Source organism: Nycticebus coucang, chromosome 14 (assembly GCF_027406575.1).
Source record: "Nycticebus coucang isolate mNycCou1 chromosome 14, mNycCou1.pri, whole genome shotgun sequence".
In the NCBI taxonomy this organism is placed as follows: Eukaryota; Metazoa; Chordata; class Mammalia; order Primates; family Lorisidae; genus Nycticebus; species Nycticebus coucang.
The window spans coordinates 10,094,682-10,166,770 of NC_069793.1; the positions used below are offsets into that span (position 1 = coordinate 10,094,682).

At 39.8% G+C, this 72,089-nt stretch overlaps 1 protein-coding gene and 2 pseudogenes across 3 annotated transcripts; 1 reads left to right on the top strand and 2 right to left on the bottom strand.

Annotated features, from left to right (window-relative positions):
• Positions 1-1,302: 1,302 nt before the first annotated feature.
• LOC128565622 (steroid transmembrane transporter SLC22A24-like) lies at positions 1,303-41,938 on the top strand. 2 transcript variants are annotated; one of them, XM_053562217.1, is made up of 10 exons: positions 1,303-1,829; positions 2,828-2,931; positions 23,634-23,788; positions 23,896-24,058; positions 26,119-26,242; positions 30,816-30,931; positions 37,975-38,189; positions 39,664-39,772; positions 40,168-40,371; positions 41,517-41,938. In XM_053562217.1, exons 1-10 carry the CDS (start codon positions 1,428-1,430, stop codon positions 41,554-41,556), a joined length of 1,632 nt encoding a protein of 543 aa, XP_053418192.1. In that variant the 5' UTR covers positions 1,303-1,427; the 3' UTR covers positions 41,557-41,938. The 2 variants fall into 2 exon arrangements, with proteins under 2 accessions (XP_053418192.1, XP_053418191.1); XM_053562216.1 differs by having other exon boundaries at positions 1,304-1,829; positions 23,890-24,058.
• Positions 33,911-34,981, bottom strand: LOC128565626 (ferritin heavy chain-like; annotated as a pseudogene). Its single transcript, XR_008374288.1, has one exon. The product of XR_008374288.1 is annotated as a ferritin heavy chain-like (transcript).
• A 17,933-nt stretch (positions 41,939-59,871) lies between the features above and the next one.
• Positions 59,872-61,064, bottom strand: LOC128565625 (B-cell CLL/lymphoma 7 protein family member A-like; annotated as a pseudogene).
• Between the last annotated feature and the right edge of the window lie 11,025 nt (positions 61,065-72,089).

Sequence of the window (72,089 nt, forward strand, 5' to 3'; positions counted from 1 at the left end):
CTCTATGTACCTCCAAAGAGCTATTTCTGGGTAGATCCCACAAGCCAGAGGTGCCTGGAGTCTTCTCTCCCCAAATGCACTGCATCCAGTTGCAAAGAAGCTGTCTCCAGTCCACCATCTTGTTTTGCCCCCTGCTTTTGTACATTTAAGTCAAAGTTATAAGTATGCCCTTTACCCAGAAAGTATGCATTATAGCAGTTAGATTTGAACCTCCCCAACCTCTCCTCTCACTTCAAACCTAGTTCATTTCTGTTGAGTTTAACTTTTATATATGCACATAAGAGTTGATCAACTAGTTTCAGGAGTTTCAAGTTATTTTTTTTTTTTTTTTTTGAGAGGGAGAGAGAGTCTCACTTTGTCACCCTCAGTAGAGGGCCAGGGCATCACAGCTCACAGCAACCTCAAACTCTTGGGCTTAAGTGATTCTCTTACCTCAGCCTCCCAAGTAGCTGGGACTACAGGCTTCTGCCATAATGCCTGGTTATTTTTTTGTTGTAATTGTCATTGTTGTTTAGCAGGTCCAGGCCAGGTTCAAACCCACCAGCTCCAGTGTATTTGGCTGGCACTAACCACTAAGCTACAGGTGCAGAGCCATCAAGTTAGTATTGAGTACATGTGTTATTTCTTTTTTCCATTCTTGTGATACTTCATTTAGAAGAATTGTCTCCAGTTCTATCCAAGTTGTGGCAAAAAATACTAGATCATTTTTATGGCTGAAGAGTAGTACTCCATGGTATACAAATGCCACATTTTATTAATCCACTCATGAATCGATAGGCAGTTGTGTTGTTTCTACATCTTTAGAATTGTGAATTATGCTCCTATGAACATTCAAGTTCAAGTTTCTTTTTGATAAATGTCTTTTATTCATTTTGGGAAAAACCTATCAGTGGGTTTGTTGACAGCCAGACATGCTACCTCCCAGTTGTAGTCCATGCTACTTAGTCAGGAGAGTGCATGGAGCCTAGGACATTGAGTTACCAATGTAACTCAGGGTGTCAATAAAGTATCAGGGTGTCATTGCACTCAATGCTGGGTGAGAAACTAGACAATGGAATGAGACCGCGTCTCTGAAAAAAACACAATTGCTATCCTCTCAACCTATTAACATGCATTTTGTGATTTCAAAATTTTAAAATGATTGTCACTTTTGTGATATTAACTGAAGCAAAACTTTACTTACAGAAAGTTAAATTTGTAGCCAACATTCCACTTTGTTTTACTTTAACTAGGATTACAAGTTTTCATTAACTTTTAGTCAAACTTCAGTCCTTATCAAGAAAAAACTGTGTTCTCTCTTGCTAATATCATCATAAAACAGTTTGTTTTTAGGTCTGGGTCAGCTCAGGATTAGTGTGATCTCTTTCTGAGCTAATCTCCATAAAGTCACTGTGCTAACTCTTGGGGATATCACCTGTTTAGCCTCAATGACCTTTGAGGTGCTCCTAGATCAAGTAGGAAGTCTGGGGAGATTCCAGATCCTTCAGCTGGCTTTCTTCTTCATCTATGTCACTAGCTTGTACCCTCATATTCTGCTGGAGAACTTCACTGCAGCCATCCCTGATCATCGCTGCTGGGTCCACATCCTTGACAATGACACTGTCTCTGACAATGACCCTGGGACCCTCAACCAAGATGCCCTCTTGAGAATCTCCATCCCCCTGGACTCCAACCTGAGGCCAGAAAAGTGCCGTCGCTTTGTCCATCCCCAGTGGCAGCTCCTTCATCTGAACCAGACCTTCTCAAACATAAGTGAGCCAGACACAGAGCCCTGTGTGGACGGCTGGGTGTATGATCGAAGCTTCCTCTTCTCCACCATTGTGACTGAGGTAAGAAACTTCATGTTCTTTTTATGTTATCGAGAGGTTTGGAGGCAATGAATGCAATTGCTTCACACATTTAGTCCCCAGATGCATACTGCCTCCACACTTCCTTTACTCCTTGAGCAGCTAGCAATTGCTTATCTACATTATAATGCAGTCAAGTGTATAAATATTGGGGATAAGAGATTGAAAAAGCTATTCAATTATTCAATGTGCTATTATGCCATTTAATCTAGTGAGAAAGACCTATAACTTTTTACATAGCCAAATGTTATGCTAGGTGAGAGAATCTTAAAATTCACTGCCAAACTAATGTGCAGAGCAAATAAACCAGAACCTCTGGCCATAGGACACAGGCACCAGGAGTTCTGAAAGTTTTTGAATGATCTGATATGTGCCCAAAGATGAGAGTTATTGTAGTATTTGAAATTAAGATAAGGAAAGCCAAAAGCAGAGCCTTTATATAACCTACATGCTGAGGGTGATTGTCTTAGAATATTTTGCATGTGGCTTTTAAAATATTGGTATAGGAATTTGTGGGTTTTGCATGTTTTTAGTTAAATTCTTTTTTTTTTTTATTGTTGGGGATTCATTGAGGGTACAATAAGCCAGGTTACACTGATTACAATTGCTAGGTAAAGTCCCTCTAGCAATCATGTCTTGCCCCCATAATTTAGTTAAATTCTTAAAGAATGTTTAAGAATCTACATAAAGGGAGTTGGCAGTATGAGGATAAAATAAGTAAAGAGACATAGACACATGGATGCAGGGTATTGAAAGGTTATGAGTTCATAGAACAAAGGAACTGCATTTAAAGGATTGAAATTAGTTTAGTACATTGAGAGGGTGGGCAGAGGACATTGTCTGTAGATGAAGGTTGAGAAGGAGGCAGGATGATCACAACAGCAGGTCATGCACATCCTATATAGGAGTTTGGAGGCAGTATCCACTAAAGGGCTCACAGTCCTCCCCGGCTCCACTGTGCTGCTTTCCTTGTCTTTCAGTGGGACCTGGTGTGTGAATCTGAGTCACAGAAATCACTGGTTCAATCGCTATTTATGGCTGGGAACATTGTGGGAAGTCTGATATATGGCTATCTTTCGGACAGGTGAGTTTCACCTCATTTTCTTTTAGAATGTTTATCAGATGACGTATTCATTCCTTTATTTTAGGCATATCTGCTGAACCGTGTGCACCTTGCATTGTGCTATGTGCTGACCTCTACTTCTGACTCCATGGAGCTAAAAGTGAATAACAGGACTTCATATGTGAACTGGAAATTATAGTTTGGTATGAGGAAAACAAACTTTTAGAAAGGAATTTTTGGAAAAGATTACAGACTGCAGTTTGTGAGTAGGAGTTAGCTCATTACAGGGAAAGGAAGGAAGGAGTTTTGAGGAAGAAGCATGTTTAAAAGCACAAATTGTGAGGCAGTGTTATTGGCCTTGGCAACTTACCGAACCACCAAGACTTGAAAATGATTGTGGACACTTTTAGATTGGTCATCATTTCATACCTGTAGTTCAGTGTTCATGTGCAGTGAGAGTCACTATTATAATATCTGTGCATTGTGCAATATTGTACCACTGACATTTTGGTAACTCATTGCAAATGTAATCTGAATACTGATCCTTATGAAATGTCTCAAGAATTGTAATATTTAGAAACAAGAATGATTTCTCTTGGGTATAAGAGTTTGGAGGCTTCTTGAATGATAGTATAGTTTTCTGGAGGCCTCTGTAAATCATCACTGGCATGTAGACATGCCTCCCACAATGATACTGAGGGCACCTAGAAGCTTAATGTCATCTGGTAATGTTAGTTAAAACTGTGACCTTTGACTTTATTGAAGTTACATTATGTCCTGCATAGATTCTGAGTAAGAGCACTTACTTTCCTTAATTTTTTAAGATTTTTAATTATATCCCATACATAACATTCATATATAATTATGGGATATGTGATGGTTTGATACAGGCACAGAGTGTGTAATGATGGAATCAGCATAGCTGGGATATCTATCACCTCAAGCATTCACCATACAGATGCCCCAAAGCTTTCAAAATATTCAACAATCCTTCATGATATAAAAAAAAAAATTTCAGAGCGGCGCCTGTGGCTCAAAGGAGTAGGGCTCCAGCCCCATATGCCAGAAGTGGCAGGTTCAAAAAAAAACTGCAAAAAAAAATTTTTTTTTTCAAACACTTAGCTAGTAATGGGATTTCAGGGTCATATGGGAGGTCTACTTTTAGTTCTTTGAGGATTCTCCATATTTCTTTCCAAAAAGGCTGCACTGGTTTGCAATTTCACCAACAGTGCCTCAGGGTACTCCACTCTCCACACCAATGCCAGCATCTGCAGCTTTGGGACCTTGTGATGTGGGCTATACTCACTGCTTTCAGGTGGCTTTTATTTGCATGTATGAAGATTCTGGATGGTGAACATTTTTTCATATGTGTTATGTGTTTTGGCCATTCATCTGTGTTCTTGGGGAAATGATCTGTTTATGTTGCTTACCCATTTATTGATGGGATTGAAAATCCTTTTAACATAAGGACATTCACAATCAAATGTTCATAGCAGCTCAATTCATAATCACAGAGAGGTGGAAACAACCCAAGTGCCCATCATCTCATGAGGGATCAGTTTCTGGGGGCAAGATATGATTGCAAGAGGGACTTTACCTAACAATTGCAATTAGTGTTAACCTGGCTTATTGTACCCTCAATGAATCCCCAACAATAAAAAAAAAATAAGCTGTGGTATATGTATAGCATGGAATACTAATCAGTCATAAAAGAAGATGGAGACTTTGCATCTTTTGTATTTACCTGAGGGATTTGGAGAACATTCTGCTAAGTAAAGTATCACAAGATGGAGAAGCAATTATCCCATGTCCTTGGCACTCATCTGAAAATAGTAGACCAACAACTATAGGCCCACATGAGAGAAAAACACAAATTCAAGAAAGGGGGCGAGGGGGTGGACCACATTATTTTCCACCTATGGGCTACAATGTAGGGTTATATGGCACACTTCCAAGGTGAAGGACTCAATTACAACTCAGATTTTTGACTTTACCTTACAAACGCAAATAATGTAACTTAACCATATGTATCCTCATGTTAACCCATAATTTAAAAAATTCTGAAAGTGGGGATAGAAAGGATAGAAAGAACATATTTCAACAAATAAAAGTTACGTATGACAAATCCACAGCTAGTATCATACTGAATAGGGAAAAATCAAGACTTTTCTCTAAGATCTGGAACAAAACAATATAGTACAAGCAGTCATAGCCAGAGCAGTTAGACAAGCGAAAGAAAAATAAGGCATCCAAACTGGAAATGAAGAACCCAATTACCCTTGTTTGCAGATGGTATAGCCCCATTTTCCCCAGTGTTCAGACTCAGGCCACTGTATTGCCAACTCAAGTAGCAGAATGAATGATTGAAAGAATGAATGAAGCAGACTAATGAAAATGTGAAGAATTGTTTTCTTAAATCTCATATCTGGGTAAATATCAACAATAGAATGGAAAGTAAACTGTGGCATATGTATACAAATTTCTATTCAGCAATGAGAGAGAAGAAACTACTGCCACATTATGAAGGCAATGTTATATGACACGGGATTACATATTGTGTGGTGCCACTTTTTATAAAGATCGATAATAGTTAAGCTAATCTATGGTGTTAAGATGGTAATATTTGGGGCCAGGAGAGGTGGCTTATGCCTTTAATCCTAGCACTCTGGGAGGTCAAGGCAGGTGGATTGCTTGAGTTCAGGAGTTTGAGACCAGCCTGAACAAGAGCAAGACCCCATCTCTTAAAAAAAAAAAAAAAAACTAGCTGGGCATTATGGTGGGGTCCCATAGTCCCAGGAGTCAAGCGGCTGAGGCCAGAGGATCACTTGAGCACAAGAGTTTGAAGTTGTCATGAGCTAGAGAAACCACAGCACTCTACTAGGGTGATAAAGCGAGACTGTCTCATACACACATACACACACACACACACACACACACACACACACACACACAAGATATTTGATATCCTTGGTGGGTGTAGACTAGAAGTGGGCACAACATGATGTTTTTCTTTGAAAGTGAACTTATATTTCTTATCTAGGAATGGTTAAATTGGTACATTTATCTTGTGAAAATCATTAAACTTGTAGACATTTGATATGTACACTTTTGTATGTTGAAGGGGTTTTGGTGCAAAGAATGAAGAGGCTTGCCTCAGAGTCTGTGCTAGGGACTAAGGAGCTCAGGGAGGAGTCCTCTTGGGTCCATATTTTTTATCATAAAACAGGAAGAACTAAATAGAAGGTGTTTATCAGACATCATCACGAGAGGGAGGACATAAAAGATCAGATAGAATGTCACTCCTTCTTGTTTTTGCAAAACCAGAGGCCTTGATTATGACCTTTGCATCCAGCATCAAAGGACCTTTGGAGTCCAGAGAATCTCTATTGCCACACCTCAGACATAAATTCTCTCTTTCAGGGGTCAGTTTTCTGCCCTCCTGCAAGAACCCAACTCACATACCATTCTCATGACTCAGTAGGTCTCTCAAGCAGAAAGTGAGCCTATGTTCAGGATTAAGGAACAATTTTCCCTACAACACATACCTTAAAATTGAATGAAATGTTCAATACTGAATATAAAAATGAGTGGGAAGAAACAGGTGGGGTAGAAGGATTGTTCAGCAGAAGCTAATAGTGGTACCCAGGAGACCAGTAGTAAAAGGGTTGATTTCAATAACCATAGCTCAAATTTATACAACGACTCTATCAAATCTAACATACTAAGAGGACATTTTATAAGATAGTAATGGAACTTTAGAGTTTAAGAAGTACAACTTCCTATAAAATGAAAGAAATTCTGCATTACTGACAAATAACCCCACATTTGTTAGAAAACTTTTGAATATCTGTGGACTGGGAAACAATGTATTTAGTGAGAACAATAAAACTGTCCTCTTTATCAGCTAAAAAAAAAAAAAAAAAGAAAAGAAACTGAGGATAAGAAACAGTCTGGTAACATTTAACTCTTGTTAATATTACCCATTACATCCATATACCAAGTTTATCTCAGCTTTCTCAAGTTTGAAATCGGTTTCATTATTTCTTCTCCCCAAACCCAGATGAGGCTGGGTGGTGTTGCACTGCAGTTGGAATAAGACTCAAGTTTCTTTCAAGTCCTACCAGGGTTGAGATCTGGCCCACATGTCCCTTTCTTACCTACCCTCTTCAGTCCCTGGTAGTCTTCAAAACACTAAACTGGTTTCCCCCACTGAGCACTTACACTTGCTGTTCTTTTGCCCATCACACTCTTTTCCGTACACATTGCTCAATCCACACCTAATTACTCAAATTTCAATATCACCCACTCAAATATCTCTTCCCTGACACTGTATCTAGTGATGCCTTTACCAAAGGTACTCTCATTTTATTTCCCAACCTTCATTTTGAATGACAAATTTATTACATAGCCTTTTAAATGTCATACTAGGTGGTGATGAGCTTCATTTTGGAGGCTATTGACATAGCCCTGAGGAAAGATCATAAAAGTTTAAGTTAAAGGGGGATACACAATAACATGTAGTTGATTTAGGATAGTTTTAGTGGTAGACACAATATGAGTCATTAATAGTTTAGATTCTTTTTCACTACTGAAGTACTTCCATGGAGGGAAAGAAAGGAATCCAGGGGATATAGGTTTTGGCCAGAAATCAGTAGTAAATTCTGATGCCACTATGCAAAATGGGAGAGGACAATGGACAACATAAATTTGGGGAAAACAGTCAAGACTTCCTGAATTGCATTTGCTTCTTAGACATGCATATGTGGTTATAGGTAAATAGTTATATATATTGATATATGGTCACTGCAAAGGTCAAGGTCAGAGATAACTTGGAATTTCTTAGCATTGAATATTTTCATAGTTAGGAGCATGAGATAAGTAACAAAGGAAAGAATGCAAATAGAGACCAGTGACATCCAGTAGATTCAATCATGCCTAAAGTAAATTGTTTCACTTAATAACTATTAAACATCACCATGACTATCAGTGGCATTTGCTCAGTGGACTACATATTTCCTAGCCATGACATTATTGTTTTCAGATTACAAATCCACCTGAATTTATTTATTATGCACCACTTGGGATGCATCCATGCCTTCATTCAATTTTCACTTTCACTCTAACCAAAAGTCTTGGTACAAATTCAAATCAAACCAACCAACTCTGTCATCCTAGATGTTCTCCTCTCTTCCTCCCCCTCCTCCTCTGATCGAATATTGCACATGAAGCTTTTCTATGTATCTTCATCAAGGACTATTTCCATCAGAGCCCTACCATTTTAGTCATAATCATTAATTGCCTCAAATCTTAATCACTTACCATACCGAAAGGATAACCTCAGGGATGGTTCAGACAGATGTGGTAGGGTGACACTTCTGGACACCCATCTTTCAGGCAGTGACTTGGGAATCAGGGCCATCATTGTAGAACTCTCACATATCAGACAGAGAGGGTAAGAACACAGTGGACCTTTTATGGTAAGAACTGAAATTGGCATGTTATCATTGGCCACACACAATTAACCCACTTATAAATCCCCATGGCAGCCAACAAAAATTCATGAGAAATAATGTCTTCCAGTAAGCCCTAAATTCAGGAAAGGGATGGTCAGCTTCCAGGCAGACTCTGCACCAACTATATTTTTAACAAACCAAAAAGCTATGGTTATTCACCCTCATAATTTGTGATGCAGTGTTCCAATAGTCCATTTGTTTGGTCAAGGCCTCTTTCTTATACCTGTAACCGGTAATTTGTCTCCATTCCCATCCATTATCATAGAGAACTTTATCATATGTTTACTATTACTCTCTTTCCTCATACATGTTGCAAAATACTTAATATCTTTTGTTATGCGAGTACTTTAATTTATATAAATAGTATGGCTTTGTTTTTCCAATCTCTTCCTTACTTTTTGTCATTCACTATGTTTGAAGACCTATTAATGGTTTTGTGTGTGGATCTAATCTGCTGCCTAAGTTTACCCTTCAGCTTCCCAGAGGAAGCCTCAGGCACTTTTTTCTTGTTCTCCTTCCCAGTGACACATCACCTGATTCCTACAACATTGCTGACACCTCACTGGTCTCTAACATTAACATCTTGCGGTGTCTGCACTGTGAGAATTTTTTTTTTAACAAATAGGCTTTAATTTTCATAACAGTTTTAGATTTATAGATATTGAATGGAAAACACAGAGAGTCCTCTATACTCCCCCTACAATGTTTACCATATTATTAATATCTTGTCAGTAGTATGGGAGTCAGTAGTTATAATTGATGGACCAGTATTGACACATTGTTGACTAAAGTCCATAGTTTACATTAGGGTGCACCATTTTTCTGACACAGTTTTATGGGCTTTAGTAAAAACTGAATGTCATGTATCCACCATTAGACCATCTCCCTAAAAATGCCCTGTGCAACACCTATTTATCTCCTCCTCTGAACCTGGGGCAACCACTACCATGAGAATTTATTGAAGATATATGGATTTTCATTTTACTTACTTACTTAAAATGGCCTCTTTTAAAAAAGATTACATTTTTTTTCTTTTTCATTTTTTTATTTTTATTTTTTTTATTGTTGGGGATTCATTGACGGTACAATAAGCCAGGTTACACTGATTGCAATTGTTGGGTAAAGTTCCTCTTGCAATCATAGAACGTGTTCGGGAAGATTCCTTCTTCCTCAATTTTTTGGAATAATTTCTGCAGTACAGGAATAAGCTCTTCCTTGAAGGTTTGATAGAATTCTGGTGTGAAGCCATCTGGACCAGGGCATTTTTTGGTTGGAAGGTTTGTTATCGTTTGATCTCAGTGCTTGAAATTGGTCTGTTCAGGGGCTCTATTTCTTCCTGGCTGAGTCTAGGGAGAGGGTGTGATTCCAAATATTGATCCATTTCTTTCACATTGTCAAATTTCTGGGCATACAGTTTCTGGTAGTATTCAGAGATGATCTCTTGTATCTCTGTGGGATCAGTTGTTATTTCCCCTTTATAATTTCTGATTGAGGTTACTAGAGATTTTACTTTTCTATTCCTCGTTAGTCTGGCCAATGGTTTATCTATTTTATTTATTTTTTCAAGAAACCAATTCCTTGTTTCATTAATTTTCTGAATGATTCTTTTGTTTTCAATTTCATTGATCTCTGATTTGATTTTGGAGATTTCTTTTCTTCTACTGAGTTTAGGCTTAGATTGTTCTTCTTTTTCCAATTCCATAAGATCTCTTGTGAGATTGCTGATGTGTCCTCTTTCTGTTTTTCAAATGTAGGCATCTAAAGCGATGAATTTTCCTCTCAAAACTGCTTTTGCAGTATCCCACAGGTTTTGGTAGCTTGTGTCTTCATTGTTGTTATGCTCAAGGAAGTTAATGATTTCCTGTTTTATTTCTTCCTGCACCCATCTGTTATTCAACAGAAGATTGTTTAATTTCCATGCCTTTGGGTGGGGTCGAGCATTTTTGTTAGAGTTGAGTTCCACCTTTAGTGCCTTATGGTAGAAAAGATACAAGGTAAAATTTCAATTCTTTTGATTCTGTCAATATTTGTTTTGTGTCCCAGGATATGATCAATTTTGGAGAATGTTCCATGGGGTGATAAGAAGAATGTATATTCTTTATCTTTGGGATGGAGTGTTCTATATGCGTCTATCAAGCACAGTTGTTCTAGGGTCTCATTTAAATCTCTTATATCTTTGTTTAATTTCTGTTTAGAGGATCTGTCCAGCTCTGTAAGAGGAGTTTTAAAGTCCCCCGTTATTATGGCATTATCAGATATCATATTGCTCAGACTGAGTAAGGTCTGTTTCAAGAATCTGGGAGCATTTAAATTGGGTGCATAAATATCTAGAATTGAAATGTCTTCTTGTTGTATTTTTCCCTTGACCAATATAAAGTGACCATCTTTGTCTTTTTTAACTTTAGTTGCTTTAAATCCACATGTATCTGAAAATAAGATTGCAACTCCTCTTTTCTTCTGAATTCCATTTGCCTGAAAAATTGTCTTCCAACCCTTGACTCGGAGCTTTAATTTGTCTTTTGAAGCCAGGTGTGTTTCTTGCAGACAGCAAATGGATGGCTTGTGTTTTTTAATCCAGTCAGCCAATCTATGTCTCTTCAGTGGGGAATTCAAGCCATTAACATTTATTGAGATAATTGATAAGTGTGGTAGTATTCTATTCGTCTTACTTGGTGAAAGTCCATTGCTTAGTTTTATCTTTTGCATCAGTGTGGAGGTTAGGTTCTGTCCTTTAATTTCTGAGTTCTTACTTTGCTGCTGATCCATTGTGGTGGTCAGTGTGCAGAACAGGCTGAAGTATTTCCTGTAGAGCTGGTCTTGTTGTGGTGAATTTCCTCAATGTTTGTATATCCGTAAATGATTTGATTTCTCCGTCAATTTTGAAGCTTAGCTTAGCAGGGTACAGAATTCTGGGCTGGAAATTGTTCTGTTTAAGTAGATTAAAGGTAGATGACCATTGTCTTCTTGGTTGGAAAGTTTCATTAGAGAAGTCTGCAGTCACTCTGATGGATTTGCCCCTGTAGGTCAACTGGCGCTTATTCCTGGCAGCTTGCAGAATCCTTTCTTTTGTCTTGACTTTGGACAGGTTCATCACAATGTGTCTTGGAGAAGCTCGGTTAGAGTTGAGGCGACCTGGGGTCCGATATCCCTCTGAAAGCAGTGTGTCAGAATCTTTGGTGATATTTGGGAAATTTTCTTTTATAATATTCTCTAGTATGGCTTCCATTCCTCTGGGGCATTCGTCTTCCCCTTCTGGAATTCCTATAACTCGTATGTTGGCATGCTTCATAAAGTCCCATAATTCTCACAGTGAACGTTCTGCTTTCTCTCTCTTCTTTTCTGCCTCTTTTACTATCTGAGTTATCTCAAGAACTTTGTCTCCTACCTCTGAAATTCTTTCTTTCGCCTGGTCTAACCTGTTGCTGATACTTTCCATTGCATCTTTAAGTTCCCTAATTGACTGTTTCAGTTCCTTCAGCTCTGCTATATCCTTTTTATATTCTTCATATTGTTCATCTCTTATTTGATTCTGTTTTTGGATTTCCTTTTGGTTATTTTCCACTTTATTAGCAGTTTCCTTCATTGTTTCCATCATTTCTTTCATTGTTTTCAACATGTGTATTCTAAATTCCCTTTCTGTCATTCCTAACATTTCTTTATAGGTGTAATCATCTGCAGTAGCTACCTCATGGTCCCTTGGCGGGGTTGTTCTGGACTGGTTCTTCATGTTGCCTGGAGTTTTCTGCTGATTCTTCCTCATGACTGATTTCTTTTATCTGTTTCCTTGCCCTAATTTTCCTTTCACTTCCTCTTGCTCTTTAAGTTCTCATGCCTATGGACTAAGGGTTTGATGAGTCCTTTTGGTACAGGACCAGAAGGTTGAGAAGGTTGAAGAGCAAAAAAGGGATGAAAGAAAGGAGGACCGATTGATAAGAAAAAAAAAAAAAGAGAAAGGAAAGGGGGTGGGTAAAAGGAATATTGACAAAAAGAAGAGAGGCACAGAAAGAGGGAGACAGAGCAATATAGGTGTACAGTAGGGTACTTTGACACAACCTTTAAAGAAACCCACCTTCTGGGGGTGCCCAGTTGGGTGGTTCTCTTGAGGTCAGCAGCTCTTTGCTAACCTGATCAGACACAGTACCCCACCTCCACCAAGTAGAGAGGAAAGACAAAAATGCTATAAATCAAACCAAAACAAGCAAACAGAAAACTTTAAAGGATAAAATTGGGTGAGAAACCAAATAATAGTGGTAGACACACTATCAAAAATGAAGTTCTAGTTATTGAAAAAGGCAGCAATGGGAAATTATAATTACACTAGAAAAATTGAGAAAGAAAAAAGATCTGTACGGAAAAGGTTGAAATTAAAAAACAAAACAACATCAACAATATCAAAATAAAAAAAACAACCAAACCAAAAAAAATAAAAAAAAAAAAACACAACCAAAAACAAAGCAGTATGTATATGTTGTTGAATATTATCTGGGCAACACGTGGTCTGGGGTATGAGATGTTAATCACAGTTCTGATACGACTGGAGGCTGTTGATTTCTCAAACCCCAGCAGGTAGACACCCTAAATCTCTCTTTAGCCCACTTAAAAGGCACTTTGAACTTGTAAACTTGCTGAGCAGAAGCTTTCCCAGGAAAGTGCTTGTCACTGGAATCACTGCAGAAGTGGCTATCCACTTACCCAGTGTGCCAAAACGGGTCTCACTCTGCCCCTGAAGGGCGGCTCAGACCCAACCCTTAGGCTACTCAGTTACTAGGTTACCAGCTCCCACCCAGATTCTAGCTCTGTGACCCTGAGGGTGGAGCTTGCCAGGGAAGATCACTCACAATGGCCCCCTGTGGCCCACAGCCAAACACTATTAGCTCTGTCTGGCTCAGCGGTTCAGACTGGGACCCCAGACAACGGCCAAAGTTCTCCACACTCCCACTCAGGCTCTCCCCAAGGCAGTTCAATTGAGTGCCAAGTCCAAAGACACCAAAACAGTTCACAGGTAAAGCCTTTCCGGTTTGCAGTCTTGCTGCTACTAACTTACAGTTGAGGGCGGGTTTAGACGGATTGAACACACACGACCACTTCCCATTTTTCCACTGTTTTAGTCCTCCTCTTAGGGTCCAGAAGTCTCTCACTGACTCCCTGTGTCTTCACAGGGATGATGATAGGCAGATCCCACCGGCCAGAGATGCCTGGAGTCCTATCTCCCCAGACTCACTGTGCCCAGATGCAAGGAAGCTGTTACTCGACCACCATCTTGCCCTCAACCCCCCCCAAGATTTCATTTTTAAAGAAAGATTTCTTTCTTTCTCAACTCTTATTTCTTCATTCTTGTGGTGCTTTACTTCTGTGTACCCTCAATATATCCCCAACAACAAAAAAACATTTCTTTAGCATTTCATTGTATTGTGAATTATATCACAAAATTAGTAATAAATCATAAGTTGTACACTCAGAAAATTACACATTCTAGAAGAATTATAATAACTCAAATATACTGCTAAAGTAAGTGATAAATGGCGCAGAACAGGTGTCTAAAGTTTATTTTGTGTATTGTTTTATTTTTATTTTATTTTATTTTATTTATTTATTTTTATTAAACCATAGCTGTGTACATTAGTATGATCGTGGGGCACCATACACTTGGTTCATAGATCGTTTGACACATTTTCATCACATTAGTTAACATAGCTTTTGTAACATTTTCTTAGTTATTTTGCTAAGACCTTTACATTCCACATTTACTAGGATTCACATATACCCTTGTAAGATGCACCACAGGTGTAATCCCATTAATCCCCCTCCTTCCCCCTCCCTCCTCTCCCTTTCCCCTTTCTCCCTATTCTTAGGTTGTAACTGGGTTATAGCTTTCATGTGAAGGTCCTACATTAGTTTCATAAAAGGGTGAGTACATTGGGTACTTTTTCTTCCATTCTTGAGACACTTTACTAAGAAGAATATGTTCCAGCTCCATCCATGTAAACATGAAAGAGGTAAAGTCTCCATCTTTCTTTAAGGCTGCATAATATTCCATGGTGCACATATACCACAATTTATTAATCCATTCGTGGATCGATGGGCACTTGGGCTTTTTCCATGACTTAGCTATTATGAATAGGGCTGCAATAAATATTCTCATACAAATATCTTTGTTATGGTGTGATTTTTGGTCTTCTGGGTATATGCCCAGTAGCGGGATTACAGGATTGAATGGCAGATCTATTTTTAGATCTCTAAGTGTTCTCCATATCTCTTTCCAAAAGGAATGTATTAATTTGCATTCCCACCAGCAGTGCAAAAGTGTTCCCTTTTCTCCACATCCATGCCAACATCTCTGGTCTTGGGATTTTGTGATATAGGCTAGTCTCGCTGGAGTTAGATGATATCTCAAAGTAGTTTTGATTTGCATTTCTTTGATGATTAAAGATGATGAGCATTTTTTCATATGTCTAAAGACCGTGCGCCTGTCTTCTTCAGAGAAGTTTCTCTTCAAGTCCCTTGCCCAGCCTGCGATGGGATCCCTTGTTCTTTTCTTGCTAATGCGTTTGAGTTCTCTGTGGATTCTGGTTATTAAACCTTTGTTGGAGACATAACCTGCAAATATCTTCTCCCATTCTGAGGGATGTTTGCTTGCTTTACTTACTGTGTTTTTGGCTGTGCAGAAGCTTTTTAGTTTGATCAAGTCCCAATAGTGTATGTTTGAAGCAGCTTCAATTGCCCGGGGGGTCCTTCTCAAAAAAAACTTGCCCAACCCAATTTCTTCAAGGGTTTTCCCTACACTCTCTTCTAGTATTTTTATAGTTTCATGTCTTAGTTTTAAATCTTTAATCCAGTGAGAGTCTACCTTGGTTAATGGTGAGAGGTGTGGGTCCAGTTTCAGTCTTCTACAGGTTGCCAGCCAGTTCACCCAGCACCATTTGTTAAATAGGGAATATTTTCCCCACTGAATGTTTTTAATTGGCTTGTCAAAAATTAAATAATGGTAAGTAGCTGGATTCATCTCTTGGTTCTCTGTTCTGTTCCAGACATCTACTTCTCTGTTTTTGTGCCAGTACCATGCTGTTTTGATCACTATCGATTTGTAGTATAGTCTGAGGTCTGGTAGCGTGATTCCTCCTGCTTTGTTTTTATTTTTGAGTAATGTCTTGGCTATTTGAGGTTTTTTCTGATTCCATAGAAAATGAAGTATTATTTTTTCAAGATCTTTAAAGTATGACAGTGGAGCTTAAATAGGGATTGCATTGAAATTATATATTGCTTTCGGTAGTGTGGACATTTTAACAATGTTGATTCTTCCCAACCATGAGCATGGTATATTTTTCCATTTGTTAACATTCTCAGCTATCTCTTTTCTTAGAGTTTCATAGTTCTCTTTGTATAGATATTTCACGTCCTTTGTTAGATAAACTCCCAAGTATTTCATCTTCTTTGGCAATACTGTGAATGGGATAGAGTCCTTAATTGTTTTTTCAACTTGACTATTGTTGGTATATATAAAGGCTACCGATTTATGAATGTTGATTTTGTAACCTGAGACACTGCTGTATTCCTTAATCACTTCTAAGAGTTTTGTAGTAGAGTCCCTAGTATTTTCCAGATATACAATCATATCATCTGCGAAGAGCAAAAGTTTGATCTCTTCTGACCCTATGTGGATAGGGTCTTTTCTTCCCTAATTGCGGTGGCTAAAACTTCCATTACAATGTTAAAGAGCAATGGAGACAATAGGCAGCCTTGTCTGTTTCCAGATCTAAGTGGAAATGATTCCAATTTAACTCCATTCAATATGATATTGGCTGTGGGTTTGCTGTAGATGGCCTCTATCAGTTTAAGAAATGTCCCTTCCATACCAATTTTCTTAAGTGTTCTGATCATGAATGGATGTTGGATGTTATCAAAAGCTTTTTCTGCATTGATTGAGAGAATCATATGGTCTTTGTTTTTTAATTTTTTTATGTGCTGTATTACATTTATAGATTTACGTATATTGAACCAGCCTTGAGACCCTGGGATAAAACCGACTTGGTCATGATGTATGATTTGTTTGACATGTTGCTGGATTCTGTTTGTTAGAATCTTGTTGAATATTTTTGCATCTATATTCATTAGTGATATTGGTCTACAATTTTCTTTTCTTGTTGGGTCTTTTCCTGGTTTGGGGATCAGGGTGATGTTTGCTTCATAGAATGTGTTGGGTAGTCTTCCTTCTTTTTCTACCTTTTGGAACAGGTTGAGTAGTATAGGTACTAATTCCTCTTTAAAGGTTTAGTAGAATTCTGATGTGAAACCATCTGGTCCTGGGCTTTTCTTTTTGGGGAGATTTTGTATGGTTGATGATATTTCTGAACTTGATATGGGCCTGTTCAACATTTCCACTTGTTTTTGAGTAAGTCTTGGAAGGTGACGTGCTTCCAAGTAACGGTCGATTTCCTTCAGATTTTCGTATTTCTGAGAGTAAAGTTTCTTGTAATATTCCTTAAGGATTTTTTGGATTTCTGATGAGTCTGTTGTTATTTCGTCTTTGTTGTTTCTGATTGATGAGATTAGAGATTTTACTCTTTTATTCCTGATTAGGTTGGCCAGAGGTTTATCTATTTTATCGACCTTTTCAAAAAACCAGCTTTTTTATTTATTGATCTGTTGTATTATTCTTTTGTTTTCAATTTCATTTAGTTCTGCTCTGATTTTGGTTATTTCTTTTCTTTTACTGGATTTGGGGTTGGAGTGTTCTTCCATTTCCAGTCTCTTGAGATGTCCCATTAAGTTGCTTACTTCCTCTCTTTCCGTTCTCCTGAGGAAGGCTTGCGGTGCTATAAATTTCCCTCTTAGAACTGCCTTTGCTGTGTCCCAGAGGTTCTGATAGTTCGTGTCTTCATTGTAGTTTTGTTCCAGAAATTTAGCAATTTCCTTCTTGATCTCATCTCTGACCCAGCTATCATTCAGCATAAGGTTATTTAACTTCCATGTTTTTGTATGTGTATGCAGATTCCTGTTGTTACTCATCTCAAGTTTTATTCCATGATGGTCCAAGAAGATGCAAGGAATAATTTCTATTCCTTTAATTTTGCTGAGGTTAGACTTGTGACCTAAGATGTGATCAATTCTGGAGTAAGTTCCGTGGGCTGATGTGAAGAATGTGTATTCAGTTTTTGGGGGATGAAATGTTCTGTAGATGTCTGCTAAATCTAAATGCTGGATGGTTAGATTTAAATCTAGAATTTCTTTACTCAGCTTTTTGTTGGAGGATCAATCCATCACTGCCAAAGGAGTGTTAAAATCTCCGACTATTATAGAGTTGGAGGAAATCAAGTTACTCATGTCTGTTAGAGTTTCTCTTATAAATTGAGGTGCATTCTTGTTGGGTGCATAGATATTAATAATTGAAATCTCATCATATTGAGTCTTACCCTTAACAAATATGAAGTGACCATTTTTGTCCTTCCTTACTTTTGTTGGTTTAAAGCCTATTGTGTCCGCAAATAAAATTGCAACTCCTGCTTTTTTCTGGTTACCATTTGCCTGAAATATGGATGACCATCCTTTCACCCTGAGTCTGTATTTGTCTTTTAACTTAAGATGTGACTCTTGTATGCAACAAATGTCTGGCCTGAGTTTTTGTATCCAGTCAGCTAACCTATGTCTCTTTAGAGGGCAGTTTAAGCCATTCACATTAATGGAGAGTATTGATAAGTTTGGTGAAATTTGGGGTATTGAGTTTTTTGAAAGTCCAGCGGGCATTTTTAATCCTTTTGCCATTGTGGAAGTTGGAGTTTGATCCAAAGTTTCTGAGTGAGTTTACTTTTGTAGTAGAGGATTGGGTTTGTTATTATGGAGGATAGGTCTGAGAATATCCTGAACAGCTGGTTTGGTTATGGCAAATTTCTTTAACATATGTATGTCATTAAAGTATTTGATTTCTCCATCATAAATGAAACTCAGTTTAGCTGGGTACAAGATCCGGGGTTGAATGTTATTTTGCTTGAGGAGATTAAACATTGATGACCACCCTCTTCTGGCTTGAAAAGTTTCAGCAGAGAGATCTGCAGTCATTCTAATGTTCTTCCCTTTGAAGGTAATAGATTTCTTTCACCTGGCCGCTTTGAGAATTTTCTCCTTCATATTAACTTTAGTGAAGTTAATTATGATATGCCTGGGGGATGTATTATTGGGGTTGAGTCGTGCTGGGGTTCTGAAGCTATCTGCTATCTGAATTTCAGGTTCTCTAGGCATGTCTGAAAAATTTTCTTTCATAATTTCATGCAGAAGGGCCTCTGTGCCCAGTGAGGCCACTTCATCTGTTTCAGGAATTCCTATGAGACGGATATTTGCCTTCTTCGAGTTATCCCAGAGCTCTCTGAGTGAGTGATCCATTTTTGCTCTCCATTTCTCTTCCTCTTTGAGAGTTTGGGAGCATTCAAAGGCTTTATTTTCAATGTCGGAGATACTTTCTTCTGCTTGGTCCATTCTGTTGCTAAGGGATTCCACTGTATTTTTCATATCTTTGAGGGCTGCAAATTCTTGTTTCAGTGTGTCTAAGTCTTTCATGGTTTTGTCTTTAAATTTGTTAAATTCTTGAGACAGCTTTTAAATTTCTCCACGAATTCCTAATTCCATTTTGTTAATCTTGTTTGCCATCCAAATTCTGAATTCGATTTCTGACATCTCAGCCAGTTGTTTGTGAATGGGATCTTCAATTACATCTGCAGTATCTTTCCTTGGGGGGGGTTGATCTATTCTGGTTATTCATGTTACCAGAGTTTTTCCACTGATTCCACCCCATGATTGTTTTACTCCCTTTGATTTTCCTCTGGTGTTTTGTCAAGGACCCGTACAGTGCTGTGGCATGAGAAACTGGGGCCCTGTTTGGTGTAGAGGGGCTAAGTGGTTCTGACTTGTTTTCAGCTGGTTTCTATGTGACCCTAGTGAAACAGTTACTCTGGGTTGAAGTCTCAGCTGTGGAGAAATACCAGCAATTAAGTCACCCCACCCACCACAGGCAACAAATGGAAAAGGAAAATCAAACCTTCCTACAACCACACACCCAGGGCACCACCTGGATAGTCCCCAGGTGAGTGACTCAGTTCAAAAGGTCCAAGTCAATTGTCTCAGTCAGCAGCTGCCTCAGGTGGGAGAGTTCAAGAGGTCCCTGGGAACTGGATCACAGGGGTCTGGTGACTGCTCTAAAATGGCTTGCTCCAGTGCTGCGTGGAGTCAGGAAGAGCCACCAGTAAATAGATCAGTCTGGGAAGATTGATGCCTCTTTCCGCACCTTGCAGCTCTGTCACACTCAGTCGCTGCTAGCCCCACAGGGCTGTGACCCAGTCAGTTGTCTGCAGTAAGCAGATACTCCAGAGGCTTGTACCTGCCTAAGTCATAGGGTAGTCTGTGTCTGCTCGACTAGGCCGCTATTCTCTGTCTTTATCCAGTAGGGAGTGGTGTGGCCTGTCAACCTCAGGCACTTGATGGAGGCTGGAGGTGTTCACTCAGTTCCAGCCCCACCCTTAGTTTATGTTACTGGGTGGAGGGAACAACCCCGTGGGAGTTTGTTTCTGACCTTGCCAGATTCCTCTGCAGAGGAGAGGCTGATTTGAGTTCCCAGAACCTGTGTCTCAGGCCCTGTCTTTAGTCCTGCGGGTTTGTATTCGCAGCACGATCAGTTGTTGGCTGTAGCCTCTTGGCCTCCTTTGTCTATAGGCTGGTGATCCCCTAAGGGCCAGGTGCATCTTAGGCTCAGTAGAGTGGTTCTCTGGATCAGCCCCACCCTAGTAGTTTCCCGGCTCTGCGGGTGTGTTTTCGAGTCCCTGTGTTCCACCCAGGTTGGTACCGTCTCAGGAAAACCCTTTACTCACGGGGCCTATGTTTCAGTCCCAGGTCTGTTCCATGGTGGTTGCCATCTGAGAAGATGCTCGGCCTCATCTGGTTGCCCAGGAAGACAGGAGGAGAGGCTATGGGATATCTGGGGGTGGGCCTTGTTATTGCTGAAGACGGCTGTTGCTCTGCACCTCGGGGCACCACCACTCCAGTGTAATTCCCTCTCAGCTGACCGTTGTCTTCTCGCTCCTTTGCTACAGAGTCAGCACTGGCCAGCTGCAGTCCAGGTCCTGTCTACACCTCTTGAGAGTTCACCCAAGAATCTGGACTCCTGAGGGGGCAGGTCTCCAGATCACAGAGTGAGAGTGGAGGGGGGTGTTAGGAGCTCGGGGTTGCAGGTCGTAACACCAAGCTCATTGAGACCAAATGAACAAATAAACAGATACAAAGGTTACCAGGTACATGGGCCCATAGATACAGAGACAGACGGAAACACATAAACATACAAGCAATAGCCATAACAACAGCAATATAAGAACAACTGCAATAAAAATAGTGATAATCGTAAAATAATTGAAAGAAAGGAAAAAAAGAGAGAAAAAAGTGGTGTTAGAAGGAATGTTAAGTGAGAAGAAAGAAGAAATTAAAATTAGAAGACATAGAAATAAAAATATATATCTATATAAATGTAATAATAAAAAATTATGGAAATCTCCTCTAAGAAAATGGTGAGGAAAAATCAGACAAAAAGAAAACAACAGCAAAAAAAAAAAAAACCCACGAAAACCAAAAAGAAAAAGCAAAACAAAACAAAACAAAACAAAAAAAAGGCACCAACTGCAAAAATATTCTTGTGGTAGAAATATACCTATAAATATCTATATGTCTGCTATAGGGATCAACTTTCGTAGAAATATATTCATACTGCAATATACTTTCTGGACACCAGGTGGCGCTGTGAGTGGTTTCGAGACTTATACCTGGTTTACAGTTTATACCGTTACCATGGTAACCACCTTCCATGGCCGATCGCCATTTTGGAGTTTCCATAAAAGTTTGTCGCCTAAGAATTGTGCAACCTCAGCTGTTCTTTTCCGGACAGCACTTGCGACCGACCTTCCCACTCAGTGCAGGTGTCCACGCTTCCTAAGTCCCTCCACTCTGTTCCCAGGTTCCCCTGCAAACTGACGACTGCAATCGGCCATAAGGGGAGTGGTGTTGAGTTCGTGGTATCTCCTGTAGCTGGTTCCCCGGGCTTCAGCAGCCAAAGCCGGTCCACGGCTTCAGTTGCTTCACAGCTCCAGAAGCCAAAGCCGGATCCTAGGCTTCAAGCCGGTTCCCATGGTTGGAGCGCTCGGGGGATTTATTCTGAGTTTATCAGAGTTTTGGATGGGCGTCCGCCAGTTCGCTGCGCAGCCTGAACCGCCAGCCCCCTCCAACACCTGGGGGAAAGGTGCCCGCCCTTTTGGGTAGTTCAAAATGTCTGTTTCCTGGGCAGGATCCCTTCCCTTCAATTGTCCAACAGTTTGCCCAGCTCCCTGTGGTTTTGAGTGGCTCTCCTTTCGGATGCTTCCCTCAGTTCAGGATTAATTACTTGTCAATTGGATTTTGTCAGCATTTACAAGCTGCTGACCTCCGTAGGGGAGGGGCCTGCTGGCCGGCATGGCCAAGCAGGGAAGAATCTCTACAACGGAGTCTGTGATTTTAAATTACCCCTCATATATAGCAAACCGCCAGTTCGCTGGGTGTCTCCAGCTGTCTGTCCACTCCAATAATCCACACACAGGGAAGGTCCAGACCGCCTTTCCTCTCACCTGGTGGCTTGGGAGAGGTGGGCTACACGTCTGTCCTGTCTGCCATCATGCTCCACCCTCTGTATTGTTTTATTTAACAATACTTCTGAATCAACTCAGGTAATTTACTCTTAACTTCAGAATTGGTATCCATCCTACCAACCATGACACATATATTAATAATTACCTTTTGTTTATCTTTCCATTTTTGTTCCTTATGCTTTGATCCCCTCATCATCTCCTCTGTGAATTTTTTAACACTTCCTGCCCTGAGGAAAACAGTGGCTGAATTGTATTCCATTTGAGCAGAAATTCATTTCTTGAGGACTAAAGACACAGCTGAGAGTGGCTTTGGTGAGGTCTATCTGCAAGTTTTGTTTACTTTTTTCCTATCTCCAATCCAAATAAGTTTAGCCTTTACCTTCAGATGGCAGAGTCCCAAGTTCAGATTTCTTGATTTCAGACCTCAGTGCTCTAAACATTACACACATATCCACTATCCTAAATGCACATGATTTTACAACCAACATTTTTGGGTGGTTCCTGTGGCTCAGTGAGTAGGGTGCTGGCCCCATATACTGAGGACGGTGAGTTCAAACCCAACCCCGGCCAAACTGCAACAATAAAAAAAATTTTTTTTTAATTTAAAAAAATTATTTTTATTTCCAATTAATATAAGTATACATATGATTAGTTTACATTGTTTGCATTTGTTAAGTAAAGTCCAAGTTGCAGTTGAGGCCTTCACCCAGGTACTGTGCCATATACCCCTACATTGTACTGGACAGGTGAGAGCTTACCAAGCCCCCTATCCCTGTTCTTTCATTCTTTTGAATTTAAATGTGCTTTTTCTCCCATATGGGCATGTAATTGTTCATCTACTAGTTTCATATTAACATTGAGTACATTCAGTGCTTGCTTTTCCATTCTTGTGATACTTTACTTAGGAGGATGTCGTGGCGTGGGTGCGGAGAGAAGGAAATACTTATCCACTGTTGGTGGGCTTGGAAATAATACAGCCTTTTTGGAAAGAAATATAGAGAATCCTTAAGAGCTAAAAGTAAACCTTCCATTTGATCCTGCAAACCCCATTACTAGGTATCTACCCTGAAGAAAAAAGTCATTTTACCATAAGGACATTTGCAGTTCAATGTTTATAGCCGCTTAATTCACAATCACAAAGAGGTAGAAACAACCCAAGTGCCCATCAACCCATGAAGGAATAAATAAACAGTGGTATGTGAATACCATGGAATACTATTCAGCCATCAAGAAAGATGGAGACTTTACATCCTGTGTATAATAAGCATTTTTTTTATAACTTCCTATATTACATATTTTTTTAATACACTTTCAAATGGCATCAGAGTCTTTCTGGTGGTAGTTTGGTGAGAGAGCTCTGAACACATTCTCATACTAACAAATAGAAAAGATTATATCAACAATTACTGCCATTGATTAATAAAATTATTCCACCAGGTCTCCAGTGATATGGTCTATGAATGAAACATTAATCCTAAATTTCAAGATGCACCCTCTATGTCAAGTTCTCCATATATTATTTTTGTTCCTAAGAAATCTTATCTGATTCAATTTTTCTTAGGTTTGGACGAAAGATCATGTGCAGCTGGAGTCTCCTCCAGCTGGCCATCTCTGACACCTGTGCAGCCTTTGCCCCTACCTTCCTCATTTACTGCTCACTACGCTTTTTGGCTGGTTTCTGTATCATGAGTACTTTGGGAAACTTCTTCAGTTTGGGTAAGTCACTAATTTGAGTCTTTTATTATCTGCATGCCTTAAATTGACCTTAAAATTACTCTTTGTCTGAAATTACTATTACCAGATATGTTTTCTTCCAGCGATAGAGTGGACAAGTCACCAGTCACAATCTATGGCTGTAATTCTGCTATCATGTGCCTGTAGTGCTGGGGCGATGCTCCTGGGAGGACTGGCTTTTGCCATTCGAGACTGGCGCACACTGCAACTGACCGTGTCTATACCCATGTTTATCTCCTTCTTGTCTTCCAGGTAAGGACAAACTCCTTTTTTTTTTTTTTCTAAAAAGGAAGCTATGGTGGGAACCAAGAGGAGAGTCCTGACACTTGAGATCTATTCACTCCCTGGTCTGGTCCTGACCCATGCTTCCTATTTGATGCCATTCTGGCACGTGAGAACCCAGGACAGACTAGAATAACAAAGCATCTGAATAGCTGGGACTTTACAGTCATTCTTGTGTAGCAGACAAATTTCTCCTGAAATTATTTTTCATATTTCAAAATAACCCCATTTATACATGAAGCAAATATATTATTTATTTGACTTTGGAAATACCACATATTACGTGATGGAGATGATTTGGGAATATTTGTCATTGTGAGACTGGATAAAAGGAAAGGGCATAAAGCGGATCAGAATCACAGGATAAAGCAGCCTGCACTTCCTCCTTTCAAGGAGAAAATCCAAGGTTGTGGACAGAAACTCACCCAAAGATAGACTTATAGGAGCTAACATTGTGAATCATCAGAGAAGCAACCGAATACACCGAATGAAGGGGAGAGAGAGGCAGGGTGGTCAACTCAGTAATATGAAAAGGTACCTGGGGGAAGCATCCCCAGAGAGGGAAGGGGTAAGAGAGAGATCTGGGGGTCCACAGGCCCTGAGAGGATAGTGTAACCTAAACTCTTAGGGGGCTCCTCCACCACAGCAGGCTTCAGACCTGATCAGTAATCTGGTTGGAGTCTGTGAAGCAGAATTGTGCCAGAAAGCAGACACAGTGGGGTCCTGCCAAATTCTCATGTCATGTCATCACAGTGGAGGCCATTCAGAGCTCTCAGGCCCAGAATGCACACTCTGCAGAGGGGTTGGCTCCACTGCTGCCTCCCATCGCCCCTGCCAGGCCAGGAGGGAAGGCAGATGTTCTCATATGCACTGACTGAGTGTTGTGCACTCCTTCAACCTCCCCCCCCCCCCCACTGGGCCCCTCTCAGGAATTTGGGCAGAAAAGGCATCAGCTGGCCCTCAGCATCTGCTGCTATAATCATATCAATTCCATAGTGCTGCTGTTACAACTTGAGTAGCACCAGACCATCTGCCACAGGCCCACCCAGGTAGAAGAAGAGTCCTAGCCACTGCAATACCTCTGTAGGGCACAGCAAACCTCCCAGGCCTCACCCAGCCACTACAACCCAAGAAGCCAACCCACAACTTGCCACTCTCCTCCAATTTGGAAAAGCACTTTCCAAGGTCCCTGGGCCTTTCTGGGTGCCTCTGAAGACCTTGCAAACCATGCAGGCACCCTTCAAGGTTCCATGACATGCCCCACCTCCAGTGGAGTCCTGCAACATACCCAGGCACTTGAGGGTGTCCTATGAATCACCTTGACACCAGGTGTGGTCCCAAAATGTACCCAGGCATCCAAGAAGGCTCCAAAACTGTCCCAGGTGCCTGTCAAGCTCCACTGGCCCATATGTCACCCGCCATAATACTGCATTTCCCACATGACTGCCTGAAAAGGTCCCACAACACATGGGAGTGCCCCCCAAGGCCTTGGGACCTACACATGCACTAGCCAAGGTCCCATGATCTTCCCAGGTGTCAGCTAAGGCCCCTCAATCTGTTGGGTCAACCAACACAGTCCTGTATCCAGCCTAGGCACCTGCCTCGGTCCCATAACTCATGCAAGCACCTGTCAAGGTTCTAAGATAAGCAGGCACTAGCCAAGAATCTGCAATATTGACAGACTTAGATCAAGGTTCAGTGATCTGCCTCATCATCAGCTGCTGGGGAAAACAATAACACAAATCTAAATAAATATCCCCAGCACAGGCTTGGACTGTGATACACACAGGAAAATGGGATGTGGCAGGAGAACAGCTGCATTACAGGATTTCAGTGCATCTACCTCTCTTTCAGTTCCTTGACAGGCTGAGGCAGGAGGATTGCTTTAACCCAAGAGTTTGTGGTTGCTTTGAGGTAGGGAGATTCCATGGCACTCTACCTAGGGCAACCAAGTGAGACTTTGTCTCAAAAAAAGGTTATTTGACAAATAGACAAATATTTACTGTACTTACATTGTCTTCTTTTCTCAGGTGGATGGTGGAGTCTGCTCGCTGGCTGATTATCAAAAATCAGCCAGATAAGGGCTTAAAGGAACTTAGAAGAGTTGCACACATAAACGGACAAAAGAATACTAAAGAGACCTTGACCATTGAGGTGATCTGGAAAGGGAGGCTGGTCACGAGTGTGAAATGAAAACATGAGCTTACAATGACACTAGTCTGGGTTGCTGGGGTGACTGCATTTCCAGAATTAGAATTCTGTGAGTGGGGCCTAACATCTCTATCCTAGTTCCATATTGAATCATCACTGGGGGTGTCAGGACATTTAAAAAAAATCATTCCTTTTGTCTTTTGCAAGGATTTGGACATAGGTATTACAGAAATTCACATACTTTCTGTGCAGAATTGTAATACAGATTCTGGGGTATGACAAGGTTATACACAGCATACTTTTGAGAGAACACAGAGAAGTGTCCACTCTAGCTTTAATGAGCCAGAAAAGGATTAAGGTTTCGCTAGTAAAAGGGAGAGGAAAGGCATTTCAGGCATGTCATAAGCTGCCAGTTAAGACACAACTGACAGATGCCCCATACCAGTCCTAAGAAACAGCAAATGCCCTATAGAAGAAAATTTTAATAGAGGAAAACACAAAGCTTCTACATCCTGGCCCCAGAAATTCCATCCCTCTAACTTGCTGAAGGAATCGATGCATTCCCAATGCCCAGAAAAATTCATTAAATTATACACTCAAAACCCAGATTCTTATTTATAGATCTGTGAAACTGAAGACTCAAGACATGGGTCCCCAAACACATCCAACATATAGTGGGGATATAAATGTGAAATAACTAATGTAGACATTCCTGTTCTAAAGGGGGGAGAGGTCAGTCATGAGGAGTTCAGAAGTTCAGAGCAATTAGAAAATCCAACTAGGCAAGTGTTAGAAGTTCCTTGAGTAGGTCTCAGGACATGGAAAAGGAAAGCAATTTCACTCTCAGCTACAACTTCCTGCCTCCTGGATCCAACCTCTGAGTTGTCTTTCCTTTCTGAAAGACAGAGCATGTTTGCAGCTGGATAGGATTCTTAGCCAGATTCCACCAGCAGCATTTTGGGAACTGCACAGATTTTCTCATTTCTCTACGTCACAGTCAAGTCAACAGTGATTTCTGATAAAGATTTCTTTAAAACATCACAGACCCCTGTGAATGTCACTATGGCTTATTTTATTAGACAAAATCCCCAATTCACACTAAGAAACTTTTTTGTTATTAGCTCTTCCCTATCTTTCCCTTTGCTGGATTGATATTAAAATGCATATAAGTATCTGAGAGGTTCTTTTGTTTGATTCAGAGGCACATCCTTAATTTCTGTAAGCGCCCATTTAAAAAAATACACTGACCCTTTGATCTTTCCTTAAGAAGCTTTGTGTAGCCACCTGCTGGAGTTTATCTCTGGATTAAGATCCATCTCTAGAACATGTTTCCTGACCTCCCTCCAAAGCCATCTCTCTCTGTCTCTCTCTCTCTTTTTAATTGTTGGAGATTCATTGAAGGGACAAAGAGCCAGGCTATAGTAATTGCATCTGTTAAGCTAAGTCCCTCTTAAAATGTGTTCTTCCCCCAAAAGGTGTGTCAAACACCATGACCCCTCATCCCCCTCCATCCTTCCCTCTCTTCACTCCCCATTCCCCTTCCCCCACCATGTACTAGGTCATCAGTTGTCCTCATACCAAAATTGAGTACATTGGATTCTTACTTCTCCATTCTTGTGATGCTTTACTAAGAAGAATGTGTTCCACCTCCATCTGAGTTAGTACAAAAAATGTATAGTCTTCATATTTTTTAGTGGCTGAATAATATTCCATGATATACATATACCACAGCTTGTTAATCCATTCTATTTCTTAATGTTAATATCATTTGCAATTGACTTAATGTTAATGTCATTTGCAAAATGATAAGAATTCCTAGTTACCTTTTTTTTTTTTTTTTTTTGAGACAGAGCCTCAAGCTGCTGCCCTGGTTAGAGTGCAATGGCATCACAGCTCACAACAACCTCCAACACCTGGGCTCAAGCGATTCTCTTGCCTCTGCCTCCCAAGTAGCTGGGACTACAGGTGCCCACCACAATGCCCAGCTATTTTTTGGTTGCAGCCGTCATTGTTGTTTGGCAGGCCCGGGCTGGATTCAAACCCGCCAGCTCAGGTGTATGTGGCTGGCACCTTAGCTGCTTAAGCCACAGACGCCAAGCCCCTAGTTACTTTTTGTTTCAAAAGTTTCCTCTGATTGACTTTTTCCTCTTGCTGTTCTTATTAGCAGCAAGAAGAAATCAGAAGGCATTGTCAATACTATGATTGGAAATCAGCTTAGCTAGATAATCAAGTTCATGAAGTACATGCCATATTTTCCACATGAATGCATATGATAATACTGCTAAATTTCTACCACTACATAACAAAAACTCTTTGTTTTCCATTTTTTATTACACATTTCTGACTCCATATTTGGTCCTCAAAAGCAGCCTGCTCAGGGTTGAGATTTTTACTACCATTGTTCAGGACAGTATGGTTCTCATTATCAGAGTCTCCAAAAGTCCTCTCAGTCTCCAACCACCACAAATTCCAAAACTACTCCTGTATTTAAGCTATTTGTAACTGTACATCTCTATCGCAAGTAGTAACATTAGAAGGAGTTATCTATTGCTGTGGAATAAATTACCTCAAAAATTGGTGGTATACAACAGGAATTTGTGCAAATTTTCATGGATTCTGTGCTTGACAGTCTAAGTTTGTAATTAAGGTATTCATTTGAGCTGTGACATTACCAGAAGTTTCCACTAGAGAAGGATCTACTTTGAAGCTCACTCACATGGTTGTTGGAACACTGAAGGTCCCCTCAGATGGTTAGACTAAGGACCTCATTTGTTGTCACATGTGTCTCCAATTTGACAGTGTTTCTTTAAAATGTACAGCTGGACATGGGAGGCCAAGGCAGGTGGATTACCCGAGCTCACAGGTTCGACATCAGCCTTAGCCAGAGCTAAACATCATCTCTAAAAATAGCCAGGCATTGTGGCAGGTGCCTGTAGTTCCAGCTACTTGGGAGGCTGAGACGAGACAATTGCTTAAGCCCGAGAGTCTGAGGTTGCTGCGAGCTATGACGCCATAGCACTCTATCAAGGGTGACAAAGGGAGACTCTGTGCTGCCCCCCACCCCCCCAAAAAAAAGAAAAAAGAAAAGAAAAATATTAAGCGTACAGCTGTAGTGGGCATTCAGAAAATTGGAAGACACAGTCTTTATAATCTACCAATGGAAGTAGCAGCTTCTCACTTTTGCTGTATTCTATTTATTAGCAGCAAGTCACCATATCTAAGCCTCACTCAAGAAGGGGAGGTTTTATACAAGTATGAATACCCAGAAGTGGTGAATAATTTTCAGCTATTTTTCCAAACTACCAAGAAATTTTCATTTGATAACACATTCTCCTTCATCCAACTTTATCTGTTGTCCTCCTCAAGCATAGAATCTATTCTCATGTTTACCTTCCTGCCAGCATGGATTAGCTTACTACTTGAGCTCTTCGTGCATGCAGGCCCTTTCCTACCTGACAATAAACTTCCCCAAATATATTATATATTTTTCTTTAGTTATTGATCTGATAGAAGGTCAATGGTGATAGATAAACCTCTGCAATACCTTTCAAGGCAGGAGCACTAGCTTTTACCAGGGAGAAGTGATCTCCTCATTCAACCCAAGTAATACAAGGAAATGTGGAGATTCAAAATGATCAAATGCATCAACTCAGATTCACCCATTCCATTATGAGTCCTACTTACTCTCAGTCACAGCCATGAACTTGGCAAACGAGACCAGCCAAGCTTCAGATTTTCAAGCTTTCCTAAAGGTACTATTAAAATTAAGTCCTGGGCCTTACCTTCAGTTTTCTGTCTTCCACTTGTGGGAGATGAGGGTTTCTTTATAGGCACCTCTCTGTATGCACCCTCTAGATTTCACAATTCACTTTATACTCATAGTCAATCACCGTCAGTCTTCCACTATCTTTCTTCAATGCATTGATGGTCCCAAAGTCCCTTAAATAATTATTTTTCTTGAAACCTTCAAAATCCTGAAGTCCTACATAGGCCAATGCATTCTTTTTAAAATAGCCCATCCCTGTTCAACAGCAGTGAAATTTTAATACTAATATCACAACTGCATGCTCCAACTACTACCAGTTATAAGACAGTCGTTGGATGATGTAGTTCTAAATTCTCACTGTGACATCAAATTCTTCCTTACTCTCAGCCAGGAACAATAGTTGAAGCTTCGGTTTCTTAGGATCTGGGAAATCATAGATTTGCATGCAGGAGCTTCCGTGGTAAATTTGTATGAGAACATTAACTGTGAGAGCGAACCAAAACAAAAAAAAAAAAAGAAAGAAAAGGTCAATGTGTCATGCCTTTGCAACAAAGGACCCCAAGGATCTTGCAGGAAACTGAACCTGGGAAGGCCCAGCAAGAATATCTCTTGCCTTGCAGCAAGGAAACTAGACTTTCAGATGCCTGAAATTATGAGCCATTGAATAAGGACAATGGTGCAAGTCACTCTACACAGAAATTTCCTTGAGGAGAGTGGACAGCATGTCCAGCTCATCCTTTTATAGTTAGTACTAATGCTGGCACATTATTGACACCTCATAAATGCTTGTTTTTATTTTTGTTGTTGAAGTTTCTGAGATCCACCATGCAGGAGGAGTTGGACAGAGCCAAGGTCAAAGCATCAGTTTGGTCCTTGTTCCGTGCACCTAAACTGAGAATCAGAGTCATCTACCTGTCTTTTGTGAAGTAAGCTCCATTTAGTGATGATTAATCTTCAAATATTAATGATGCATTTTCATGTTTTCTTCTAAAAAATTAGCAGCAGCATTATGGAGGGCTCATTAACACATAAAGAAAAGCAAACGCTATCAAAGTGTGTGTCTTTAAAGATGTGTGCCACATTTTAAGATAGCCTATTAATATCAAAAGACTCAGTGGGACCTGATTACAAATGCATAAAGTGCATTTTTCTAACATGTTTACCTAGATCAATTACGAAGCTATTAAACCATGTAACAATTACCCAAACACCTTTCAGCATTCCCATATTATCTCTCATGTCTCTCCTTCCCCCAAATTAAATATTTTCCAAAAGTACCAACTATTTTTTCCTCTATTCTCATAGATTATATTAGACTGTTCTTGACTTTTATATAAATTGAACCATGCTATACATACAATTTTTATTTTTGGGAAATTCCCCAATTTTGTTTTGTGTAGTTGTAATTTGGTTTTTTGATAGTAGGTTATTTTTCTTTATAGGAACATACACTAATTTATTTATGCATGGTTCTCATAAATCATGGATTTTCCTACTAAGAGACTATTATGAGTTGCTGGGTTTAAGGCATCTGTACCTCTCTCTATAATAACCTGCCAAACAATATTCCAAAGTGAGTGTACAAGTATACACTCCCATCAGCAAGTATAAGAGGTTTTCCATTCCATATTGAAACATGTTAGTACAATCTCTATATAACAATAGAAGACCCTAGTATGGAGGCAATATTAATTACTGTGAGTTACCTTACATTAGCTGTTTCAGGGGACATAGATGTTAGCACACTGTGATACAAATTATCATTTTCCTTAGGACAGATGATGAAGACTTTCCTATCTTAACTGGTCTTTATCCATTTTCACTAGGTTGTTACTGTATTTATTTATTTTTAAGATATATACGTTAAATGTCTTTTCTCAGTTTGTGGATTATCTTTGCACTTCCTGATAGTGTGTTTTGATGAACTAAATTTCTCAATTCTCATGAAATCTATCAATCAACCTTTTCTTTTTTGACTAGTACTTTTGGTATCCTGTTTCAGAAATTTCTGCTCCATGTTTATAAAGATACTTTCCTGTTTGCTTCTCAACTCTTTGTTCATATATCATAGCTGTGTGGTCTATGACCCATATCAAGTTAATTTTTAAAAAGAATTTCAGATTGGGGTTAAGGCTTATATTTTCCAGATAAATTGTCAATACATTCAACATAATTTAGTAAAAAGGCCGTTGTTTCCCTATTCATTTTAACAGTCAGTTTAACCAGGTACCTCTATGTATATAGTTTCTGGACTCTCTATTTTTTTTAAATTATTTCTACCTTAAATATTTGTGGTTGTTTACAAGCAAATCTATTTAGGCCTGAATTTTATTTGGAAAAATTGTTAATTATATGTTCAATGCCTATACTAGACAAAGGACTAGTAAGCATTTCTATTATTGTTTTTTTTTTAAAGTTTGTTTTGTAAGAAATTTCCTATTCCAAAATGTTCAATGATTTTGGCATAAAATTATTCACAATATTCTCTCCGTATCCATTAGGTAATTGTGAAATACCTAATAACTGATGCTTGCATATTTTTAAGGATCCATCTTGCTAGAAGTTTCTGAAGTTTAATAATCTTTTCAAAGAAATACCTTTTATGCACTGTTGTATGTTTTATATTTCATTGATTTCTGGACTTTATTATATCTTTTGCTTCAATTTCCTTGAGTTTTAGTGTGCATGGGGGTGTATATTTTTTTTTTATTGTTGGGGATTTATTGCTGGTACACAGAACCAGATTATATTGATTGCTTTTGTTAGAGAAGGACCCCCTTATAATTGTGTCCTGCCAGAGATTTTCTTTTATGCTTCTGGTTAATCTGGCCAGGTTTGTTGTTTTATTTTTTTAAGAAGCAACATTTTGTTTTATTAATTTTCTGAATGATTCTTTTATTTTTATTTATTTCTGACTTAATTTTCATTATTATTTTCTTCTGCCATGCTTGGGTTGCTCTTCCTTTTCCATTTCTTTAAGGTGATTCATTAGATTGTTGATGTGCTCTCTTTCTGTTTTTCAGAAGTAGGGCATTGAATGTGATAAATATTTCCTCTTTAGATTGCCTTTGTGGTGTCCCACAAGTTTTTGTAGATTGTGTCTTCATTGTTGTTATGTTAAATGAAGTTAATGATTTCCTCTTTTATCTCTTCCTTGACCCAACTCTCATTCAGCATAAATTGTTTAGTTTCCATGCCTTTGTGTGGAGAAGAAAATTTTGTTGGAGTTGAGTTCCACCTTTATTGCTTTGTCTGAGAAGATACAAGGTTTCGTTTCATTTCTTTTAGTTTTGTTTTGAGATTTGATTTGTGTCATAGGACATGACCTATTTTGCAGTATATTCCATGGGCTGATGAGAAGAACGTAAATTAATTAGCTTTGACATGTTGTGTTCTGTATATGTCTAATAAGCCCAATTGCTCTGGGGTCATATTTAAGTCACTTGTGTCTTTGCTTAGTTTCTGTTTACAGAATCTGTCCTGTTCTGTCAGAGGAGTTTTAAAGTCCTTGAATATTATGGTGTTACGGGATATCATATTGTTCAGATCAGTTAAAGTTTCATAAATCTGGGACTACTAAAGTTGATTGCATAAATATTTAGAATTGAAATGTCTTCTTGTTGTATTTTTCCCTTGACCAGTATTTAGTGGAAATTTTTGTATTTCTTAACTTTAGTTGCTTTAAATCCACTCATGTCTGAAAGATTGAGACCCCCTACTTTCTTCTGATTTCCATTTGCCTGAGTTATTGTTTTCTAATCCTTCACCTTGAGTCTTGTTTTGTCTTTCAAAGTTATGTGTGTTTCCTGGAGACAGCATATAGATGGCATTTTTTCATCCAGTCAGCCAGCCAGCCTGTGCCTTTTCAATGGGAAATTCAAACCATTAACATTTATTGAGAGGATTTAAAAGTGTGATGGAGTTCTATTCATCTTATTTTGTGAATGTCCATTGCTTTGTTTTATCCTTTGGGCCACTATGTAAGCTAGATTTTGTCCTTTAGTTTCTGGGTGTTTACTTTGCTGGTGGTCCATTGTGATGGTCAGTGTTGAGAATAGGTCTAAGTATTCCCTGTAAAGCTGGTCTTAATGTGCCTAATTTCCTCAATGTTTGCATATCAACAAATGATTTGATTTCTTCATCAATATTTTTTGGGGGGTGTACCAAATTTCTTTATTTGAAGGAATGGTACAAATGAAAGAACTTAAGTTCTTTTGGTATGTTTTGGTACAACTTACAGAAAAGGTAAAGGAAACCCCAACATGCATGCACTGCCTTGGTGATCACAGAAGTCACTCCGTGACTATGGGGAAGTTAGTCTAAGGCTTAGCTCTCATTATCACTGTCTCCCAGGGTGTGCTTGTCAAAGAGATACTCTGCCATGCCAGATTCAGGGGCTCCCATCTTGCACAGGTTGGTTATGTGGTCTCCCAGTTCTCTGATGGATTTCACCTGCTCATTCAGGTAATGCGTCTCAATGAAGTCACAAAAATGGGAGTCATTTTTGTCAGTGGCCAGTTTGTGCAGTTCCAGTAATGACACTTTTTTCCAAGTGTAATGCACACTCCATCACATTCAGTCCACTCTCCCAGTCATCACAGTCTGGTTTTTTGATATCCTAAAAGAAGATTTGGCTACCTTGTTGATTCTGCAGCTTCATTAGTTTCTCAGCGTCTTCCCTCTCCTCATGAGATTGGTGAAGAAAGTATTTACCAAAATTCTTCAAAGCCACATCATCGAGGTCAAAGTAGTAAGACATAGACAGGTAGACTTAGGAGGTGTAGCTCTCCAGGTTGATCTGGCGGTTGATGATGGCCTCTGAGTCCTGGTGGTAGTTCTGGCACCTGCAAGGGGGACGCAGTTGTCATGGTAGTGGCTGAGGAGAGGCAGTGGCTGTGCAGCACCAGAGCGGCAGCAGGGGCCTTGGGACAGTTGGTCCAGGGGCACAGTGAGGAAGTATCGGAGGGCTAGCTGTGAGCGGCCAGCCAGGATGGGGGACTAGCACCAGGTTCCGTCCAAGCACTGTTGAAGTGGGAAACCATGGTGACTCTTGGTGAATAACCTCTCTTTATCAAATTTAAAGCTTCCTTTAGCAGTATACAGAATTCTGGGCTGAAAATTGTTTTGTTTAACAGGGATAAAGATAGATGACCATCCTCTTCTGGCTTTGAATGTTTCAGTTGAAAAGTCCACTGTCACTCTGGTGGACCTGCACCTGTAAGTCAATTGTCAATTACTCTTGGCTGCTTACAGAATTTTCTCTTTTGTCTTTCTCTTTGTCATGTTCTTTACAATGTGTCTTAGAGATGTTTTGTTTGTGCTGAAATGACTGGAGGTTCAATATCCCTCTATAAACAGTGTTTTGCAATCTTTAGTGATACTCAGGAAATTTTAATTAATGACATCCTCCAGTAGGGCTTCCATTACTTTGGGATGTTCTTCTTCCCCTTCAGGGATACCTATAATTCATATGTTTGAATGCTTTGTGAAGACCCATAATTATCTGAGCAATTATTCTGCTTTCTCTTTTTTCTTCTCTGCCTCTTTAACTGCCTAAGTTAGTTCAAAAGCTTTATCCTGTGGCTCTGAGATCCTCCATAGCCAAATCTGTTATTGGCAGTTTCTGCTGAATCTTTAAGTTTTCTCATTGAGTCTTTCAATTCCGTAAGCTCTGCTATATCCTTTTTATATTTTTCAGGTCTCTTATCCAGTTTTTGGTTCAGTTTTGGAATTTCCTTTTGATTATTTTCTACTCTCTCATAAATTCCCTTCATTGCCTTCTGCCATAATATTTTAAACTCCCTTTCTGTCATTTGCATTGTTTCTTTATAGGTGGAATCCTCTGTGGTATCTACCTCATGATTCCTTGTGAGTGTTGGTCTATTTTGGTTTATCATGTTGCCAGAATTTTTCTTCTGGTTTCTCCTCATGTGTGTTTTCTTCTTGTTCACTTCCTTCACCTACTTTTCCCTCTCATTACTGCCACCTTAGCTTTAAATTACCTTGTCTTTGAGCTTAGTTTTTGATATATGGCCAAAAGGAAGAGAAGAGTAAGAGTGCAATGGGAGAAAGGAAAGAAAAAGAAAAAAAGTGGGGTGGTGGTGAAAGGAAAGTGTTTTTTAAAATTAGAGAAGAAGGACAGAAAGAGAAAAAGAGAGAAACAGGAGAAAAGGTGGTGTTTGTCAGGACGCTTTGACACAAGCTCACAGTTCTAGGACTTTGAGGGGCAAAGCTGGTTGGGTCTCTCAAGATCAGGAGCTTCTAACCAGTCCAGGCAAAAACAAGACCCCACCTCCACCAAATATAGAAAAAATATACACTATGTTGCAGTGGGGATCTACCAATGCCATCTTTCCAAATGCCAAAGCTAGAAGGATACCATATATCATGACCTGAATGCCTCCTTGAGCCAGACCAATGCTGTGACTCCCAGCCAGACGAATGCCATGACCCTCCAGCTCTCAGAGAAAATGAAAAAATTATAAAAATAAAATTTAAAATATAATTATATAACATGAAAAACGATGGTATCTTAGATGTTATATGAGGACTTTATATGGGAAAGGTGAAAAGAGTAGAAAATTTCTACCAAAAGAGAGAAAAAAGGAGAGAAAATTTTTTAAAAAGACAAAATCAAAGGGGCTGAAAAACCATAACAAGACTGAAAGAGTCCTTGCTATTGAAGAAAATGAAAATGAAAAAAATAAAAATACAACCAAAACAAAAAACCGGAACAACAAACAAAGAAAAAACTAAGGAAAAACATGCTGGTTTTGCTGTATACGATTGGGGCCAGAAGCCACTATCTGATTGCTGAGGAAACCTAGCCCTATCTTCCCTCAATTTGGGCCTGGTTGCTTTGCCAGCATTCAGTCCCCACAGAATTGAGGTCCTGAAGCTCTCACCTAATTTCTAAGGAGGCATGTCTTGACCTTCCATACAGTGCACCCCAACAAGAAAATGAATTTTCCGGTGGTGCGTGGTCTATTCTCCTCCCCCCAAAGATGGCTGCCTGAGCTCAAGGGGTACCCCAGAGCCAGCCATGCACTAGGACCCTGCAAACTATTCCTTCCTGACAGCCTTCCCACAATGGCAGTATCTACTATTAGCCAAGCCAATAGGAGTTCCACCCTACCTGGTATTCAGTCCCAGCCACCAGAAGCTATTGGAATGTACTCACTCCAGTGAGCAGGCCAGTCCTAAAACAAAAACTTCAAGACAGCCCTTTCCTCTCTCCAATCCTCCATGGAAGGGCTGGCTGGCTGGCCTCTGCCCCTACCCAGGCATTTGCCTTCTGTGCTGGTCTTCCTCAGCTCCTGACTTTCTTGTAGGCTCCTGGAGTCTCCTTCTGCTTCACTGTGCCCCCAGAGAGATGTTTCTGGGCACAATCCCCCTGCCAGAGGTGGCTAAAGTCTTCTTTCAGCTGTCCCACTGAGAGTGGCTGATGAGGAGATGTCTCTAGTCTGTCATCATGCTCCAACTTCCCATATTTAAGTTTTAATTCATCTTGAATTAACTTTGTGAACAGTGAGAGATAAAGTCCTGTTCCATTATTCTGCATGTGGCTATCCAATTTTCTTACCACGTTTATTGAATGGGGCTTCATTGCCCCAATATGCATTGTTTTCTGCTTTGTTCATGATGACTTGGTTCTAAGGGGATGGTTTTATATCTGGGTTCTCTGTTCTGTCTCAACTTGGTTCTAGGTGAATGGTTTCATATCTGTGTTCTCTGTTCTGTCTCATTGTTCTATGTCTCTACTTTTGTACCAATAGAATGCTGTTTTGATTACTATACACTTGTAGTTTAGTTGAAGTCTGGTAAGGTGATGCCTATAGATTTGCTCTATTTGCTTAAAAATGCTTTGGGTATTCAGGCTCTTTTCTGGTTTCAAACAGAGTGTAGAAATTAATTTTTTCATATCTTTGAAATCGAATTAGATGTGACTTTACTCTTTTATTCACTTCAGTGTGGCAACCAGTCTGCCTTTCTATGGCCTGATACTGAACTTGCAGCACTTGGGGAGGAATGTCTATATGTTCCAAGTTCTCTTTGGAGCTGTCATACTCACAGGCACGTTTGTTGCCCTTTGGACAACGGCTCATACACCTCGTCGACTAAGCCAGATGTTGTTCATGTTCTTGGCAGGACTGTCCATTCTGGTCAACACCTTTTTGGACCAAGGTGAGAGAAACAGGAGTTTGGGGAAGGAGTGTGGTTTCCCCCATTCCTCAGGGACTACATTAGTCTTATTGCCAGGTGCCAAAAGAATGGCAATGCCATTGGAAGCCAAAAGGTTCCCTGAAGCTAACATGAGAGTATGAAACTGATTCTGAAAAGTTGCTGTCAGGATATGGGCTCTTACTGAACCAACAATAGCCTGAGGTGGTCCAGAGTTAACTTCATCCAAGATGAGTCTAGACATCAGCTCCAATTACACCTAACAATTGCATTTCAAGAATAACTAACCACATACCTTTCAGATACTTAGCATTTTACCAATAAACATGGAGAAGCTAGGTACTGTGATTGGATCCCAGAATGGAAATAAAATAATTTCACCTCCTCTGTCTTTGGACTTCTTACAGTTTTTAAGGTTTCCTTACCTTGTCCATATTCACTTTTGCGTTAGGTATTAAATCACCATACGGGTAATACTTTTTTTAGGAGAGGATTCTTGACTTCTATGAAACAAAAATCACTTGCCCTCAAGCAGAAAAGAAGTGTACAATAGGAACCAGGGAAGAGTTTCATCTTAATATGTCTCTTAATCTGTTTTATAGTATGTCCCTAAATAAGAATCAGACTAAGTAACTGATCCAGCCTCCCCTAGATCTATTTTCCCAAATGAATAGAATATCCTTATTCAAGAATAATTTAAACTTCAGCAGTCACCTATTTGATTCCAAATAGGAAAACTAATGTTAGGTGTGTAGTCCTGACTTACTACTCTAGAATTTCTGTCTCTTCACCCAGCCCACTACCAAATCAGTGCCATCCTTTTTTACTATAATGTGCAATACCTTCCCTATCCTATAACATAATTTGTTCCTATGTGTTCCTCATAAACTTTCCCATTATAATCCACATTTAGGTCTATAGCCTACTGAAAGTACAGAGAAAGTATTACAAAGAATGAATAAAACCAATACTTCCTGACTTATACTCCCAGCTTTACTGGAAATACACAAATATGCACAGAGAGCTGAAGTAACTGATTTAGCTCTGCTTTTTTTTATTTCTAATTAGTATGAAGGTACAAATTTTTAGATTACATTATTCTCAATTCCAAGGTAAAGTTTATGTTGTAGTTGAGCCCTTCGCCCAGGAGATGCTTTATCATTTGTGCAGGTATGTAATTCTTTACATATTTCTTTTATATTAGTATTGAAGATGGTGGATTTTTTTCTGTCCTTGAGATACTTTGCTAAGAAGAATTTATTTCAACTGGCTCTTCTAATTTCAATGATTAACCCCTATAATTCTATAGTCTTCAGTTCTTAGTTTATCTACTATTCCCTAATCTCAGCATGCTAGAGTTTATCTTCCACATATTTCCTACTTGCAAAGTTCTGAAAAAATGTTTCTACAAGGATTTAAGAATTTACAGATTTCTTCAGCCAAGATCTTCTGACTGTGACTGTCTCCTTCTCTCTAGAAATGCAGACTCTGCGTGTGGCTCTAGCAACACTGGGAGCTGGTGTTCTTTCTGCTGCTACTTCCAGCTGTGCAGTCCACCAATCTGAGCTCATCCCCACCATAGTCAGGTGCACGAGTTATAGGCTATCTGTCTGGTTTTAAAACAGGACTTTCTGAACTCTTTAACACTTACTGTGATGAAAAAACTGAGACTGTTTAGGGGTCAGAAAATCATTATATGCTCCAAGTCCTTTAATGTATCATCTCCTTTAATCTTAACAACCACTGGATTGGCGGTGCTACTTCAACAATGATGAAACAGGCTTAGAGTAGTTACAGACACAGAATTATCAAGTAATTGAGATCAATATCGTTAAATGTTACAATTGAGAGCTTGTTCTTAAAGCCCATGTATTTAATAAGTGTGTTGTATTGTCTCCCATACTGACTAAAGTTGATAAATAAGAATTTATGTGTACAGATGGTATAGAGGATTTTTTTTGTCTTTTATTTTCAATCTAAGGGGCACAATTAAAGGAATCACAATAATGTTCAGTATGATTGGGGCAGCACTGGCTCCTACATTGATGATCCTAACAAGCTACTCTTCTCACCTGCCCTGGATTACCTATGGAGTCTTCCCCATCCTTGCAGGCCTCATTGTCCTCCTTCTCCCAGAAACCAGAAATCTGCCTCTTCCTAACACCATCCAGGATGTGGAAAATGAGTGAGTAAATCCTCCACCTGTTACCTGAGTGGGGAGTGATCGTGTGCTATAGCTCTGTGATGATGAGCATCAGTCATCATCTGGGGCACTCTGTCCTTCCCATAGGCTGAGACCTGGCTATTTTGTCCCTATAGCCTTTAGTCAGTGGCAGCCTTACTCCTATCCACATGGTGGCAGAGTCCCTTTGAGGCTCCATAAATCACACAGACATCCTCATACTATCAGCTTTGGTGGTGAAAAGGCCGAAGTTAGAACTATGATGAATGGCACATACTCTCTGCCCTTATGGGAAACAAATAATCCTGCTGTTCTTTCATAAATCAGCTAGAACGCAAATGCTTCATTCCTATCCCCTGATTTTATCACCCAGCTGCCCAATGGTGCTGGATATATTATGGGGAAGGGAATGAGATTGCCTCATAGATACATAACTGATTATTGCTGCAGTTAAGGAAGTATTGTGGGACTAGAGCGTACAGAAAGATCTTTGCAAAAATAACAATGTATCTAGAGGGAGTGCATCTTGTTAGGCTACTTGGGAGATCTAGACAAATTTGCTGCCACAGGCAGTAGAAATTTTGATAAAAGAGCAATTAAGAAAAAAAGAAAACATTTATACTCTATACTTAACACAATAATCAAGTAAATGAGATGAGGTATATATTAACTCAGTGCGATATAAATGCTCCTAATTCTATATGAAATTAGCACATTGTACCCCATAAATGCACTAATGTATGCATGATCTATCTGTTAATGATTTAATAAAAATATTTTTTAAAAAAGAAGAAAAAAGAAAACAATTACAAATGAGGAATAATAAGAAAATAGTCTTAGGAATTTTATTTGATCCTTTGATTTTCCAAAAATGTCATTGGTTAAAAGTCTAGAGAGACAAATTAGAGCTGCTGTCCCAGGTGTGCCCAAGGTATCAGAGCCTTTTCCAGCAGAATAGTGTCAAAATTCAGAGGGTCTTGGGTTACAAAGTTGGTGGGTAGAGGCTCAGCTTGAGGTGTGTAGCACATACACACTTACTCCATACCTTTTTCCTTGTTTTTCTCCCTCTCTCTCTTTGTTTTTTTTTGTTGTTGTTGTTGTTGTTTGTTTGTTTTTGTTTTGTTTTTTGGATATCTACTTTTCAACAGAAAAGGAACAAGAAAACTTCCAAATTCATCTATATATTAATAAATGCAAAGATGATTTATATAAAAGGAGCATCATGGAGTGATGATGGTCCTGACTCACATATGGTGAAACAGATGCTGGACTCTGTCATAAAACTGCAACCAACTTAACAGTAACAGCCAATGCAACCTCCAGACATAAAACTTTCAGAAACCCAACCAAGAATGTATAAGCACTGCTTTATCAAATTTTTGGCACCAAGAATCACTTATATATTGAAAGATTATGTAATTATTATTGTTATTACCTCTTTGAAACAGAATTAATTTTTGAGAATGGGTTCCTTTCAATGACAAAATTATATATTTTTTCTTTGTACCCATATTCTTTCTGGATTCATATTTTAAAATAAAATGAATTATTTAAAGATACTACAAATATAAAAGGACAATTGGCATGTCAAGTGATTTCAACATGTATGCATAGGTCTGCGTGCATATTAATACATAACATTCAGATAAAATATACTTCAATGCAAAAATGGGCAAGAACAAGTATTTTTCAGGGGTGAAAGTCACATAAATAATAAATATGAAAGGAAATGAAAAGATTTTCATATAAAAAAAATAAATAGGGGGGTGGAGCAAGATGGCAGCTGAGTAACAGTTTCCCTGCAACTGGGTACAGTGAGTCTGGGAGATAAGACTCCAGACATCTCTGGTTGGTGGGATCTACCTATAATCATCACTTTGAGGATACAGGGAGTCAGCAAGGGACTTCTGGACCCCAAGAGGAGGACAAAAACAGTGGAAAACTGGCAAGTGGTTGCGTGTGTTCGATCAACCTAATCCCGCCGGCAACCGTAAGTACAAGCAGCAGTGAGACTGCAAACCGGAAAGGCCTTACCTGTGAACTGTTTCAGTATTTTTGGACTTGGCACTCAGTTGAACTGCCTTGGAGAGAGCTTGAACAGGAGTGCGGAGAACTTTGGGCATTGTCTAGGGCCCCAGCCTGAGCCACTGAGCTGGGCCGCAGGGAGCCATTGTGAGAGAACTGCCCCTGCTAGCTCCGCCCTCAGGGTCCCAGAGAAAGGATGGGGGGGAGGGGAGCTAGTAACCTAGTGACCGAGCAACCTAAAGGTGAGGACTGAGCTGCCTTAAAGACTTAACCCTTAGAGGCAGAGTGAGACTGGTTTTTGCACACTGCAGCATCAGGCTGTTGCCCTGGGTAGAGTGCCATGGCATCACAGCTCATAACAACCTCAAACTCCTGGGCTTGGCACTCTCTGGACCTCCATAACAGCTGCACCGCAACCCCCGACCTGCGACCTGCGCCTGCCAGGTTTCCACATGCCTTGAACAAAAACTGCAGGAGCCGCGCAACCCCGCATCCTACCTCCTGTATCCTCCCTGCCTCCACACTGGACCGCTCGTCTGGCATGGGATACTGGTTGCTGTGTGCCCTCTGGAGCCCTCCCTGCCTCTGCGCAGAGCCCTTCTCCTGGCCAGAGACTGCTGGAGCCTTGGGCGCTCTGTGCCAAAGTCACTGAGCACCAGGCACTCCCAGAAGTGTGAGCACCATCTCCCGCTCTGTTGCTGAATCCGGGTGGGTCACACGCAGGAGATGCTTCCACAAACAGAACTCCCTAGCTGGGTCAGCCCCAGAGGAACTACACAGGGTCACTCCCTACAAAGATCCAGCAACAATAGAGTGATCCCGCTGGGGTCTAATCTTGGAGAGACACCTCCCCAACTCTGAGGATGGCCAGAGGCAACAGTAAAAAACAATCATGAGGCAAAATCAACAGAAAAACTCTGGCAATATGAATGATCAGAGTAGATCAACTCCCCCAAGGATCAATGGGGCAGACACAGTACAAGATCCCATGCACAAACAAATAGTGGAGATGTCAAAAATCAAATTCAGAATCTGGATAGCAAATAAGATGGAATTAGAATTCCAAGCAGTAACCCAAAAGAAATCTCAAGAATTCAATGAATTCAAAGACCAAATGACCAAAGATTTTGACACATTGAGACAAGAAGTTGCAGCCCTCAAAGATCTGAGAAACACAGTCGAATCCCTCAGTAACAGAATGGAGCAAGCAGAAGAAAGGATTTCTGACATCGAAAACAAAGCATTTGAATGCTCACAAACTCTCAAGGAGGAAGAGAAACAGAGGGCAAAAACGGATCACTCTTTCAGAGAGCTATGGGATAATTTGAAGAAAACTAATATTCGTCTTATAGTGATCCCTGAAAGTGATGAAGTGGCTTCACAAGGCACAGAGTCTCTTCACCATGAGATTTTGAAGGAGAACTTTCCAGACATGCCAAGAGATTCTGAAATTCAGATAGCAGACAGTTTCAGAACTCCAGCAAGACTCAACCCAAATAAGACAGCCCCCAGACACATCATAATCAATTTCACTAAAGTTAATATGAAGGAGAAAATTCTGAAAGCAGCCAGACGAAAGAAACCCATCACCTAAAAGGGCAAGAATATTAGAATAACTGCAGATCTCTCTGCTGAAACCTTTCAAGCTAGAAGAGGATGGTCATCGACTTTTAATCTCCTAAAACAAAATAACTTTCAACCCAGGATCCTGTACCCAGCTAAACTGAGTTTCATTTATGATGGAGAAATTAAATACTTCAATGACATTCACATGTTGAAGAAATTTGCCATAACTAAACCAACTCTCCAGGATATTCTCAGACCTATCCTCCATAAAGACCAGCATTATCCTCCACCACAAAAGTAAACCCACCTGGAAAATTTTGATCAAATTCCAACTTCCACAGTCACAAAAGGATTAAAAATCTCCACCGGACTCTCGAAAGGCTTAAAGAGGCACAGGTTGGCTGACTGGATACAAAAACTCAAGTCAGATATCTGCTGCATACAAGAATCACATCTTACACTAAAAGACAGATAAGGACTCAAGGTGAAGAAATGGTCATCTATATTCCAGGCAAATGGAAAGCAGAAAAAAGCAGGAGTTGCAATCCTGTTTGCAGACACAACAGGCTTTAAACCAAACAAATAAGGAAGGATGAGGATTGACACTTCATATTTGTCAAAGGTAATACTCAATATGATGAGATCTCAATTATTAATATTTATGCACCCAACCACAACGCACCTCAATTTATAAGAGAAACTCTAACAGATGTGAGCAACTCAATTTCCTCCAGTTCTATAGTAGTTGGAGATTTTAACACCCCTTTAGCTGTGCTGGATAGATCCTCCAAAAAGAAACTAAGCAAAGAAATTTTAGATTTAAACTCAACCATTCCACATCTGGACTTAACAGACATCTACAGAACATTTCATCCCAACAAAACTGAATACATATTCTTCTCATGAGCCCACGGAACACACTCCAAAATCGACCACATCCTAGGCCACAAATCTAACCTCAGCAAATTTTAAAAAATAGAAATTATTCCTTGCATCTTCTCAGACCATCATGGAATAAAAGTTGAACTCAATAACAACAGGAACCTGCATACCCATACAAGAACATGGAAGCTAAACACCTTATGCTGAAGGATACATGAGTTATAGACGAGATTAAGAAGTAAATCACCAAAAATTTGGAACAAAGCAACAATCAAGACACGAATTACCAGAACCTCTGGGATACTGCAAAGGCAGTCCTAAGAGGGAAATTTATAGCACTGCAAGCCTTCCTCAAGAAAACGGAAAGAGAGGAAGTCAATAACTTAATGGGACATCTCAAGCAACTGGAAAAGGAAGAACACTCAAACCTCAAACCCAGCAGAAGAAAAGAAATAACCAAAATCAGAGCAGAAGTAAATGAAATTGAAAACAAAATAATTATACAACAGATCAATAAATCCAAAAGTTGGTTTTTTGAAAAGATCAATAAAATAGATAAATCTTTGGCCAACCTAACCAGGAAAAAAAAAGTAAAATCTCTAATTTTATCAATCAGAAATGGTAACGATGAAATAAAAACAGACCCCTCAGAAATTCAAACAATCCTTAACGAATACTACAAGAAACTCTGCCCTCAGAAATATGAAAATCTGAAAGAAATCAACCAATACCTGGAAGTACGCCACCTACCAAGACTTAGCCAGAAAGAAGTGGAAATGTTGAACAGGCCTATATCAAGTTCTGAAATAGCATCAACTATACAAAATCTCCCTAAAAAGAAAAGCCCCAAACCAGATGGCTTTACGTCAGAATTACATCAGAATTCTACCAAACCTTTAAAGAAGAACTAGTACCTATACTACTAAACCTTTTCCAAAATATAGAAAAAGAAGGAATATTACCCAACACATTCTACGAAGCAAACATCACCTTGATCCCCAAACCAGGGAAAGACCCAACAAGGAAAGAAAATTATAGACCAATATCACTAATGAATACTGATGCTAAAATACTCAATAAGATCCGAATAAACAGAATCCAACAACACATCACAAAAATTATACACCACGACCAAGTTGGATTTATCCCAGGGTCTCAAGGCTGGTTCAATATACGTAAATCTATAAATATAATTCAGCACATAAACAAACTAAAAAATAAAGAACACATAATTCTTTCAATTGATACATAAAAAGCTTTTGATAATATCCAGTATCGCTTCATGATCAGAACACTTAAGAAAATTGGTATAGAAGGGACATTTCTTGAACTAATAGAGGCCATCTACAGCAAACCCACAGCCAATATCATACTGGATGGAGTTAAATTGAAATCATTTCCACTTAGATCAGGAACCAGGCAAGGTTGCCCATTGTCTCCATTGCTCTTTAACATTGTAATGGAAGTTTTAGCCATTGCAATGGGGGAGAAAAGGTGATCAAGGTTATCCGCATAGGGTCAGAAGAGATCAAACTTTCACTCTTTGCAGATGATATGATCGTATATCTGGAAAACACTAGGGATTCTACTACAAAACTTTTAGAAGTGATCAAGGAAGATAGCAATGTCTCAGGCTACAAAATCAACACCCATAAATCTGTAGCCTTTACATATAACAACAATAACCAAGCTGAACAAACAGTCAAGGACTCTATTCCTTTCACTGTAGTGCCAAAGAAGATGAAATATTTGGGAGTATACCTAACAAAGGACGTGAAAGATCTCTACAAAGAGAACTATGAAACTTTAAGAAAAGAAATAGCTGAAGATGTTAACAAATGGAAAAACATACCATGCTCATGGCTGGGAAGAATCAACATTGTTACAATGTCTATACTACCCAAAGCAATATATAATTTTAATGTAATTCCTATTAAAGCTCCATTGTCATATTTTAAAGATCTTGAAAAAATAATACTTCGTTTTATATGGAATCAGAAAAAACCTCGAATAGCCAAAACATTACTCAGAAATAAAAACACAGCAGGAGAAATCACTCTACCAGACCTGAGACTGTAGTATAAATCAATAGTGATCAAAACAGCATGGTACTGGCACAAAAACATAGTAGTAGATGTCTGGAACAATAGAGAACCAAGAGATGAATCCAGCTACTTACCATTATTTGATCTTTGACAAGCCAATTAAAAACATTCAGTGGGGAAAAGATTCCCTATTTAACAAATGGTGCTGGGTGAACTGTCTGGCAACCTGTAGAAGATTGAAACTGGACCCACACCTTTCACCATTAACTAAGATAGACTCTCACTGGATTAAAGATTTAAACTTAAAACATGAAACTATAAAAATACTTGAAGAAAGTACAGGTAAAACTCTTGAAGGAATCGGCCTGGGTGAATGTTTTATGAGGAGGACTCCCCAGGCAATTGAAGCAGTATCAAAAATACACTACTGGGACCTGATCAAACTAAAAACCTTCTGCACAGCCAAGAACATAGTAAGTAAAGCAAGCAGACAGCCCTCAGAATGGGAGAAAATATTTGCAGGTTATACCTCCGATAAAGGTCTAATAACCAGAATCCACAGAGAACTCAAATGTATTAGCAAGAAAAGAACACGTGATCCCATCTCAGGGTGGGCAAGGGACTTGAAGAGAAACTTCTCTAAAGAAGACCGACGCATGATCTACAAACACATGAAAAAAAGCTCATCATCCTTAATCATCAGAGAAATGCAAATCAGAACTACTTTGAGATGTCACCTAACCCCAGTAAGAGTAGCCCACATAACAAAATCCCAAAACCAGAGATATTGGCGTGGATGTGGAGAAAAGGGCATACTTCTACACTGCTGGTGGGAATGCACACTAATATGTTCCTTCTGGAAGGATGTTTGGAGAATACTTAGAGACTAAAAATAGACCTGCCATTCGATCCTATAATTCCTTTACTAGGTTTATACCCAGAAGACCAAAAATCACATTATTACGAAGGTATTTGTACCAGAATGTTTATTGCAGCCCAATTCATAATTGTTAAGTCATGGAAAAAGCCCAAGTGCCCATCGACCCACGAATGGACTAGCAAATTGTGGTACATTTATACCATGGAATATTATGCAGCTTTAAAGAAAGATGGAGACCTTATCTCTTTCATGTTTACATGGATGGAGCTGGAACATATTCTTCTTAGTAAAGTATCTCCAGAATGGAAGAAAAAGTATCCAATGTACTCAGCCCTACTATGAAACTAATTTATGGCTTTCATATGAAAGCTATAACCCAGTTATAACTTAAGAATAGGGGGAAGGCAGAGAGGGAGGGAAGGGAGGGGGGAGGATAGGCAGAGAGAGGGTGATTGGTGGGATTACACCTGCAGTGCATCTTACAAGGGTACTTGTGAAACTTAGTAAATGTAGAATATAAATGTCTTAACACAATAACTGAGAAAATGCCAGGAAGGCTATGTTAACCAGTGTGATGAAAATGTGTCAAAAGGTCTATAAAACCAGTGTATGGTGCCCCATGATCACATTAATGTTCACAGGTATGATTTAATTTAAAAAAAAATCTGACAGAATAAATACAGATAAAATGTTAAAAAAAATTAGTTTCAAAGGATCTTCTACCTTGACAGTATTTATTTGGAATTAAAATCATTTCTTTGTTTCTTCTTAAAATGTATTCTAGAATTCACCAATGAATCTATCTTGCCCTGTGGTATACTGTGCTGTTTTTCTTAACTTTGGTGGTCTTTTAATCTTTTATTTAACACTACAATTTTGTAGTGTTCTCACTACAAATTTTCTTTAGTAGATATATAGTGCTATTTACCTAATTCTTCAGTGATTTTTCTCCCCTTAAGAGTCAATTCTTGCTAATCCGAAGATAAAGCATGGTAAAATTTTATTGCAATTTTTTGAGCTCAGAACCAGTTCTGAAGTCTTTCTGAATGAAAAGAACCATCCTATGTTATCTAACAGAAAAGGACTTCGGAAAGTAGCTTGTGCTGTGGACTTGGCAATAGTTCTTTGTGAGTTCAGTCTAACATTCTAGGGTAAAAAACATCACTTACAAGTGAATCCTACACTACTGTAGAGATACTCCAATGACAACTAACGTTCATTGACTCAAAGAACTTTCTGTTCTGACAAATGTGACAGAAGAAGCAAGAACCACATGTCCACACTAATTTGGAGCAGATGTGCTTTTCTTCAAATTATAGCTAGGCAGCATTTTTCATGTTTCAATGAAACACAAAGGAAATTTCTATATTTAAGTATCTATTTACCTGTGCAACTAAGGAGCTTCCATTCATCTAACATCTAGTATCTTTGGTACAACCTAGACAGAACTAGAGACCATTTTCATAAGTGAACTATTGCAAGAATGGAAAAAAAAATACCACAAGTACTCAAGAAGACTAAGTTGGATTTACTCTAGAATTTTCTACCTATCCCCAGGCTTAAATTTTTTTTAATAAATTTTAAATATTAGCTCCATCTTATAAAAGCTAGAGGCCAGATTTAGGACACATATATTCCTGCAACTCACTCACCTTAGATTGTTCCACATTCCAGGCAGCTGTTCATTGGTTATGGAACCCACTGAATCCAAACCTTCACATAATACAAAACTATGCCTGGTGCTGCCATAGTTGATTCTGTTCATCGTTGGTCTTATTGCTACTTCTTTGGGTATTTTCATTGATTTACAACTAGAGACTTAAACATCCACTAGACCATTGTTTCAGCCAAACATGATAAATGCTGAGGCCCACATCTACTCAAGAGGGTACCCATCTGAAAAGGAGACTTCAATGCCACATCCTAGACCTCATCCCTCTGGCCCAAATTCTCACCAGTGAAGATGGCTTCATCATCTGCTGCAGACAACTTTACTCCTTATGCTAAAATTCCATATGATTTCTTCCACATACAAAAATTAAGTCCAGACGGAGTAAGGACTGAAACATTAAATATAAAACTCTAAAGTTCAGAAGGAAACATGGGGGAAACAATTCAGGACATCGGTCTAGTCCAGCAGTTCTCAACCTGTGGGTCACGACCCCTTTGGTGGTTGAACGACCGTTTCACAGGGGTTGCCTAAATACATCCTGCATATCAGATATTTACATTATGATTCATAACAGTAGCAAAATTATAGTTATGAAGTAGCAACAAAAATAATTTTATGGTTGGAGGTCACCACAACATGAGGAACTGTATTGAAGGGTCGCAGCACTAGGAAGGTTGAGAACCATTGCTCTAGTCAAAGAGTTTCTGGATAAGACTTCAAAAGCACAGGTAAACAAATATATACCTGTGCTTTTACGTGGGGGTAGGGTGATACCTATTTGTGGTTTTGATGGTCTTATTGCTACTTCTTTGGGTATTTTCACAATGTATAATGAAAATAAATAAATGGGACTGTGGTAAATGAAAAAGCTTCACCATAACAAAGGCAATACCTAACAGTAAATAGACAACCTGTTGAATGAGAGAACATATTTGCAAGTTTTTCATCTGAAATGGGACAAATATGTGTAACGTACAAAAAACAACAATTCAATAATGAAAAACAGACAAAAGATACATTGAAAAGTGGGGGAAAGCTAGAAACAGACATTTCTCTAAAAAAGACACATAAATGGGGCGGCGCCTGTGGCTCAAAGGGGTAGGATGCTGGCCCCATATACCAGAGGTGGTGGGTTCAAACCCAGCCCCTGGCCAAAAATTGCAAAAAAAAAGATACATAAATGGCCAACAGATACATTAAAAAATCTTCCCTTCAAATTAATCAGTAAACATCAAAACCACAAATAGGTGTCATCCTACCCCAGTCACAAGAGTTATTACTGAAAAGCCAAAAAGCAACAGGTATTTCTGAGGATATAGTGAAAAGGAAATTCTTCTACAATATTGATTGGAATGTAAATTAGGACAGCCACCGTGAGATATAGAATGGAGATTCTCAAAAACAAAAAGGCCTCACAGCCAGGAAAGACCACGGAGTAACTCTCATTTTGAAGCTGAATGCCTGAGAACCAAGGGATCTGGTGGTATGAATTTTAGAGTTTAACTTACAGAGACTTTGGAGTTCTGATGTTCAATTAAGGAGAAGAAAATTGTATCCCAATAGAGAGAGAGAGACAAACTAGCCTTTTCTCTTTTTCTGTTCTAAAGGGCCCCCAGATGACTAGAAGGTCCCCACCCACACTGAGGGTAAATCTTCCCCACCTAGGCCTTTCAGACTCACACACTCATCTCTTCTGCATGTGCCCTCACTCTTGGTTTTCTTTAATCTGGTCAAGTTGACACCTGTAATTAACTATCACACCTGTATTTCCAGGTTTCCTTGTCAAGTAGATTGCAGTTAGATTCAACCAAAAGGAGATGGTGGATATTGGACAGCAAAAGGAGGGAAGAACACTCCACTGAAGGTGTTTCAAGCAGCACCTTCCTCCATGACAGTGTTTCCTCTGCTGTTCTAGCTCCCAGAATCTAGCCCATTCCTTCTAGATTCCTCTTGGTGACCCCAGCTCCTGACTTCAGGGAGTACCAACTCCTGGATTCATTCTCCACAGTTCTTATGGGAGCACCTTAGTCTACTAATGATGTCTCAATTATCTTACCATTCCTGTTTGAACCTTTATAAATCATTTCTCCATTTTAAATTCTCTCAATGAATACAAAAGCAGTGTGGTTTTTATCATTAGACACCAATACATTGGACTGTCTCTTGTTTCTTTTATTCAGTGTTCCACTATTATTAATTTGACACTTAGCAGATTCTTGTTCCAAGGAATCTTCAAGATCCTGATTATGCAATATGAGCAAAGCAGACTGTGTTATTTGTATTTATGTCATGGGGAAATAGAAAATAAGCAAACATATGGTTGGTGGTGCTAAGTAGTGTGCAAAAAAATTAAGCAAGATATAAAAATGGTTAGTGACAGATAGGGTCTATTGGGGGTGTCAATCCTACATATCTCTCATCTGACTTTTGGTTCTGTCTTTCTATTTTCTCTTCCAATTCCTTTATCGTTTTAATCATCCATATTTTAAATTCCCTTTCTGTCAAATCCATTAATTCTTTATAGGAGGAGTCTTCTTTAAAAAATGCTTCATGATCACTGGAGGAGTTGCTCTAATTTGATTATTCACGGTGCCTGCATTTTTCTTTTGATCCCTCCTCATGTGTGTTTTCTTCTTGTTCACTTCCTTGTGCACCTTTTTCCTTCTCGCTTCCTCCTTTGCTTCAGAGTTTAGGTGAGGAACAGGCCTCTTGGTATGGAGTCAGAAGGCAGAGAAGGGTTACTGATATCAAGCAAAGAGAAGCGAGAGGAAAGAAGAAAAAGAAGAAGATAAAAAATTAAAATGAAAAGTGGGGAAGTGTAGGAGGAAAGCAAAAGAAAGAGAACAGAAAGAAAAGCAAAAGCGGGGGAAGGAGATTAACAGAAGAAAATTGAAGAACAGGTGAGATGGAGGACAGGAAGGGAGGTTGAGAATGATAGAAGAGATGTTATTGTTCAGCACAGTGCTAAGGCCACGTCTATAGCTCAAGGGTTTTGAGGAGCTGAGCTGGGTGGGTTTCTCAAAATTAGGCTCTCCTTACTTGTCTGTCCACAGCCAGACTCTTCCTCTGCCAAGAAATAGGAAGAGAAGAAAAAGCGCAAATACAAAAGCCAAGAAGGAAAAATTGAATGAAAAATGTTAAAAAAGGAAGAAAAGTAGAAAGTTCTTCAGTATGATCTTCCTACTACTTTTCTTCCTGGGCCCAAGAGTAGAAAGTTCTCTTGGCCTTTTTGAGCCAGGCTACTGCTGTGGTCTATCTGCCAGACCACCGCTGTGTCACACCTGCCCTCAGCAAAGAAAGGCTGGAAAAAGGAAGAAAAGAAAAAAGAAGAATATATATATATAAACATAGATAAAGGAAAATTAAACATAACATTGAATCAAATTAAGGAGACGGAGGGAGGACAGATAAAGAAGGAAAGAAGAAAGGCAACAAACCAAGAAAAAGAGAAAGAAAAAACAAAAAACAGTGTGGGGGGATTATCTTAGCCCATGCTGAAGCACTTTATATGGGACAGATGAGATGAGTGGAAGAGTCTCTGTAAACTGAGAGAATGCAGAGGAGTATACTAGGGTGAAAGAATAATACAAGCTAAAATTCTACAACCAAAAAAAAAAAAAAAATACAGATGTCCTTGCTCTTGTTGAATATAAAAATGGAAGATAGGAGAAGATCCAACCATACAGCTTAGCAAAAAGTAAAACACATTGAAACAAGTTAAGAGAAAAAAATGCAAAGATAGCCTGATGTAAGGAATCTCAGCAACCAACTGAGGAAGGAAGGAAGAGAAATAATAATAATAACAATAATAACTATTATTATAAAAGCTAAAATAAAAAGAAGAGAAAAAAAAAGCAACAACAACCAAAAGAAATTTATATACACATATATGACGTAGGGATACTTAGGCTGCAATATAGCTGGTCACCAGGTAGCGCTGTGAATTTGGGGGACAAACAACACAGCTGTTACCCCCTCTCTGGTTCCCAGGCTTAGAGCAGTTCTCCAGCTTACTCGTTCCTGGTGGTCGCGCATTCACCTCAGCACTCAGGCCCCCCGATCTGGGATTCCACAGTTCTTAACAATTCTTCAGAGACAGGTATCACAGTTTACTCCTGCCACTATTCCCATGGAGAGCGGGGGTCCCTGGGCCTGTCCCAAGTGAAAAACGGCTCCCCACAGGTGGAACTGAGACGCTGGCCTTAGGCCCCCAGCAAGAGGCCCATCTGCACAGGCTTCTAATGCTGGTCTCCACAATGGCATATCCCAGACCAGGAACTTTCCCCCACACGGATGTTTCCCCCACTGCCAAACTGCAGTAGGACCACTCCATTCAGCACCCCGTACTGGCCCCCAAATTACATTTCTCCAATCTTTTCAGAGTCCCTGAGCCTGACACAAGTAAAGATCTGCTTCCCGCAGACAGAATTCAGACATGGCGCTTTAGGCCCCCAGTACACAAGGTGCACAAGGAAGTGAACAAGAAGAAAACACACATGAGGAGGGATCAAAAGAAAAATGCAGGCACCGTGAAAAATCAAATTAGAGCAATATATAAAGAGGCCCGCCTACACAGGCTACTGGAGCCCTTTACCATGGGGGCTTCCCTCTGACTGGAAACTGTCCCCCTATGGATGTTTCACCGGTTACCAAACTGGGGCAAAGCCATTCCAACTAGCACTCCAATCTAGCCACCAAATTCCGCTTGGGAGACCTAGCTTCCCGCGAGAACAGCAAACTGAGGGAAATTACTTCTGGGACCTCCCGCCACTGCTGTGGCCCCCGCCACCACCGCCTCCGCCTGGGCGTGCCCGCAGAATCTTGCCCAAGTGTGTTAGCTCTCCGCAGCTCTGGCCAAATCCAGCTGTCCACCTCCACGCTGCACACTCCAAACCATTGCTGTACGTCAAAATTCCACAGCAGAACTAATCCAGCCCTTTCCCTCTGCCCTTTTGCTCTAGGAAAGCTCAGCTAAACGTTCTTCCCATCTGCCATCATGCTCCACTCTCTTCATAGCAATTTTAGATTTACAGATACTGAATACAAAATACAGAGAGTCCTCCATACTCCCCTTACAATGTTTACCATATTATTAACATCTTGCAGTAGTGTGGTAGACTAGTTACAATTGATAGACCAGTATTGACACATCATTGACCAAAGTCTATAGTTTACATTAGGGCACATTGATTTTTTTTTTTTTTTTTGACAGAATCTCACTATGTTGCTCTCCGTAGAGTGCTGTGGCGTCACAGCTCACAGCAACCTCAAACTCTTGGACTTAAGCAATTCTTTTGCCTCAGCCTCCTGAGTAGCTGGGATTACAGGTGCTCGCCACAACACCCAGCTATTTTTTGGTTGCAATTGTCGTTGTTGTTTAGCAGACCCCTCTGGGCTTGAACCCGCCAGCCTTGGTGTATGTGGCTGGCACCCTACTCACTGAGCTGCAGGTGCTGAGCTAGGGCACTCTGTTTTTGTTGTACACTTTTATGGGTTTTAACAGAAGCGTAATGTCATGTATCCCCCATTAGACCATCTTTCTAAAAACTCCCTGTGCAATACCTATTTATCTCCTCTGAACCCAGGGTAACCACCACCATGGCAATTTATTTAGAATATATAGATTTTCATTATACTTATCATTTTCCATTTCTCGTATTTCCAATGATTATCTCTTCATCATATCCTGTTTCACAGATACTTTTTAAAAAGCATTTCGTTTTGGGGCGGCACCTGTGGTTCAGTGGGTAGAGCACTGGCCCCATATACCGAGGGTAGTGGGTTCAAACCCGGCCCCAGCCAAACTGCAACAAAAAATAGCTGGGCATTGTGGCGGGTGCCTGTAGTCCCAGCTACTTGGGAGGCTGAGACAAGAGAATCTCTTAAGCCCAGGAGTTGGAGGTTGCTGTGAGCTGTGAGGCCACAGCACTCTACTGAGGGCCATAAAGTGAGATTCTGTCTCTACAAAAAAAAAAAAAGGCATTTTGTTTTATTCTGGGTTGTATCATAAAATTTAGTAATAAACCATATGTTGCACATTTGGAATGTAGGGGTGTAAGGCACACTACCTGGCTGAAGGCCTCAAATAAGAATTATAATAACTCTAATATACTGCTAAAGCCAAAATAGAATTATAATAAAATAAATTATAAAAAATAAAAACCAAATAAGAATTATAATAACTCAAGGCTTGGCGCCTGTAGCTCAAGCAGCTAAGGCAGCAGCCACATACACCAGAGCTGGTCGGTTTGAATCCAGCCCGGCCCGCCAAACAACAATGACAACTGCAAACAAAAAATAGCCAGGCATTGTGGTGGGCACTTGTAGTCCCAGCTACTTGGGAGGCTGAGGCAAGAGAATCGCTTCAGCCCAGGAGTTAGAGGTTGCGGTGAGCTGTGATGCCACAGCACTCTACCCAGGGAAACAGCTTGAGGCTCTGTCTCAAAAAAAAAAAAAAAAAGGAATTATAATAACTCTAACATACTACTAAAGCAATAAATGGCACAGAATAGCTGTCTAACCTAAAGTTTACTTATTTGGTAATACTACCAGGAATTCAGAATCAACTCAGGTAATTTATCAAAGTGGACTTAGACTTGGTACTCATCCTGCCAACCATGACACATATGTAAATAATTGCCTTTCCTTTTGTTTATTTTGTTTGTTTGTTTCTTATGCTTTTTCTCATGTCATCATCTCCTCTGTGAACTTTCTGTCAGTTCCTGCACTGAGGAAAACAGTGGCTAAATTATATTCTATTTGAGCTGAAACTCATTTCCTAAAGCCTAAACTGAAGACACAGCTCAGAGTGGCTGTTTTGAGGTCAATCTACAAGTTTGGTTTACTGTCTTTCCTCTCTTCCATTCAAATAAGTTTAGCCTTTACCTTCAGAGTGCAGAGTCCTATGTTCAAATTTCTTGATTTCAAACTTTAGTCTCTAAATACAACACATGGTTAGGTTACATTGTTTGCATTTGTTAGGTAAAGTCCAAGTTGCAGTTGAGGCCTTCACCCAGGTAGTGTGCCATATACCCCTACATTGTACTGGACAGATGAGAGCTTACCAAACTCCCTCCCCCCATACTTTCCCCCTTTTTAATTTATTTATTTTTATTTTTATTGTAGAGACAGAGTCTCACTTTATCGCCCTCGGTAGAGTGCCGTGCGTCACACAGCTCACAGCAACCTCAAACTCCTGGGCTTAGGCGATTCTCTTGCCTCAACCTCCCAAGTAGCTGGGACTACAGGCACCCGCCACAATGCCCGGCTATTTTTTTGTTGCAGTTTAGCTGGGGCCAGGTTTGAACCCGCAGCCCTCGGTATATGGGGCCAGCACCCTACCCACTGAGCCACAGGCACTGCTCCCCCTTTTGAATTTAAATGTATTTTTTCTCTTATATGGGTGTGTAGTTGTTCATCTACTAGTTTCATATTAACATTGAGTGCCGCACCCTCGGCACCATACATTCACTGCTTGCTTTTCCATTCTCATGATACTTAGTAGGATGTTATATTGTGGGTGCAAAGAGAAGCAAACACTTATACATGGTGGGATTGCAAACTAATACAGCCTTTTTGAAAGAAGTATGGAGAATTCTCAAAGAACTAACAGTAAACCTTCCATTTGATCCTGCAATCCTATACTAGGTATCAACCCAGAAGAAAATAAAAGTTTATTATAAAGACATTTGCAAATAAATATTTATAGCATCTCAATTCACAATCACAAAGAGGTGGAAACAACCTAACTCCCATCAACCTATGAATGGATAAATAAACTGTGGTATATGTATGCCATGGAATACTATTCAGCCATCAAGAAAGATGGAGTTTTTAAATCTTTTGTATAATAAGTGTTTTTTACAACTTCCCATATTTCTTTTTTTCTTCATGATTTGCACTTCTTTTTATTTTCTGAAATGGAACCATTGTACATTGTATAAACCACACCTACTGATGGAATAAGTGAAAAACTATCCTGCTAAGAAAAAGCAAAAAGAAAAATTATACTGCTGTAAAACAAACCCCCCCCCCCAAAAAAAATAGGCAATGGTGAAAAAAAGTCTTTATGTTTCTAACCAAGTCCTTTAGCAATATGAACATTCCAAACCATGACATAGTTTGATAAAAGGAGGTCATCACCCTGTATTAATCGGTCAGCAGCCTTCTGGGTTGTGGGTGTAAGTGCCAGCACTTTGTAGAATGTGTAGCCACAGCCTCCCTGACTTCAAGTTTGGGGGGAATTAAGTTTGCCCTGGGAGCCCTTTAGGCCATGGGACCTATTTATCCATGGAAGGCTTTCACCTAGCATCTCTGGCCCTGGCTGGCAACCAAAGGTCTTAGATTCTGAACTGGGGGAGGACAAGGGGAAGAGGTGCAGGGTGGGTGGAGGGCAGTGGCTGTGAAGCAAGGACCGTGTCAGGAAAGGAAGCACATCGGATTTTATAGTCTCATCATCTTGCATAGAAGGCCCTTTTGGCCAGGTGGAATGCAGGGGTGTAAGAGCTTTGCCTGGGCAAAGGTAGTGGCAGGGCCCTGGTAGTCCTAGCTGCTGACCCATTCCTACTTTCAGGTACCTCAGAGAAAAACTAGTGACAGCCTTTGTACTGTGGGCATCGTCTTCATCCTCAACCATGTCAACTCCCTATGCCTGTCTAGAGAGGCCTGAGCATGCAAGGGGTACAGGTGACCCTCACCCTTCCGTGTCTGTAGATGCATGTTTGATTCTCCTTCAGCAGTCTTGGTTGTAATTTCTCATTTCCCAAGAAAGAAAAGGACACAATTATCCAAATTCATCTTTCATCAAAATGGAATTTCCCTGCAAAGAAAATCGTTACTCGGACTCTACAGGATCTGGAAGGAAAGCTCCAGGAGATGCGCTGAGAGGTAGCCCATCTGGTTACTTCTGCAGCAGATGCAGAACGCAGTTTCCAACAAAACTAATTGCCTGCGGAGCAAAATTGGTTAAGCACAGGATTTTTTGTTTGTTTGTTTGAAGACAGAAACATTTTGGCATTACTAACTTCAACATTAAGATTCTCAAAGTTTTTTTTTTCTCCAACTTATTTCAGGAGACATTTTGCATGAGGTATCTGAAATTCAGGAACACATGGTTTTGCTTGAAGTGCAGGAAATAGATAGGATCCCTTTAAGAAAAAAAAAAGTAAGAGCCTCACCTTCAGAAATGCTTAGAAAATAGAATCTGGCAGACATTTCCCCTGGTGGTCAGGAGAAAAACCCACATGTCAAACATGGTTCCTGAATATGCACCGATTAGTCAAAAAAGAAAGAAAGAAAAGAAAAGAAAAAACCCACAACAAAACCCCAAGATACCCCGACCCAACCCCCATAATATACAACTCAAAGGGAGTTAGAATGCCAGTGCAGTAACGAAAGCTTGGGAAAAGCCTGAAGGCCTGAGAAGCCCATGTACTAAGAACCAACCAGGCCTCAGAACCAAATGATTAGGTATTTTGTCAAAGGGGGCATCTCTGTTTAGTGAGAGAAAGTGGTCCCAGGGCAGGTGAGGATGGAGGGCAGAGTTCATCTCTTTCGAGGTGGATGTGCAAATCTTTCTAATTCCTTGGTGCCTTGTTTCTGGCCTTCAAGGCCCAACTCTCTTGCTCCCCAGAGAGAGGCTGGGGAGCATACCCGCCAAGGCTTGTTCCCCCTATGGGGACCCACAGCACATTCTGGAGATGAAGCATGGTGGGACTGTTGGCTTTCAAAGTCAGAGCATGCAGAAGCGAGTGGATTTTGATCAGCTGCAATTTTGCCTCTCCAAGGCACAGGCCAGGGTGCAGGAGGAGGCAAGAGGGAAGCAGGTTGCTGTGGATTTGAAATCCAATCAACATCCTATGAGAGAAAAGCTCAGCACCAATTATTCCTACCTCCTGCTTCTCACCTCCCCGGCCCTGTTAGCATCTTGCAGTCAGCCAGAGATGCCATTTCATCTTTGGACTTCTGCGAGAAACCAGTGGTAGAGATGGGAGTGGGGGCAACAAGACTGGAAGTGTCAGAAAAATATAAGGCCTGTCCATCTGGGCCACCATGGCCTTGGACACAACCAGCCTCAAAGCCCCAGAGGAAGTGAGGGCATGCCCAACCTGGACCGAAGAGGCCATCCTTGGGGACAATGCCCCATACCTGTGACTCCTCAGGCCTTGAAGGCTAGTATGTACTTCACCCAGGGCTTGGGAGGACCTGCCTCCCCAAGGACAGTGGCTTAAAAGTTGAAGTATTTTGCTTCATGGCAGGTTCTTCAGTGTCTGAAAAGTTATGCTGTTCTAGGTTTTCTTAGATTTGCACCTGGTAAACTTGAAACGTTAGTAGTTCTGTTTGTACTCATGAGGAGTTGCTAGGGCAAAGTTGCTCTAGAATTAATTGCTGATGTACCTTCCATAAAAGATGAATCAGAGGGTTTCCCTTATTGTCTACATCTCTTCAGAATTTTGTTGAGAGGCCTCCAGTTTCATCTTTTTAGAGGGGGGCACTCCTTCCAAATCCTGAGAGATTGCTGACGTCTCTGCCGCTAAACCTGAGTCTCCAGACAGCTGCTGTTCTACTTTTTCTGTATTGTTCATCAAGTGTTCCATTGAAGACTATGAATTCTGCTCATCAGAAGCATCTACAGCCCTGGGGTGCTCCCTCCCATCCGCCTGAGCTTCATCCACCTTGGCTCTGGCACTTTTCATCTGGCATAGCAGAGGGGCTCAGGGAGGGGCTGGAGTTGCTGCTGTTCTGCTTGATCTGGGAGGCATCTGCTATGGAGCTCCAGATGCAGCTGTCATCATCCTTGTCGATCATCCCTGGGGAGGAGCTGTTTTCTGGAGTGGTCATCTTGGAGTCAAACTTCTCACTTTGCCTTTTTTCTTACTCTTGTTTTTATCGTCAAACTTTGGCTCTGTCACAGAGACGCACTTGTAGATTCATGGGGACGTGTTGATACTGGAATTTCATCTTCAGTAGGTCCTTAATCTCAGTGAAAGAATGAACCCACAGACCACAGATCAGTGGTAAGACAGGATTTATTTTACAGAAAAGAATACATTGAAGAAAACACCAAAGCTCCTACCAGAGAAAACAACCCAAGTGTGAAGAAAATTCTCTCTCTGCCTGGGTTCTTTGTCCAGGGGTATATATAGTGGAATGGGTCCTCTGTAGTTACATTTGTCCAGGAATTGGTAACAAATGAATAGATGCAATCCCTTTTGTTCTTAGGCCTAGGAAACCTACATGAAATTGACAAGGCCTAGGAAACTCATATGAAATTGAGCAGGCCTAGGAAATGGGGTGGGGAGGTCCCTGTTCAGCTACAAGAGGGGCGAGGAGACACTAAGGTGCTGGAGTCTCCCCAGCAGTTGCCTGGCCCCTCTGGATATTGGAGCCCCTGCTGGGCCTCCCCCAGCCTCCAACCCTCTGGTTCCTCTGCTGCAACACCAACACCAACACTGCCAGGGCAGAGGTGGCAGGTCCTCCCTTGGGGCGCCACCCATCCTGTATCAGTGTCACCAACAGTCACCCATTTCTTATCCCATTTGCACACTTTCTGAATAGTCGCCATGACCCTCTTCATAATATCTTTGGCCTGGTTCCTGGTCTCAGCTCGAATCTACATGCCCAACATGGTTCTAGCGAAGAAAGAGAGGTTGGGGAGCTTGCTGGCCAGGTCCTGTTCATGCTCTGCCATGGCCACACTAGCCTCTGCAGGCTCACTCCCTCACACACACAGACACTCACACACACACTCACCCAACTTTCCATATTTCATCTTCTTTTATATGCTTTTACAGGCATCTGAGTCTTTTTGGTGGTAGTCTGGTGAGAGCTTAAATGCAAAAAATAATAAAGTCTGCCTGCGTTAACATGGAAAGATCTTTAAGGGGGTAATGTTAAGTGAACAAAACAGCACTATGCCATTTGTATAAAAACAATAAAAACCCAGAGGATATATATTTGGATTTTCTTATATATGTGTTTAACAAAAAAAATTAAAGAGTTTCTGGAAGAAAAAAAACCACTCATATTGACAAATAGAAAGGGTTACTTCTAAGATTTCTGCTGTGGACTAATAAAATTACTCCACCAGGTCTCAAGTGGTATGTTTCATTAATGAAATGTTAATTATAAATTTCAAGATGTGTCCTCTGTATCAAGTTCTCCACATACTATTTTTTATTTTGTCATGATCATTGGTCATTTTTTAATTGCCTGGTGCTAAGCACTTGTATATCTTATTTTATTTCCAATTCCTACATAATCTTATCTGGTTCAATATTTCTTAGGTTTGGGTGAAAGATCATATGTAGATGGTGTCTCCTCCAGCTGGCCATCTCTGACACCTGTGTAGCCTTTGCCCCAAATTTTCTCATTTACTGCATACTACTCTTTTTGATAGGGTTCTATGCCATGCTATTTCCGGAAACTTTTAGTAAAAAAGTTTTGTAGGTAAAACTAGGTAAGTCAACAGCCTTTTTTTTAATCTGCAAGCCTTGAATTGACCTTGAAATTACCCTTTGTTTGAAATTACTATTACCATGTATGTTTTCTTCCAGAGTTAGAGCAGACAAATCCCCAGGCACTCTATGGCTGTAATGCTGCTATTGAGTGTCCTTAGTACTGGGAAGATGGTTGTGGGAGGGCTGGCTTTTGCCATTGGAGATTGGCACACACTGCAACTGACCCTATCTATCCCCATGTTTATCTTGTTCTTGTCCTCCAGGTAAGGACAATGTCCATTTTCTTCTTTTACTTCTTTTTTTAATGCCCATAAAGGAAGCTATGTTGGAAACTGAGAGGAGAATCCTGACACTTGGGATATGTTCACTCCCTGGACTGGTCCTGACTGATGGTCCCTAATAGCTGCCATTATGGCGTTTGGCAAGCAGTGGACAGTATAGAATAACAAAGTATCTGGAAGGCTGGGACTTTGCGGTCATTGTTGTGTATAGCAAACAAAATTCTCCAGAAATCATTATTCATATTTCAAAAAAAACACCCCTTTATTATGAAGCAAATATATTATTGATTTGCCTTTGAAAACATGATGTATTATGTCATGGAGATGATTAGAGGATATTTGTTGTTGTGAGACTGGATAAAAGGAAAGAGCAGAAAGTGGGCCAGAATCACAGACTAAAGCAACCTGTACTCGCTCCTCTCAAGGGGAAGATCCAAAGTTGTGGATAGAGGGTCTCCCAAAGATGAACTTTTAGGAGCTAACATTGGGAATTATCAGAGAAGCAACTGAAGACACACGATGAGGGAGAGAGGAAGCAGGGTAATCAACTCAGTAATATGAAAAGGCACCTGGGAGAAGCATTCCCACATAGGTAGAATAGAGATCTGATGTTCCACACTCCCCCAGAAGATAGTGTAATCCCAGCTTTGAGGGGACTTCCCCACCACAGCAGGCTTCAGAACTGATCAGGGACCTGCTTGGAGACTGTGCAGCAGCATTGCCCCAGAGAACAGATACAGTGAATTCTCTCAAACTTATGGTCTCAGGTCCACAGTAATAGATGCTACTCTGACCACTCAGGCCCAGAATATCCACTCTAGAGAGGGCAGCAGTGAGCTCATTACCCCTGCTGAGCCAGAGAGGGAGCAGGGAAAGTGGGTATTCTCATGTGCACTGTGATGTGCACTGGGTCACTCCCCCCAGTGACCACATTGGCTTCCACTCAGGGATCCAGGCAGAGCAGGCATCCACTGGCCCTCAGCATCTGCTGCTACAATATCATCAGATCCACAGTGCTGCTGTTATCACCTGAGTAGCACCAGACCAACTGCCACAGGCCCACCTGGGTAAAGGAAGAGCCCCAGCCACTGCAACTCCCCTGCAGGGCACAGGAAACCTTCCAGCCTCGCCTAGCCAACATAGCCCAAGAAGCCAACCAACAGCTGGTCACTCTCCTACAACCTCCGTACAGGCACTTTTCAAGGCCCCCAGACCTTTCCAGGGTCCCAAGATCTTGCAAACCATGCAGGCAATCATCAAGATCCCATGACACTCCCCACCTCCAGTGCAGTCCTGCTACACACCTAGACACTTGAAAATGTTCCAGGAACCACCCCGACACGAGGTGTGGTCTCAAAATGCACCCACATATCCAAGAAGCTCCAAAACTGGATCAGGTTCTTGTCAAGTTCCACTGATCCATAGGTCACCCAATGAGGCTGCATACAAAGATCCCACAACACATAGGTGTGCCCCCCAAGGTCTTGGGACCCACACAGGAAATGGTCAATGTCCTGTGACCCATCCAGGAGCCAGCTAAGACCCTTCAATCTGTTGAGTAAACCAACACAATCTGCATCCATCACAAACACCTGCCAATGTCTCACAATCCATGCAAGCACGTGTCGAGCTTCCAAAATGAACACTGGCACTGTGTGGCCAAGGATCTGAAATATTAACAGGTTCTGGTCAAGGTTCAGTGACTTGCCCCATCATGAACTGCAGTTGTGTGTGTCATCCAGGAACCTGCTGAGTGCTCTCCAAGGTCACAATACTCATCTTCAGGGAGAAAGATTTGCATATCCATATCAAGCACTTCCAACAGTAGCCTGTGGAAAACAATAACACAAATCTAAATAAATATCCCCACCACAGGCTTGGACTGTGACACATACAGGAAAATGAGATGTGGCAGGAAAACAGCTGCATTATAGGATTTCAGTGCATCCACTCTCTCCCCCGGGTAAGGCCTCTGAAGTAGGATACAAAAACATTATGTAGAACCTCTCCTCCTCTCATTAACTAGAAGAGTTCCCAATAAAGTTGAACAGGTGTACCACAAACCCACCAACCATAACCTGACAGAAAGATTTCAGATGAGAAGCAACCAGCAAAATAATTCAGGCAAGTTGAAAAAACAAGCTAGCTGAACACTATCAAGCAACCAATACAGATCCACAGCAATGGACTCAAAAGTAAAGGAAATCCTCAAAATGTCAGAAATGAAATTCAGAATATGGATGGCACATAAAAGGAATGGGATTAAAGAGAAAGCTGAAAACAAAAAACATTTCAGTACATTAATGCAAAATATGAAAAGATCATTAAAGAGACAGGCAACATAAAAATGATATAATTGGGGCAGCACCTGTGGCTCAAAGGAATAAGGCACCAGCCCCATAAACCAGAGGTGGAAGGTTCAAACTCAGCCATGGCCAAAAACTGCAAAAAAAAGATACAATTGAACTTAAGGAAATGAGAGAGTCATTTGGTAATATAAATAAAAAAAAAAAATCAAAAAGCTTCAACAATAGGCTAGACCAAGAAAAAGAAAGAAAATATGAAAGCTTGAAAATAAGAGCTCCAACTAACCCACTCAGTCAAACATCCAACAAAAAAGAACAAATAAGAGTTAACAATCACTTAGAAAAATAAGAGACTACATGAAAAAAAGCCAGACCAAAATTCACTTTACAACAAAGATATTTGCACCATATTGTTCATTTCAGCTCAATTCATAATAGCCAAGTCATGGAAGAAGCCCAAGTTCCCATCAACCCATAAATGGATTAATAAATTGTGGTTCAGGTATACCATGGAATATTATGCAGCCTTAAAAAAGATGGAGACTTTATCTCTTTTATGTTTACACGGATGGAGCTGGAACAAATCCTACTTAGTACAGTATCTCAAGAATGGAAGAAAAAGTATCCAGTGTACTCAGTACTATTATGAAACCAATTTACTATTACTCACACTTTCACATGAAAGATAAATCACAACTATAGCCCAGGAAGAAGGAAGGAAGAAGAGGGGAATTGGAGGGGAGGAGAGAGGTTTGATGGACGGAGGGTCAATGGCGGGACTACACCTATGGTGTATATTTCAACGTGTCTAATCTATAAAGTATAGAGTATAAATGTCTTAACACAATAATTAAGTAAATGAGGTGAAGAATACATTAACTAGTTTGATATAAGCATTCCAAATTGTATATAAAATCAACACATTGTACCCCATAAATGCACTAATGTACACAAGATCTATGTGTTTATGACTTAATAAAAGAAAAAAAGCCAGTTGTGAATTTTAGATATCATGGAGGGGAAGAAGGAAAAGCAAAATGCATGGAAAACCTATTCAAGGAAATTATTAAGGAAAATATACAAGGTGTTGCCAGAGAATTAGATATGCCGGTAAAAGATGCTCTTCAAACTCTGGGAAGGTCCACAGCCAATAGGATATCTCAAAGACTCATAGATATCTAATCTGGAGAAAATTCTACAAGTTGCAAGGTGAAAGCAACAATTTATATACAAAGGAAACCCCCACAGATTTAGATCTTAGATTTAGGTCTTTGATCCAGTTTTAGTTAAGTCTGTATATGGTGTTGGACAAGGGTCACTCTCAGATTTTGCATGGATATATTCAGTTTTCCCAGCACCATTTCTGGAAAAGGCTATTTAGCCCATTAATGCTTATATCAAAAATCATTTGACTATGTATATTAGGAGTTATCTCTGGCCTCCCTATTCTATTCTATTGGTAGTACCACACTGTTTTGATTACTGTAGCTTTGTTACAAATTTTGAATTTAGGAAGTGTGAGTCCTCCACCACTGTTTTTTTGAAAGATTGTTTTGGCTATTTGGGGTCTCATGAGATTCCATATGAATTTTACAATGGTTGTTTCAGAAAAGAAAGTCATTGGACTTTTCATAGAGATTGCATGTGTAGATTGCTTTGAATAGTATTGCCATATTAATATTAAGGTATCAATATTACCTTTTTCAATTTAGAAATGTAAAATGTGTTTCTATACATTTTTTCTTATTTGACTCCTTTCAATGGTATTTTACAGCATTAACTCTATAAGTCTATAAACTTTTAAAGATAATGTTCTTAGTATTTAATTCTTATTCATGCTTTTATGGAATTATTTCTGTAATTTCTTTTCAGACTATTCAATTCAATATTAGTGTATGCAAATGCAGCTGATTTTTGTACAATGGTTTTGTATTCTGCTTTTCTGCTAAATTCATTTGTTTGTGGTAATAATTTTTTGTAAAAGCATTACAACTCTCCATGTGGTTTGACACTTTCTGCAAATAGAGATAATTTTCCCACTTTCTTTTGTAAGTAGACACCTTGTATTTTCTTAGACAAATCACTCTGGCTAGAACTTTCCATACAATGGTGAATAGGAGAAGTGAAAGTGAGTATCCTTCACTTATTCCTGATCTTAGAGTAAAACCTATCAGTATTTAATCATTGAGTATTATTTTGCTGTGGATTTGTCAAATTTGATATTTGTTATTTTAAAGTAGCTTCCTTGTATTCATAGGTTTTTGAGTGTTTTAAAAAGATGTTAACTGTGCACCAAAGAAGATGACATGAGATTTTTTTATTACATTAATGTGATTTTCATATGTTGAAACATAATTACAATCAGCAATGAATGCCACCTGAGCATGGTGTATGATTCCCCTCAAAATGCCACTAAATTGGTTTGTTACTCTTCTATTGTAGATTTTTCTGTCAAAGTTCATAAAAAATATGGTTTTATAATTTCTTATTGTCCTTTTGTCTCGTTTTTTTATCAGGGTGATACTGACTTCAAAGAATGCCACAAGAGGTCACCCTGTGAATGATATCATTTCTATAAAACATTCAGTGTGGATAAATCCGTAAAGACAGAAAAAGCTAAATGGTTACCGTGAACTAGGGAAAAGAAGCAATGACAGTGAAGGCTATGGAGATTTCTCTGGGCTAATGAAAATGTCCTGGAATTAGGTAGTACAGATTCTGAAGAAACTTGTGATTATGTTAAAACCAGTAAATCATGCTCTTTAAAGAAAGGTTAATTTTATGATATATAAATTTCATTTTAATAACAAAATTAAGAATGTAAATGAATGACATAAGATATGTTCATTATTCACAGATGGTCATATACACACATTCCCTAAAGGAGTCCAAAGGATGAGGGCAACTTGGTTAGGAATGACTCTACTGCAATTTTTAAAGTCTGCATTAAATGATTGAGGAAAAGAAACTTGGGTTAAAGATTATTTGTCAAATAAACAATTATTTACTGTACCTACATTGTCTTCTTTTATCGGGTGGATGGTGAAATCTGTTTGGAGGCTGATTATCAATGATTAGCCAGATGAGGGCTTACAGGAACTTAGAAGAGTTGCACACATAAATGGAAAAGAATACCGAAGAGACCTTGACCATTGAGGTGATCTGGAAATGGAAGCTGGTCACAAGTGGGAAATGAAAACATGACGTTACCATGATACTATTCTGGGTTCCAGAATTAGAATTCACACTTCCAGAATTAGAATTCTCTCAGTGGAGACTTAAATCTCTGTCCTGGGTCCCCATTGATTCATGACCTGTGGTGGAGGGGACATTTACAAAATTGTTCATGTTGTCTTTTGCAAGGATTTGGACATAGATATTACAGAAATTCACATAATTTCTGTGCAGAAATACACATATCCACACGCGAAAGTAGACATACTAGTTAGAATAATTTGGTGAGCAAATTATAAGAGCAGGTTTCCATGCTCTTATCCTAGACATGTACAAGAAAGAAATCAACATGTAATTCATTTCTATTTCACTAACCCTTGTACCTTTAAGGGGAAATAAGAAAGACAACAATCGAAATGGAAATTAACTATGCATAAGATGGATTTTAAAAGTTGCTCTTAATTTTATTCAAAGATTCAATAACTCACTAAATATTTATTGAAAAATGAAATATATGTAAATACTGTTCTACGCAATGTGGGTAGGATAGGTCAGTAAAATAGATAAATGTCCCTTTTTTGGCATTTACATTGTCCACATTAGAGGGTACTAATATTGTGTCTTTTCAGAAAAACGTCTCAGTTATTTATTTATTTAGTTATTTAGTTAGTTGTTTCGGACGTTTCCTTCCATGTGACTGGAAGTTAGATACTGATATTGTTCATTTAAAGTTCTCTCCCTCCTTCATTTATACTAAGCCAGGCACGGTGGCTCATGCCTGTAATCCTAGCACTCTGGGAGGCTGAGATGGGTGGATGGCCTGAGCTCACAGGTTCCAGACCAACCTGAACCAGGCATTGTGGTGGGCACCTGTAGTCCCAGCTACTTGGGATACTGAGGCAAGAGAATCAATTGAACCCAAGCGTTTGAGGTTGCTGTGAGCTATGATACCCCAGCACTCTACCGAGGGTGACAGACTCTGTCTCCAAAGATAAATAAATAAATAAATATACTTCTACACCTATCATGTGCCGGTTTGGGAATAGATATTAATAAGAAGATAAGTCAGATACTTATGCAGAATATCTTTGAGAGAACACAGCTTTAATGAACCAGAAAAGGATTAGAGTTTAGCTGGTAAAAGGAAGAGGAAAGACATTTCAGACATTGCATGAACTGGTTGATGAAGGCACAACTGATGGTTGGCCCATATCAGTCCTGACAAAGAGCAAATGCCCTATAGAAGAAAATTTTAACAGGAAAAAACAGAAAGCTTCTACCCTCCGGCCACAGAGGTTCCATCCCTCTGACTTCCTGAATGAATGACACACACCCAATGTGCAGAAGAGTATTATTTCATTACAGCATATGCTCAACAAAGTCTTGCATTTAAACAAGGTCCAAGTATGTATTAGACTACTTATTTGCATTTTCCTAACTTACTGCACCTTGGATTTCTATATCTGTGAACTAAAGTTGAGATACTTGTCTCCAACATGTCCAACATATAATGGGGATATAAACATGGATAACTAATGTAGATATTCCTATTCTAAAGGGGGGAGGAGTTCAGAGCAGTTATAAAATCCAGCTACACAAGTGTTTGGAAGTTTTTTGTGTAAGTCTCAGAGCATGGAAAAGGAAGGCAATTTTGCTCTCAGCTATAACCTTCTGCCTCCTGGATCTAACCTCTGAGTTGTATTTCCTTTCATGAAAGATAAAACAGCTGGATAGGATTCTCAGCCAAAATTCCACCAGTAGCATTTTGGGAACCACACAATTTTTTTCCCATTCTCTATCATAGGTCAGCTGGCAGTGATTTCTGATAAAGATTTCTTTAAAACATTGCAGACCCCTGTGAATGTCACTGCAGTTTATTTTATTAGACAAAATCCACAATTCATACCAAGAAACTTCTGTAATATTAGCTCCTGCTGAGATGACAGAAGATGAACTTAAGTATCCTAGAATTGCAGCTTGGTGCCCATAACTCAGTGCTTAGGGTGCTGGCCACATACACCGGAGCTGGCAGATTTGAACCTGGCTAGGCATGCGAAACAACAATGACAATTACAAAAAAAAATAGCTGGGTATTGTCGTGGGTGCCTGTAGTTCCAGATACTTGGGAGGCTGAGGCAAGAGAATCACTTAAGCCCAAGAGTTTAAGGTTGCTGTGAGCTGTGACACCATGGCACTCTACTGAAGGTGACATAGTGAGACTCTATATATAAAAAAAAAAAAGTACCATACAATTCCTTTTGTTTGATTCAGAGGTACATACTTAATTTCTCAAAGAGCACTTTCTAAAAAAAAAAAAAATACACTGACCCTTCAATCTTTCGGAGAGCTTAAGAAGCTTTGTGTAGCCACATGCTGGACTTTATCTCTGGATTAAAGTTTCTCTACAGACTATGTTTCCTGACCCCCTCCAAAGCCATTTCTTTTAATTTCATTTTTTTATTAAATCTTTTGTACATAGATCATAAATACGTTTATGCCCATTTCAGTGTGTTGGTTATTTGTACAGATTGGAGCGCTTACATCATACTAATCAGCATAGCTTTCATCTCATTTACCCATTTATAGCATTAGGACATTTGTGTCCTACACATGATAGAACCAACTTGTACTTGCAATGTGCTCCATAGTTGTGGTCCCCTCCTATCCTTCCCACCTCCTACCCATCCTTCACCCTCCCCTTCCCTCCTTAATCAAAGCCTAAAGTTGTGTTTCATTTTTCATATGCAAGTGTGAGTTATAAATTGGTTTCACAGTAGTGCTGAGTACATTGGATACTTTTTTTTCCATTCCTGAAATACTTTGCTAAGAAGAATATTATAATTTGCCATTTGGAGATGGTAAGAATTCCTAGTTACTTTTTGTTTCAAAAGTTTCCTCTGTTTAACTTTTTTCCACTTGCTTTTCTTATTAGCAACAAGAAGAAATCAGGAGGCATTGTCAATACTATGACTGGAAATCAGCTTACCTAGATAACCAAGTTCATTAAGTACATGTCCTATTTTCCCCATGAATGCACACGATAATATTGTTAAATTTCTACCACTACCTACAGGGACGCCTCATCTTGCAGTTTTCATTACACAGTTCTGACTCTATATACGGCCCTCAAAAGCAGCATGCTGAAGGTTTAGGCTTTTACTAACATTGTTCAGGGCAGTATGGTTCGCACTGTCACAGTCTCCAAAAATCTTCTCAGCCTCTACCCACCAATTCTAAATCTCCTAAATTTCTAGCTATTTATTACAGTACCTCTCTATTGCAACTACTAGCATTAGAAGGAGTTGCCTGTTGCTGTGGAACAAATTACCCCCAAACATAGTAGCAAACAATAGGAATTTGTGCAAGATTTCATGGGTTCTCTGCTTGACCAAAGTTTGTAATTAAGGTACTTATTGGGGCTGTGACATCACCTAAAGTCTCCATTAGAGAAGGATCTACTTTCAAGCTCACTTCAATGGTTATTGGAAGGATGAAGTTCCCCTCAGATGGTTAGACTAAAGACCTCATTTGTTGTCAAATGTTTTTCTAATGTGTCAGTGTGTCTTTAACTTGTACAGCTGTAGTGGGCATCAAGAAAGTTGGAAGTCATAGTCTTTAAAATCTACCAATGGAAGTACCAGCTTCTCACTTTTTCTATATTCTATTTATTAGCAGCAAGTCACCATATCTAACCCATACTGAAGAAGAGGAAGTTGTACACAAATATGAATACCCAGAGGTGGTGGTAATTGTCAGCTATTTTTCAAATCTAGCAACAAATTTTCATTTGAGAAAACATTCTCCTTCATTCAACTTTATATTTTGTCCACCTTGATCATAGAATCTATTCCCATATTTACCTTCCTGATAGATTTATCTATCTTCCTGTTAGTGATAGATAAACTTCTGCAATATCTTTCTACAAAGCAGGAGCACTGGCTTTTACCAGGGAGAAGTGATCTCCTCATTCAACCCAAGTAATACAAGGTAATATGGAGATTCAAAATGATCAAATGCACCTGATCATATCAGATACACCTGTTCCATTATGAGTCCTACTTCCTCTCAGTCAGGGCCATGAAGTTGGCAAAGGAGACCAGCCATGCTTCAGATTTTCAAGCTTTCCTAAAGTGCTATTAGAATTGGGTCCAGAGACTTACCTTCAGTTTTCTGCCTTCCACTTGTGGAAGATGAGGATCTCTTTATATGCTATATAAAGAGCATGCACCTTCTAGATTTCACAGTTCACTTTATATTCATAGTCAATCACCATCAGTCTTCCACTATCTTTCTTCAATACATTGATGGTCCTTTGTAATACCCATTGAATTCCAAAGTCCTTTAAATTATTATTTTTCTTGAAACCTTCAAAATCCTGAGGTCTTAAATAGGCCAATACATACTTTTCTATAATTAGTCCATCCCTGTTCAA

Excerpts from the sequence above, each read along its gene's own strand:
- LOC128565622 (XM_053562216.1), top strand. The coding sequence starts at position 1,428 with ATGACCTTTGAGGTGCTCCTAGATCAAGTAGGAAGTCTGGGGAGATTC. Across the intron at positions 24,059-26,118 it reads ATCTCCTTCTTGTCTTCCAG|GTGGATGGTGGAGTCTGCTC; the intron begins GTAAGGACAAAC and ends TTCTTTTCTCAG. Across the intron at positions 39,773-40,167 it reads CTCATCCCCACCATAGTCAG|GGGCACAATTAAAGGAATCA; the intron begins GTGCACGAGTTA and ends TTTCAATCTAAG.